The sequence below is a fragment of the Akebia trifoliata genome, chromosome 4 (assembly GCF_017979445.1).
Source record: "Akebia trifoliata isolate Shusen 1 chromosome 4, ASM1797944v1, whole genome shotgun sequence".
NCBI lineage: Eukaryota > Viridiplantae > Streptophyta > Magnoliopsida > Ranunculales > Lardizabalaceae > Akebia > Akebia trifoliata.
The window spans coordinates 10,279,956-10,352,044 of NC_141378.1; the positions used below are offsets into that span (position 1 = coordinate 10,279,956).

The following is a 72,089-nucleotide window of genomic DNA, read 5'->3' on the forward strand; positions in this document are numbered from 1 at the left end:
TTAGCCCTAACCCTTTTGCAAGCTCAAGATCAAGGCCTCAAACCTTATTTTTTCAGGTGGGCTGAAAGAGCTGAACGGGCTAGCAAGAAAAATTGACAATTCTACACCATTCGAAAGAACTTCGGCCCGGCCCATCCGTGGCCCCGGTCCTCAAAAATGTTCCAACAAAATGCAACAAATGGGGTTAGATGTTATTCTATAGTTGCTAGGTTAAGATACATTGCTCATATTAATCTTAGGTTTCAACCATAGTTTACCCTATAAAAAAAATATTAATTGCTAAGCAAACCATGTTGGCACTATATCACGATATGAACAGTTCTAATCTCAAATGATGTTTGAAGCTTTGCCATTAAAACATATAGTCGAGATAAGAGGACAAATATAAATTTCCGAGTTATCAATAATTTTTCCTAGGGATCAGTATGCATTTGTTTAATGATACATTTTTAGGAGTATTTTTTCATCTCAAGTTTAATGGAGAACCTCAAATGAAGTTTGAGACTAGTGTTTTCTTTAGAGAGTTGCTATTGGCATCCCATCTTTTACTTATTACACCACAATTTCTTAAATTGTTTATCACACCCCATTAACGATTAAACCACACTCTTCAAAGATTACAAAGGTTCAGCACAAATAACCCTAACAGGTTGGCTTAACGACAATTTTGGACCGATAAACAATTAATGCTCGTAGTTCATGAGTTCGATACCCAATAGGAGCATTAATTCTTCAAGGGCGCACCCTCACCTACCTGGTGCATGTGATATATGGGAATTGCACGACAATCGGGACAAATTCTTGAACAAGACCTTGTTCTATGAACTGGGCAAAACCTAGATGCAGACCTGATCCGCTATCTATAGGGATACCCTGTTATCACTCGCACGCGCGCGCACACACACACAAATGGTTAAAATTGTAATCTCAACAGTACAAAACATCATAACACTTGTTCAAACAATTTTATTAGTTTTTTACAATTATAATTAGGCTCATTTAAAATCCTAAACCCAAAACATTTAATATAACACAAAAAAAAAACACGAGAGAGCTTCTTTTGGCACCTAACTTTTATTCTCTTATGTTTTTTATTTTTAATTGTGGTGTAATAAATAAAAGTTGGGGTGCCAATAGCATCTCTCTTTCTTTATAGTATTGATGATGTTCAAATTGATAGCCTCATTTATTAAATAAACCTAAACCATCTTTCCAAACAACCCGAATTTACTTGGATTGAGTCACTTGACGAGTGCAATTAGGTCATTGTATGAAAGTCTTTCAAAGGAGGTCGAGGTCAAGGGATATGTCATCATGAAAATACAGGGGTGTCTCTAATATCCATCAAAATATTGAGGTGCGTGTCTAAATCACCTTAGAAAAAAAAGAATGAAGTTACCTTCAAATTTACATCTCTGAAACCATTATAACAAAAAAAATTTCTTGCAATCGAAGGGACATAAACGTGCAACAACTAGTGTTAAATGATGTTCCATCAATACTTATTAAAGCTTTGAAACTGAAGAAAACCCTTTTATGCTGTCATCTTGCTTGATCATGATAAGCGTGCCAATCACACGTGTACCATCATGTAGATTCAAAGTTGACCCTGTTCAATCTCGAGCCACTAAACTAATCTGCACGCATGTAAAAGAGAAAGCGTGTGTAGTTGACACTTCCTAATGTTCTCTTTTTTATTTTAACTGTTATTTTTCCCCCCCGATTCAATTCCCTTATTAATTAAGGATATTAGATTTTCCTCCCTTATTGACTAAGTCTTATCCAAGTGAGTGTCGGCATTGGTTTAGAGTTTAGACGGATTGAATCGAATCGATTAAGTTGGGACCGATTGATTAAAAACCAAATTGGATAAAATACTTAATGGATCGGGGTCCTTATCGGATTATATTCTTATTGAATCTCACTAGTTGATCCAAATCTAATTCGATAATGATAAATTTGAAGGTCCAACTCAAAATCAATTGATAATGAGTGAAGAAACTTAAGAAGGAGAGAGAGAGAAGATAATAAGTGTTTGATGTGGGATTAAACTAAACACACCCCACACGTGTTGGTCGAACTGAACTAAAGCATGTTAAGATATGAACTAAATGACATGGAGGAGAGGAAGACCCACTTTAATATCATAATAAATTTAAGGGGTCAAACTCAAAATCAATTGACTTTGGACTTATTCAAAGTCAAGGGAAACACATATAATGTATCAAAAGATAAGGATATAAAACTAATAATAAGCTTAATTCACAAGGGTTTTTAAGGGGCTATTATTTTATATACATGCGTGTGAAAATATAATGTTGAAAGGGAGGGAAAAGTCAATAAAAGTGGGTGAGTTACATATGTAACATATTCTACACAAGTGCATGCATGGATTCCCTAATTTTCCTCCATTGTTTAATGTTTCTTTTTAGAATTATTATTATTATTGGTGTGGAGTGGTGGATGGGCGTATCCTTGTGTCTTTCCAAGCGTGGGATGCTTTTGTTGGAGAATCCACAACCAAAATGGCTACCCCATGGTCTTCCTCTTATGCCCCACCCCCACCCACAACTTAATCCTTCATGTTAATGCCTTCTCTTAATTATTATTTTATTCCACCAATCCTTACTCTCCATCTTATCATCACACTTATGTTTTAAATTAAACTCAAAACTTTGTCTCGATTCGCGTGCTCGTCGAGTTTTGTGTAACACGATGACTCACGAGTAGACTTGAACAAGTCAAATAAACATAGGGTAGGGTTTACTTTGTCTCATAAATAAATATAAAATTCAATTATTGGGATAAGAATAATGATTTTTTGACGCCCTCTCAAATGTTGCACGTGTTAGAATCATAGATTATTTTTCTTGGGATACACAACCACACATATTTATGGGGATGTACATTTGTGTATCCCAAGAAAAATATATATATGATTCTAGCTCATGCCACGTCAGGGGACGTGTGTTAGAGAAGGCGTCAGAAAATCAAGACTCTTTAGTGTGAGTGTTGGATCTCATTTTTTAATGATAGGGATTTCATGTATTTTTTTAATGAGTAAATATTTTTGATATTTTAAATTTTAAATTATAATTAATTTTATTATTTAAAAAATATTATATATTGCCAAGTTAGCTCAGGCAGACTTCCATGATAAGACGATTAGTCAAGCTTAAGGGCATCATTTGTTGAAATAATCTATGGTTGAATATATTTATTATTTCAAAAAAAAAAAAGTATATTAAATATCATAGGAATAAAAATCATTATGAGATGCGTTCAAGTGTCGAGTTAGGTGTGAAGCCCTCATCTAATCACACAAACTTCGATGATAATTTTTTGGGTTTCACCTAATCGAAATTCACCAAGAATTGTGAATCTCGAGTCGAACTCAAGACATATAGTGAGCAGAAGGTGCTGGTCCCTGAAAAACTAATATGATAAAAAATACATGAAAAAAAAATTGATTAGCAGAAAAAGAGTTTAATAAAAAATAAAGTTAACTTGAGCATCAGAGTGTATTTGATAAATAATACATAATTATAAGAGCTCAATCTTGATAGCCGGTGCGCAAAGTCAAAGTAAACTTGCAATTTCCCCTAGACATATAATACATAACTCGGACCCGATTTTCTAATACTCCTAGGCGATATTCCTAAGTCTACTTGACACAACGATTTGGTTCAAATTAGTTTTAGTACTAAGTCAACTCGAATTTCAAACATGTCAAGTTGACTCAGCAAAATTTCTGAGTCACTTAACGAGCTTTACAACATGGTGTTTGATTATTTGTGCCACTAGTAGCTCTCAAAACCTAGGTGAATGTGGTGGGCACCACTTCTTAACGTCAGATTGGTTGATTTTGCATTGGTGGTTTACATCCAATTATCCACATTTCTTTTCGTGGGTACCTTATGATTTAGAAGTTTTTGGGATTAGGACATCAATGTATCGTGTGTGACTCGTATGAATATCTCATTTTAACGAGTCAATAATCAGAAAATCTAATTTTAAAATAAATAATTTACTTAAATCATTCAAATTAATTATTTTCGTATAAAAAAAATATCTGATTGATTTGATGGAAGTTTCATAAACTTGACCAATATTTTCAAAATATCATAAGAACCATCTTGAATTTTTACAAGTCAATGTGATCCCAATGGCTTTCGAGATCGAGATGACTCACCCAAGTCATCTCGTTTTTGGAACTAGATTTTAAACCATAATCCTTTAATCCAGAATTAGACTGGATTCGATTTGAATCAATGAAAAATTCAAGATAACTTCATGTGGAGGTAGAGCACTATTACTTAGATGTGAGAGGTAGAAAACTAGCACCAGAGCATCTAGGGGTGACGTTGGTGGGGGCAATTGCCCCTACATAACTTTGAGACACCCTATATTTTCAACTAATTACATGTTCCTATTTGTCCCAATTTCCTCACCTCTTTCCCCATTTGCCCTCACACCCGCCGCACCTCCTTCTAATTTTTGCACCCCCCTCCCCCCCTCGAGCCCTAAAACCATTCGTCTTCAAGTTCTTCAATTATACAACTAATCATAGTTTGCCCCCATTACATGAAAATCCTGGCTCCACCCCTGAGAGCATCAAACGTTCGGATTAGATAGAAAGATATTTTTAAGGATGTATTAGAAAAATGCATCTTTAATCAATTTGTTAATTATTTAAAAAGTCATAATATTATCAATGATTTAGTAATATTGACATAGCTCTCCGCGTTTATAGTGAATATTTGAGATACAAGGTATTTTCAAATCATAATATCAAAAATTGCTCAAGACATCACAATAAAGTTCCTGAACGAAGTAAGATGCCATGGATGAGTTCCCTTTCTTTACTCTCTGATTCTTTGATTCTTCTTCTTCTTTCTAGGTAAAAAAATTTTGACGAAAATTTCTATTTCATTCAAGATAAGCAAGACATCTTGTCGAGTCATCTCGATATTATTTATGAAATTATGATAGTGAAAATTGTGTTTAAAATTGATAATATACCCATTGATCTTGTTCTTACTTTGAAAAACTAATATAAAATGATTTAAATTCCCTATTTGCACCCTCTAGATGATGGGTTTTTTACAAGTATTGAAGAAGAAGTTGAATAAGCGATAAATAATTTATTCTAGAGGTACAAAAGATTTCAAATTTTTGGAAAAATAAAATGTTGAAGATGGGGGGTATTTAAGTCATCTTCTATTAAGCCTCCAATGTAGACTAAGGTCAAGAGAGGACTGTTTTACTAGTTTGAAAACACAGGGTTATCTCAAATATTAAGTAAAACAAAGGGGTGTGTTTATTAAACTGGTTATTTTATTTAAATAAGATACAAGCTGAGGGAATCTCCTTCTTTACATCTGAGATAAAGTTAGAAGAGGTTTTAGTGCCACCTAAAGCATAGACGTTATCGAAGAGACTTACTTGATTGAGTTTTGTTCTTTGTTCCCTCCAATCCAAACAAGAGCGGATGTCACTAAGTTTATTATATTTCAATTATTTATATTAAACTCCATAAATTAGTTGGAGTTGTAGATCTTCCCCTCTGTGCCTAAGATCTCCTCTTGTTATGTTTTAATTTTGATTTTTTTTTTGTTTTTCAGTTTTATATAGTGGGCATTGTCTCCTTGCCCTTTAATAAATCAATTAAACAAACTTTACTATTAAAATCACGTACACATACATACGCACATATATACATACAAATCTTGACCGTTGATGGGTTTTGTGTTTTAGTAACGATTAGATCATTTGTTTTCCCACTAATGACTTTTGTGTGGGTCACAAATGACTGTTTGTACGTATGGACTGTCACATTGGTCGAATTAAGACTTTGAAGATGGACGACCATTGAACTCCTAGATTTAAGATGTATTGTTCGATCAAAGCACATTTGAAATCCAATTAAAATATTCCGATCTGATAATTTATTGAATTAGTCTTTTTTCAAATTGATTCTCAACAAATCTCACCAATTGGATCAAATACTAAGTGAATTGGGTTTTAATAAAAGATTAATTCCAACATGGTATATAGTTATAGTAAAACATAAATCATATATTATATTTTTTTTCTTACATATCATTAATGGGGATAAAATTGATCCTAAATCGATCTAATACATTGTCAAATTAGGCTTTTGTAGACAAATACTCCATCCAAACCCTAAATCATTGGATTGGATCGATCCTTGATTATAACCCTATTGACTAGATCGATGCAGTTGTACAAAAAAATGCATTGCTCGGCCTGCAAATCACACCAATCGAACGGATGCTTTTGGGATCTGAAGCTCGAACACCAATCAGTGGTGATTGAGTTTTATATAGTAAAAAATCACTAAAAATTCTTTGTGGCTTACAACTTGTAGGTGGGCCCGTGGGTTTGTCTAAGCATGGCAGAGAGATTCCAATTTGATGCCTCAGAATTTATATTTTATATCAAACAAGAATAGATTTTCTAGAACCATAGAAAGCAATTCTAAAGCTTATTTCAATTGAAGAAAGAAGTTAATATGATTGCTTGGTGAAGCAAGAGAACATAAAAAAGGCTGATAAAAGTACTGGAAGAAGATAGGCCCACTAGAAAACGATTGGAACTGAAAGAATATATCATATATTTACAACTTTTCTTGCTTAAAAAGATGGAAAAATTACTAAAATAGCTATTTGTTTTATCAAAATTACTGAATCAGTCATTTTTTGTGTGTGGTAAATTTACTTTTATTCCTTGAGTTGAATAAAAGCTTTTTGTTGTTAAAAAATTATTGAGATACATATTTCTCTTGATCATTGGATTTTTTTAATGGGTAAGCTGGACTTGATTCAACGACCTCAAACTTAGAGTCATGATATTCCGACTCAAAATTTTTCACTCGATGTGTACTTGATCAACATGGAAAGTGCACAGAACCAAAGATCTTTTTCTTTAGGATATACAAGGAAAAAGATCTATGACTCTATGCACATGCCCTGTTGACTGAGTACAAATTTTCGAGTCAGAAAATCTTTAGTTTTTTTTTTTTTTTTTTTTAATGTGTTGTGTCAAACCATCTAAGCTATAGGTCTAAGCCCGATTTTTTCACTTTTTATCGCAATTGTGAATAGGAAAGTTTTTGTTGTCACACCAATTTTTATCATCAAAGCTATCAAATTTTAGATTAATTGATGCTTTGAGTTACTCAATTGAGGTCAATCACGGTTGTTTCAAAACTTGTTAATGCAACTTCAAATGAGCGAACTTACACAACATTCGAATCCCTACAACGTTAGATCAAACACTTGTACGAAGATATGAGAAAGCAACAACATGACTATTTAAATCACCAATTGTGCAAGCCTAAGCTTGGGAACTACCTTGAGGTGAAATCTTGTATGGACGAGGTGCTAGAATGTTGTTGATGTGTACCACGTACCCAAAATTGATTAGTCGATTTTGGGTCTACCATCATGGACCCGATCATTTTAGGGTCTGATTCTGGAAAGCCGTCTTAAGGATCCGATAAGAATTGGATCTCCTTCGTGTACCCGACATATAAACTTATTTTACTTATAACATCTATAATAATTAATAGTTTAATTAAATACTAATTAAGAAATATCACGAAGAAAATGTAATTTAATTAAAATTGAAATTGAAATAAAATAAAAATGTGAAATAGTTAATTTTTACGTTTTCGCTAAGTGACTATCTATAAATTTTTCTCATTCTTATAAAATTTCTACAAAAATAAATACTTTATAATATAATGTTATAAGATTTTATTCTCCAAAGTTTGATTTGTTAAAATAGTTTATTAAAAAAGGAATCATATGCATAATAATTTATGATATCCAACTTTTACTAAGGGAACTCGAATTCATTTGATATCAATCAAGAATTAAATTTTGGAGTGCTGAAGTAAAAGCCGGTGTGGTGATAGAATCTCTCAATATTCGTTAATTCCGCACTTAAAAAAAAAGTTTAATTTTTTTGGCAAACCAAACGAGAGTGAGGGATGTGAATGTTATTTTCATAAAACAACAGGGGCATATTTGAAGACAAAGATGCTAGAAATATAAATCCAAACCAAAATCTCGAACAAGCGGTTCGAATTTTGTGACCTGATGTCATAATTTAGCCATCAACATTATTAAATTCCAATTTCTACTTAACGAATACCTCCTCAAATGAGGGTAATTTTGTCATTTCACTCTATTTACTATGTAGGGACTTGTACATGCCAACTTCTCTAAGTTCCTTTGCGACGAAAGTTCATATAATTTTATCTTCTACAACATTAAAACATCGTATCTTGTTTTTAGATGCGATAAGGTGGTCCCAAAGATCCTTAGTAAGAGCGAAATCCTTACTAACTTAATAAGGCTAGCAAGACTTTACAATCCTAAAGCATTGGAAATGTTTTACCTATGTTATTTTCATGGGTTTGATTAATAGTGTTTCAGAGTATTAAATATTGAGTTTGTGTGATTTTATTATTTGTCGCGTGAGAGAGTTCAGATCACCATTAATGTTTTGTCTCATTATACTTTAAATCTCAAAATCAAACTAATGAATTTATCGATCTAAGAATTGATCTATGCCTCCTTTTCAACCACTTTAGTACAATTATGATCGTACTATTTCTTCGATTTATTTTCTTTTGAAAAATGCAGAATGTTCTTATTTTAGATGTTCGATTCATATCATGCTAACTTGAATTTTGAATAAGTAAATCTTTTCTCGTTCTGATTAAGCTCATTTTTTATTAAGTAACGTTTTGGATTTTTGTTAGTGCTTATCACAGTGTGTAAGATTTCAAGGAATTTGTACAAATTAAATTCGATATTTCGTATTGAATTTGTTTGTCTCTTTGAGACACATGTCTCAATTCCGAGGTGGGACAAAAATGGTCTCCACGTGATTGGCCATTGGAATTAAGTGAAATCTTACATTGACTATTGTGTGAGCAAAAAATCTCTCAACAAATGAGGGTTATATTTGTTATTTGAAAATGCCTACTTAACGAAGTTGAAAAATGAGATTTAAAAAGAGTTTCCTAAACTTTAAGGGGGAATTTGTAAATTGTACTTATGTACGGGGGTCTATCAAGTAAAAAGACTCTTCTTTATATAATCTCTTCGGATATCTGTCCTCCTCACTCCACTTTGACTGTACGTCTCTCTCTCTCTCTCTCTCTGCGCTTCTTCTCCTCCTTTTCTCTGTTCTTTCACCTTTTGATTCGAGCTGCCGATTGCGTTTCTCATCTTGGAAGAAATCTGAAGTCTTTCTTTCTCTCAGATCGATTTTCTCTCCAGTAATTGACTGTAAGTTGTCAGGTCCGTCTCAGAACAGAAGAAATCTGAAGTTTTTCTTGCTCTCACATCGATTTTCTCTCTTGTAATCGACTGTAAGTTGTTAGTACTTTGTTATTTTTCGATTTTGGTCGTTTGATGAAGCTATTTTGGTTCAGAAATGGGTTTCTTTAGTGTTTTTTGTTTGTTTGTTAATTAGTATCAGACTTGGTTTCTTGGTTAAAGTAGAAGAAATCTGAAGCTTTTCTTTCTCATAAACCGATTTTCTATTCGATTCTTCACTCTAAGCTGCTAGATCTTTGATAATTTTTTGTTTAATTGCTTCAATGGGGTTTTTGTGTGTGTTAAGTTATGGATTTTATTCATTTCTCAGTAAGTTTATCTTGGATTTTGATTCTCTGCGAAAACAGGAAAAAACTGATTCTTTTATTGCTCCGAAACCGATTTTTTATTCGATCCTTCACTGTAATTTGTTAGATCTTTGATGATTTCTAGCTTTACTGCTTTAATGGAGCTTCTTTTCTTTTCAGTCATGGATTTTATTTCGTTTCTCAGTTAATTTGTGTTGGATTTGTTTTTCTTGGCTTAAAATAGTAGAAATCTAAAGCTTTTTTTCCTGCTGTCAGATCTTTGATAGTTTCTTTCTTTCTGATTCTAATGTTTCGATGGAGTTAATTTGTGGTCATATATGGATGTTACTTTGATTTTTTATTCCTTTTGTTTTAGTAAATTTTGCTTGAGAAATTGAGAATTTTAATCAAATTTTGGCAAATTTCTTGTAAAATGTGTTTTTCTGTGAAGATATTGATGTTTTAGCTCAATTATTATTATTTTCTTATTTAGCATCATTTCAGATTCCTGATCTCTGACTTCCTTTATGTTTTTATTTTATTTTATTTTTATAAATACTTTATGGTATGAATTTGATCTTCTAAACCAACGAAACCTTGGGTTTCTGGAGACCAATCTGATTTCACCAAGTACTATAAGAGATCTGACTCAGATAACTCTGTTGCAGGGACCTGGAATTGAAGTCGAAATAGCAACAGTATGCGGTGGTTGAGCTTTTCAGTTGATGTGTTTCGAAAAGTAGTCTCCTTGAACTTATATTGTAGAGTCATTCTGTAAATCTTTCTTCCAAATCTGAATTCACCACAATTTTTTTTTGCTTCAATTCTCTTTTCCTCTAATTCGTCCATGGGATCCAAATTCTTAGTTGCCCGCCCTTGTTTCATCCGTAGGATTAGCTGAACCCTGTTGTTTGCTTCTTTTCCTAATTGATCTTTCTTTGTTTTTCGAGACTAATCTGTTCTACTCTTGATCCTGTTGGTTGCTTCTATTTCCTGATTGATCTCCCTTTGTTTTTCTTGACTAATCCGTTCTACCCTTGATCTTGATTTCTAGTTTGGGTTGTTACTTTATTTCGATTTTTATCCAATTTTCGGGCAGTTTGTGGGGGTTAATTCAAGGATCAAAAGAAGTTATGGTAAGCCAAGCAGCAAGTCAAACAAGATTCCGAGCATTAAAACACGAGAGTGGGATTGCGGGGAGTTCGACCATTATAGTTAGAGTCATAGCATGCTTTCAACCTTTGCAGGATTGCCAGGTTAGTGAGACTGCATAACCCATGATGTTCTCTTTTAATTTGTAAAGATGATTTATGATGATTGTGTGCTCGACCCTCGATCATGTTATTTGTTTCTTGTTTTGCCAGGCTGAGTATTTCCGGCATTTACTTAAACCTGTTACGTAGATAGCATTTTGGTTTTGCTCGCTCGAATTAAAGTGGAGTCTGTAGATTTTTATCTTCTTTCCTAAGAGGCAACAAATAAACAAACATTGCCTATTACAAGTACCATATTCTCTGGTACGTTTCGCAAGATTCTACAAGTAACAATAATAGTAAAGTTATTTTGATTCCTTTGAATCAACTAAACCACCCTAGTCTTCTTTGTATTTTAGGTGATTGTTTCTTGATTGAATGGGAAAGGACTCTGGTTCTTGGCTTCATCATCAGTTTTCACCTTGGCAATCACCCAATTTAAACTACATGAACATGTTGTCTGATACAAATCTGTCCTCTTTTATGGTTTCTCCAAATGGATCTTTCCCGGGTTTGGTTTCAGAGAGAGCTCATTTAAATGCAGGGCAAGGAAATCAAGAGAATGATTGGTTTAATTGTGCCTACCACGCCCACCACCAAGCTTTAACTCCCAATCCAAATACCATTCACAAGGAGAAACTCTCTGCTTTAGATAATGGCTTTGGTGGGGAGGTCGTACCCAATACAGAATATGGGTCTGTTAAGAAGAGATTACTAATTTTCGATCAGTCCGGGAACGAAACAAACTTGATTTTTAGTTCTGCTATTGGCACTCCCATCCAACACTTGAACTTGGGGAATCCAAAACCATTTTACAGCTGTGGTTCATCACATGAAGAAGGATCGGTTACTAAAAGAGATGGGATTTATAATGCTGGAACTATCTTCTCTAATGGGTTGGATGAGAATCGGGAGATTGATGACGGAAATGAAATGCACGAAGATACTGAAGAACTTAATGCCTTACTATACTCTGATGATGGTAGTGATTACAACGATGAAGAAACTAGCACGGGTCATTCCCCCAGTGAAATTACAGTGTACAAGAAGCGAGAAGAAGTTGAAGAAAGTGCAGCAAAGGTCGGTAGTTCCGTTACCCCAACCAAGAGGAAGAGGCCAACACTTGACGAAGACAACGACAATACATCATCATCACTCATGGACACAGCAACTTCGATGAAACCCAATGGAACTCGTCAGTACGAGGATGATGCAGAATCAAGCTATGTGAAAGGCAGAACCCATGAAGAAGAAGAGTATTCGATGTCAGCAAACAAGCGGTTGAAGAGAGAGAGAATACAAGAGACTATGAGAATCCTCCAAAGTGTAATTCCAGGTGGGGAAGATAAGGATGCTGTATTTGTTCTCGAAGAAGCGATCCGATACTTGAGATCCTTGAAGCTCAAAGTTAAATCTTTGGGATTAGATTTAGAGTAGCATCAGCAGCTCTTACCAGTACCAGTACCAGTACCAGTACCAGCAGCAGTAGTAGTAGTAGTAGTAGTAGTTGTTGTTGTTGTAGTTAGATGTTGTAAATTGGTGTTTGTTGAAGATGAAGTAGGGGAGAGAAAAGGGTAAGAGAAGATGGAAGTCTTGTAGACTTCAATGATTGAATTGGGTCTCTTTCTCTCTCTTTCTAGTGCTCCCAATAAAGAGAGACAGATGATTTGGTAAGAAGGAAAGAAAGAAAAAGAAAATGGCAAGACAAAGCAAAGAAGAAGGAAAAGGGAAGAAACATGGTGGATTTGGTTGTTGACTGGAGAAGGTGGTGGTGCTTTTTGTTTTGGGTTATTTAGATGTACCCCTCCTCAATTTGGTAAATATTTGAGTTACTCCCCTATGTTTTCAAAGTGATGACGTGCCCCCCTTGACTTTGGTCTTCTCTAATAAAATAAAGAAAAGTGACCTAAATGCTTCCTTCTTCGAAGTGTAGCCTAAAACCTGAATTTCTTTTTTCCTCCCAAAACCATCATCTTCGATCCCTTTGTTACATTTAATCCCTCGTCAAAATTAAGGGTGAAAGTTGAAGATGAGGGAGTTTAGGTCTGTCATTCTAAATAGTCTATAAGAGAAGTCCTAGGTCAAGGGGGTATGTTATAAGTTTGAAAACACAGGGGTATCACAAATATTCACGAAAAGTGGAGGGTTATATATGTCTAAATCAGCTTATGTTTTTTCTTTTTGGGTTTTAGAGAGAGGAGAGGCGAGGCGTGGGGTGGGGTGGGGTGGGTTTGAAGATGTGAGGATCAGTTGGCGGTAATTCAGGAGGGAGGAGGATGTGGGGCTCACTTGAGAATTGCATGCGCGCCTGGTGGTGAATTAGGTCAATTGTGGGGGGTCCACCTTTCATTGCTTTGTGTTCGTCACGTTGTGTTGTTTGTATCCTTCGTCGGTTCTCTCTTGTATGGGTGTTGTTGAGGTGGGACCACCACCAATTTGATCATGTTATAATAAGGCTATTGTTGTTGATTAATAATAATGATAATACACGCTTGTTTTAAAGAATGTGGAATGCAGTAGATGAACTCTCGTTTTCTAGCACGAAAGTGACTCTCTTAATTATGGAAAACGCTTAGATCACCCAATCAAAGCTGATTTTGTGGTCAATAGCTCCTCAAAAATGTCAATAAGTTTCTTTGGTTCTCATTTCGATTAATGATTTTCTGACACCCCCTCCCTCCCTCTTACATTCACCCCTTGATGTGGCATTTGTTAGAATCATAGATCTTTTTCCTTGGGATGCACAACTGCACATGGGGCGTATGTTAGAGCGGGCGTCGGAAAATCACGACTCTTCTCAAATTTCTTGATAGGGTATAAATTGGGTCAGACCCAGGCTGGATCTGAGTATGTACATATTCAAATATGGTCTTTTTGCCGGATCCGACTGGAATTTTACTAGATAAAATCATATCCGAATCATTTCGTTTTCACTTAAATTGGATCCAACCCATTTAAATTACTTAATTTGGGTCAGGTATTTTCATACTTTTTTTTTTTTTTTTTAACTTCTTTGCTAATTGGTATACTATTCAATTTTATCATTATATTCCCTTTTATTTTATAAGAATTCATATTGTATTAAAGTAGTAGAAAAGGATATTTTGAAAAATCTGAAAATATAATTCCCAAAGCAATATATAACTCGGATCTAGGTGAATATAAGAAAGGATCAATATCTGACTCGGATCCAACTCATATTAAGGGACAGCAAGATCATTTGTTCCTTGGTTTATTAAGGTTCGATGGTTCGGTTAATTCATGTGATGTACAAGAGTTAAGCGGAGGGATTTTTTTTCTTTTCTAGATTTGTTATATAGAATCTAAATACTCAAATAAAATGTTGTATCTTCGTGTTTGGATTGCTGAAATGGTTGGGTTCACAAATTAGTTACTTTGGGTTCATTATATTCCATGAACCTAGTATAACTGCATGCTTCGTATTGAGTCAAGGTTCAATCTAAGAGGATTGAATCTTGGGGACAAGTTTATTCGTGGTGTAGTATGAAGGAGGGATTTTATCATTGGCACTTGAAAATAATTTGGGCCCAATTCAATAACTTTTGGATCAAATTTAGATTTGAGATTCAATAATAATTTTGGCAACAATTTTATATAAAAAAAGATAACACAATTTTAAAAAATTTATATTATTATAGATAAGATTATTTGAAATTTATTAATGGACTTATCTACTATTACTTGCTTAGCTTAAAATATATATTTAATGCGGGTATTGATCAACAATATTTAACCTTCTCTCATTATATATTATATTATAGAATAAATGCAATAAAACTCACTCATCCTTCCAAAATTTAGGTTTGCATCTTGAATTACGAGTCTATGAGTAAGAGGTTGCACATGAGGGCATTAAGATTATTTTGTCACTCTCTCATGGAAGCACAAAAAAAACCAAGGTGGAGGTGGATTTCTCTAATTTTTACTAAAATCCCAATACTTCTAGTATTATGTCTAGGGATGCAACTTGGATGAACTTAAACAAACCCAATGGGCCGTACCCTACTTTGGATTGGATTTTGCGTTGCACAATAAACTCAAGTCAGGTTTGGGCTGATATTCGTTGAGCCTAATCAAAGATCGGATTGGGCTTGGATTGCGGCCTAAGCCAAAGGTCCCGACTTTTTTTTTATATATATATAAAGATGATAAGGACATAATTGAGTTTTCTATGGTTTGCTTTTAAGGTACATAGAAGGAATAGTCCTTTCATGCTTTCCACCATTACCTCCACCATTATCTTTCAATCACATTTCCTTTCCTTTTTACAATAAGCCTTTATGCCTTTTTTTTCTCTCTTTCTTTCTCTAAGCCTTTTGAAGACCTTGTGACAATGACACAATATCCCAAAAGTGGTTCTTTTACATGAAAATTCTTTCATCTTCCATGGCTTCTTCCCATACTCAAGAGTATAATTTGGTATGAATGATCTTTTTTTACAACTTGAATCCACTTGTATTACACATTGATAAATAAGAGGGCGATGAGCAATGGCATGTCATGTGGGTCGTGAGGGGAAAATTGGTAAGAAAGATTGTAAATCACTATTATTAGGATTATATCTTCTTTTTTATCTCTTGCATAATCAAATGATCTCGGAATTTCTTCTCTTCTTATCCTTATTTTTCTCATTCAAGAGAAATAATCCCCAAAGTCAAATGTTTGGACTATCTATACAATAAAATACAACGGTCTATCCCACTACTTTGTTTTAATTTTTATAACCTACAGAATACATCTCGAGTACACACTTTTTTTTTTATAGTACTTTTATTGTATTATCTCTTCTTCTAGTATATCTTATACTCCTTTTGTTCTTAATGCCCCTTCAACTTTAAATACCCATCCAACTTAATTATCTTTTCTCTTTTACACCCTTTAACCCCCAAGATGTGTCGTAGGCGCGTGCAAACTCCGTTGAGTATTAATTAATGGATTTGGTATTTACACTTTTGGGATAGTGTGTGAACATATAAGTTCACCTCCATATGTTCACTGATCCCAACCCTGTGGACATTACCCTTGCATGTATTGGTGAATATTTTAGATATCATTGTGTTTTAAAACTATTATATGCCCCTATTGACTAGTTGACCTTCGTCTTCTATGAGAGGCAACGGAAAATAACTTAAATACTCTTACCTTCAACCTCTACCAAAAAATCACTTAGGACGTGTTTGATTGCACAACAAACTCCAAGGAATATAATTTGTTGTGAAAAACTTATAATTAATAGTGTTTGATTGCAAAATAAGTAGAAAATGAAGAAAAAAAAAATAGTTTTGCCACATGTACGAGACTTGAGAAGGCAAATATTTTCTCACACACAACCCCTAAGAAAATGATTTGCCACAACGACATAAAAATGTAGATCTCATAAATGCCCCCATTTTTATGTTTAAACCTAATATAATTAGGGTAATTTTGATAAAAAATCAATAAAATTTTAATTAGTTTTTAAAATTAGACAAATATTATTTGGGCTGGGATCCGTGGACTCATGGAATAGAAGTGGACTTACATATGTTCATACACCATGCCAACCGTGCAAATACCGAATCCCAATTTGTAATTTAGGATGTTTATAGAGAAGTGTGGAAATAATTTGATATTAGAAAGCTAAGAGAGAGAGAGAGAGATGTCTTCGTATATAAAGGGCCCCATTTCAGAGATAGAAGTACAGAGAGGACATGTGTCTCTCAGTTAAACCGACTCTGCTAAAGCTGATCACAGAGATTTCCCCCAAATTGAGACTTTTTATTTTTATAATTTTTAGGGTTCTTAGATTCTTCGAGCTTCTGCGATGACCGCCACGATGAAATTCTCAGATGGAAACATCACAGATTTGTTGGAGAGTAGAAACATCGACTCACGCTATGTAATTTTTAATTCGAACTCTTGTACAGAAACTCTACCTTCGATTTAACTCTTAAATTGTTCCTTTTAGGCCTATTCTTTTTATCACCAAAGAGGTTTTAGGTGATGTGGTGGATTTGATTATTTTGGATTTAACTTAAGTACTGTTCTTGAATGTGGAGTGATTTGGATTCTATTTTTCTTGGATGTGAAAATGTTGATTCTTTTGTTCTTTGGGTGGAAGATTTTAGGATAATTGGAGTGTAATAGGAAAACCTAATATAAAGGAGTAATTTGGATTCTAGATTCTATGTTACTTGGATTTGAGAATTTTGAAATTTTTTGTTTTTTTGCTTTTTTTTGAGTGGAAGATTTTAAGAGAATTGGAGTGTAATAGAAAACCCTACAATTTTTAGATAGTAGCTTTGGATTTGAAAGATGTAAACAATCCTAAGAAACGAGATTAAATGCTTGGGTGTGGCTTACCATAGCTGAATTTTGAGATGAAATTGTAAAAGCTCGATGAAGTCTCATCCAAGAGGTTCTTTGATTAAGATCTTCTGTTTGGAATTAGACATTCCTAATTGTCATAATCTGTCTAATTGGGGATGTTTTGGCAACACAATAAACTATAGCTACTTCATCTATTTAAATTACATTCATTTGTTGGTGCTCTAGAGTTCAAACATATACAAAATTACTTAAATCCAGTTAATTGAACCATTATCCTTTTGAATGTTTGCTTAACGAGACTTCATTATATCACTAACAGTTAATAAAGTTACTGATTGTTTTCTTAACTTAGATGCTTCAATATGGCTAAAAGATAATGTCTTACATTTCTTAGACTTTGTAAGACTTAATTTTTTTTTTTTTTAATGTTTGGTCAGGATGTCAATCGGAGGTTGCAAATGCACTCTTCCTTGATACGAAGACTCTCCCTTGAAAAAGAACTGGAGGTTTGTGTGACATTAAAATTTAATGTTTGCATTCACGAATTATTCTTAGTATGATAAACACATCTATTGTCATTATTGTTTTGCTTCATCTTTAGTACTTCGCTTCAGTTTTCTAAGTTTGTGGTTAGACCCTGTTTTCCCAAATGCTTCTCGCAAAATACTGGTATATGTTTTCAAATGCTTCTCACTAAACTTAATATTTTCATTGATCATGGAAATTGTTGTAGTGTTTGTAGCTTTTTTATTATCATCATTGCCTTATTACATCTTCAGTTTTTGTGCTTGAACCTAGTTCAAAAGGGTTGGTGGGACCTTAAACTGAAAAAAGCATTCTCAATTCAAATGCTTATCTATGAAGCGCTGGTAAGAAGAGGAAACAAATTCCACGGAGAGATGAGAAGTGGGGGAAGAGCGCTAGGGTCGGATGGGTTCTATATGATTTTCCTCACACCTTGTTGGGATGCTAGTGATGATTTTATGGAAATGGTGAAAGATTTTCAAGGTGAAGCCTACTTGTGCATCAACAAATTAGTTATTTTATCCCAAAAAGGGGTAGAGGACATTTCAGATTATCTTCCATTTTTTTGATAGGTTTATTGAACCATTAGTTTTGGTTGGTAGCATTTACAAGATTATCACTAAGATGCTTTGAGAATTCAAGTGTGTCTTTTTTCTATCATTGCACCTGAGTAATTGGCCCTTGTTAGAGGTGCTGATGTTGGATAAGGTTTTGATAGTCAATAATTTTGTCAAATTCGTGATCTGGTTGGGTTGCTTTTGTAGTGTTTGCAAAATTGATATGGAGAAAGCTTATGACTAGGGGTGTAAATTGGGTTGGTTGAATAGTATTAACTGGCTCGATTGAAAAAAAAAAAAAAAAACAAAACTTCGTGACCGACCATATTGCAAGCTTTGAGCTTTGCTTTTAAATGGGTTTGGGTTGGGTATAATTAACTTATTTAATTAATAAAAAATATAAAAATAAAATAATTTTTAATCTAACATTTGCATGATAAATAATTAGCAATTTCATACATTGAATTAAGGGTGAGATACTGCATCACAATAAGTAAATCCCAACTAGGTTGGCACCTATTCATTTATTTATCATTTGTACTACATTACCTAAATAATAAAAATACGAGTAAAATGAACATAGGCCCTGCTTGGTATGCCTGCAAAATGCCACAAATCACCGGGATAGTAAAGTTTTATGGTATTTTACCATTTTTAAGTGCTTGGTAGCAATACGATGAGGTGAGCCCAATTGGAAATTATCGTGAAAGGGCGTAGAATAGTAATAAAAACATAGGAAAGTTTTGCGGGAAAACCCCGCAAAATACAACACCACGTTTTGTGTTTCAATCTCCTCTCAACAAAGGCGAACCAGAGAGGAGCTCCCTCTCTCTCTCTCCTTCAACCATCAACCAAACCCCCAGGTTTCCTCTCTCTCTCTCTCTCTCTCCTTCAACCATCAAACCAAACCCCCAGGTATTCTCTTTCTCTCTCTCTCTCTCTCTCTCTCTCCCATCAAACCAAAATCTTTTTCTCATATTAATTTTTCCCATTTGGGAACTTCCATTGAATTTATAATAGTTGAACTCATGGCAGAAATCCTTGGTTTTTCTTCCCAAAACCTATCATCTTCAACCTCTCTGATTTTTCTTCCAAAATAGCTAACATCTTTAAATCCCCCCAAAATCCTATCTTCTCTCTTGTGATTTTTCTTACTCAAAACCTATCATCTTCAACATTCTCCAAAAACCATTATTGTTGTGCTTCATTGTTGGATCCACTCTTGGAAATGAAGGTTTCAGAGTGGATCCACTCTTGTAAATTAAGGTTCCAAAAACGAAGGTTTCACTCGTGTAGATTTTCTAATTTTTTGCATTTTCTTCGTTAACCAAGCACTCGCAAAACTTTATAAGTATTTTTTGGAAATATTACCAAGCACTCAACCCACAAAAAGTTGTAAAAACCTGTAATTGCAAAATATTGTAAATATGAAATTTTGCATTTTACAGTGTTGGCCATAGTTTGCTTAATAATTTTTTTTTTTGGTACAAAACTAGTTATATTCATTCTTCACTCTCCAATTCCATTTGTTCCTTGTCCTCCTTAAGATCTTCAAACAGAATGTTTTGAGTTCTCTGCTCAGCTTTGAACCAATCCTCAGAGCATAAGCAACACTTTAATAATTGTTGTTGTCATTCGATTTTGATAGTTGTTGAGTACACGTCTCCATTTACACAATAAAAAGGGGAGATGTATGAGAGAGAGAGAGAGAGAGAGAGAGAGAGAGAGAGAGAGAGAGTATGTCGGAAATTGAGAAATCTCTTGTGGATTGATCTTGATTCCTATTGTGTTGATTCGACTCCCGCTCCTGCCTCCCCTTCCGCCTCCGCTCCCACCTCCTCTGTTATTCGATCCTTCCTTTCCCTCTCCCACCACCGTTCCCACCTCCTCCATAGTTTGATCTTCCTCTCCCATATCCCTCCATTGCAGGTTATTCTGACAAATGTGTGTAGTTGAAAAAAATTATCCATAGTTTGATCAAATTTTACACTAGCTAAAATGACTTTTGTTACTTTTATTTTATTTTATTACAAAAGATGTTTTTATTTTAAAGAACATTGTTGGAGATGCTCTCAAATTTCAAGTCCTTTAAATGCCAGAAAGCTTTTCTCTTCTCAGATTCAATGTTAATGCCACAAACATTTCTTGTGTAGTGGTTAGTGTGCTTGTTTCTTAAATCATTAAGTAGGTCGAGATGGCATGAGATGTCTTACTAAAAAGTGTTTGCCTTAATAAAATGAGAATTTAAGAACAAAGGAAACTAACTCGGAGGTTTAACTGGTGGCAAATTCTTCTTCTCGGGCCTGATTTGTGTGGTTTCTCATCATAAGCTTCCATGTGTGGAACACATGGTTAGTAAACATGGCATAAACTTCCATGACTTTCACTTGGCAGCAGCCCGAGTCTTTATTTCATGGTGAAGTGAATGTTATATGCTTTTCTCTGAGCTGCCGACCTTGACTCAACATTCTTTTTAAATGAACATTTTTGCTCTTTCACTAGTAGTTATTGTTCGGACACCATGTATAGAACACCTTTTGTGCATTTGAGGTTGCCATGTCTCTGGTAGGTTTTTTTCCTCAAAAACTCATATCACTATCTTCTCAAGTTACATTGGCATTTTTAACAGGGGCATCGGGGGTGTGTTAATGCTGTGGCCTGGAACTCAAAAGGCTCACTCTTGATCTCTGGATCCGATGATACACAAGTACAGCTCTTCTAACTTATCTGTCTTGTCATTACCTCCCCCCTCCCTTTTTTTTTTGTTAAAACACCTCTCTTAGTTCTTTGTTTAGCAATCTGATCATTGTGATGATTAAACTTTGAAGCATTCGTTGTTCTTGAAGTTGATTGCTGTGCAAGTCGGGAAATGCAATTGATCATGAACTGCAAACTTAATTAAATCCAACCAAGTTACATTCTTTATGAGAATTATCACAGTGACAACAATACAACATCGAAAGTTGCGCAATGTCCCACTGGCTAAGCTGAATTTGCATTAATCTTTCTTTAGAACTTCACCCATACACCATCTATGATTGTGGTTCAAAGCTTTGTTCTGTCTCAGGCTGTCAGCCAAGACTTCTTGTTTCGGAAAGGAATTGAGACAATACATATGTTTTTTTTGTGAAAACAGTAACTAACTGTGAACCGTACCATTAACGGTGATGTGAACAGTGACATGAATGTTGTAAATAATTGTATTTACCTTTCTTCTTTATACCCTTTTATGTCTTTTCATGTTGCTTATTAATCTTTTTATAGTCATGTAAGGGCATTATGGTCCATCAACATTTCAATTAATACAAATAGAAAGTGGTGGGGATGTGGGACACAATTTCCCAATGCGTCTCTTTTCTGTCTGTCTGTCTGTCTCTCCTTGTTCTACTTCTCTTCTTTTGAAACCCTAGATCTACACCAAACTAATTCATTGAAACTCCAAAATATGTCTAAAAGTTTTTACTTGGTACCAAAGCACAAAGATCACATCACGAGAGACTTTCGACAGCTGCTGCTGGCAACAGTTTGTACGTATAGATTAGTCCTGTGAACCAAAAAAAGAAGTTGTTTTGGTTTTCTCTCGGGTTTCTGGCCATATGTTGACTCCGTGGGTTATTTACCAAATTAATAATCTATTAATGATCTTCTGATTGGTGATACCATCTGCTGCCCCCTCTTACGGCACTCGTCTCTATTATAAACCTCAGTCAAGCTTTTGTTTTCATCCAGTGTTTTATTTTTTCTGTTTGTTACATTACGCCAAAAGTTATGTGTCTCTCATTTTTTATATCTAGTTAAATTCCTAGTGCTTGATTTGTGCGTGAAATTTCTCCTCCTTTCCGACCAGGGACCTTAGGTCTATTTTCACATATGGATTGTGTTCTCTATGTACCGCACCAAAAGGTTTTGAAAATGTCCCCGTGTCATATATATCATTTATATTTAAAATCTCACCACGAGCATTGTCTCTGTTCGGTGAAAAATAACACCGTCTTAGCCCAGACCATCGTGAAACGTTGAGTGTTTCATTCCATTCTGAGGTGCTACGGAAATTTAAGCCATGACCTTAACATCTTTAATGCTTCCATTTGTTGCAGATTAACATTTGGAGTTATCCAAGCCAAAAGCTTTTGCATAGTTTAGAGACCGGGCATTCTGCGAACATATTTTGTACAAAATTTGTTCCTGAGACTTCCGATGAGCTTGTGGCATCTGGTGCAGCAGATGCAGAAGTAATGTTCTGATAAGGATGGATATTTATTTGTTTTGCCTAAGTGAGGTTTATTGGCATTTCATCGAGTGTTGCTGGTAGAATTCATTTACTGTTTTTTTTATTTGTTTCAGGTTCGCTTATTCAATTTATCTCGCTTAAGTGGGAGAGGACCTGAAGAAAATACTATTGCCCCATCAGCACTGTTTCAATGTCACTCAACAAGAGTGAAGAAGTTAGCTGTAAACACTCTTTCCTTTTATGAGTGAAAGTTGTTTTTGCCAAGAAATACGAGGATCATCCAATGAATTTTCATTTCGTGACATGAAACACTGAATTGCCGGCTAATTTTTTACTGCTATTTTTTTGATTGTTCTGACATACGAGGAACTTGATTTTGCAAACATTCATTCCATATTTATATATTTGTGCATCCTTTCATATTCATCATTTGTGAAGTACCATTTTTATTGTAGGTGGAAGTTGGAAACCCTCATCTAGTATGGAGTGCAAGTGAAGATGGAACTTTGAGGCAGCATGATTTACGAGAGGGTGCTTCTTGTCCTCCAGCTGGATCTTCTCACCAAGAATGTCGCAATGTTCTAGTGTGTATTTAACTACGCTTTTTGAGTTCTCTTCTTCTTACCTATCTTGAATGTATATATACAACTGTATCTAAGACTACGAAGATGATACACACATAACTTGCAATATTTAGGAACCATATATTTGGAACTTTTTTCTAATCAATCAATTATTTGCTTTTATTAACACATGAGGCCAGAATTTTATTCTAACTCCCGTACCTCCTTTTGGGAGGTACACGAGAGGACAATGTATCAGTCAGAGATCTTTTCAAGCCCCTTAAAGATAGCGAATCAGTATTCTTGTTACTAGTTGCTATGGGAGGATTGGGAAATTTTCACTTGAAACCCTCTTTTTAGAACAATCCCAATGTATCGATTCTATTTGCTTACCTGAATGTGGGCTCCTAAGGATAAAAATACACCTACTCATCTCTATCTTTCGAGCTTGCTTGGGTGATGGAACAGCTAATTGAGTTCTTAGACTGCCTAAATTGAGTTTCCATCATGTTAGTAGAGTGGTGTTTGTGGTTTGTTTTGGAGTTTCTTTATGTCCTGTGTGGTGGCCTTTTCCCTTTTGGATGGCCATGCTCGACAAGATTCTCACAGTTGATTTTTTTTTTTTTGGAAAGTTCACAGTTGATTTTTAGTTAAGTAGGAGGAAGATAATGCTTGCGTGATAGCAGTCAACAATTTGTAAAATGGGGCATACATGCTGGAGCCCTTGCAGTTGAGAATAGTTCTTGAATTCATGCAAGCCTCATTGTTTTGTGAATATCACCTGGTGAGGGTTTTCTATGAATGCCACATCAATTTGGTACTGGGCACAGTTTTATCAAATCTGCTTGATTATTGCATGAGCTCAAAGTAACATGAGCTCCAGAGTCAAGTTTGAATTATTGTTGAAAGGAATGGTTTGAGAAATATGAGTTTGTGTACTACCCTTGCATTATTGACACTGAAGGACGATGGAACATGGTGCATGTGTAATGATAGAAGAGCTATCAGTTGGACCCCAAACAAATACTAGTTTCCTATCCCATGACTATAAGTCTAGTTGGATGTGTTTTGCGGTGTTACCATCTTTTCTAAGATTGATCTCGACTACATGACCATTTGATTAGAATTAGGCTTGACAATGAGTGAAAAAGACCTTTAAGATGAGGGGTGGGTTCTATAGTTGGTTATTAATGCTTTTCAGCCTTTCCAAGAAATTTGTGCGAGTCATAATGAGGTACTAAGACTGTTAATTGGTAATCTGGTCAATGATATTTTGATCTTTAGCATCCCATGAGCATCTCACCCATTTATGTCGAGCTCTAGTGGCATTGAAGGCGACAAGCTATACAGGAAAAAAGTATTCATTCCTCACAAATGTGTCGTGTCTTTGGGAGGTTTTGGGTCTTCAAATAGTTGTAGTTTGTACCCAAAGAAAGTTGAAAAACAAAGAAACTAGGGTTTTGAGAGAAGAAGAAGAAGATAGATGGGAGGATAGGGATTATGAGTTATTATTCTTTCACACCCTCATTGATAAGACTGTGCCCATCATCATTGCACAACTTGTTATTTTGATATATAGGAGTGTCAGTGAGTTGCACCTTAGGTTCCTTGTTTCCTTAAGAAGATCTAAGTTATACTTTTTCCGGGAAATGTAGATGCCTTTCCTAGATTGAACGAGTGAGCAATTTTAATTCCAAGAAAGTATTTCAATGTTCCTTGATCTTTAAACTCAAATTCCCTTCCCAAATACTCCTTGAGATGCTGATTTTTTAATTTTATTTTTGTAATCATCTCTTGTAACAACTATATCATCCACATACACAATGAGAGTTACTATCCCACTTGTAGTCATCTTGACAAAAAGAGTGAACTTGGCTTTGTGCACACTTCACCTTCGTTAAAGCATTCCAAATCTGTCAAATCAAGTTCTTGGTGGTGGTTTCAACCCATAATACCTTTTTTAACTTGCAAACGTTTTTCCTTTCCACCAAGGAATTGCAAACAAGGTGGGGTCTTCATATATATACCTCTTCCTTCAAGTTACCATGCAAAAATGTGTTCTTGCCATCAAGTTAATAAAGTGGCCTGGAGACATTGGAAGCTAGAGATAAATTTATCCTCACAAAATTGCTCTTAGCGACTGATGCAAATATTTCTTGGTAGTCAATCACATAGGTTTGAGTGTGGCCCTTAGCCACTAGCCTACCCTTATACCTTTCAATTGATTCATTTGCCCTATGCTTCGCTGTATATACCCTTACTTTAGGTAAGTCGTCTAGCTCCCTCACACGTCGCTTCCTTCCACTTGAGTTGAGAAAGAACATCTGATACACTAGCAGTCAAAGAAGCAAAAGAGATAGAGGCCACTATGGACTGATAGATTAGAGACATGAAATGATAGGAAAAAGTTAGAAATAGGGTGTTGGGAAGAAGTCCTCTTCCCCTTACAAAGAATAATATGCAAATGAGAATAATCAATCATAGGCTCAATATAAGAAGGAAGAACATATGACTCATTCACCTAAGTTTGATAGAGAAGACACCAATGCTTGATTGGTCATGAATTGAGACGTTCTCCTCATATGAACTTGCAATCCTTTTCCTTCTTGTGGTCCAATAGTGCCAGTCACCAGTAAAAGTAGTTGTATTGTAGGACGGTGGTATCGACAAGAACAAGAAGAAGGAATGAGGAGATCTCTTCACCAATACTCTCCCCTTCAAGAGATGTCCCATGAGAAGCAAGGAAAGAAATATACTCAAAGAAAGTGATGTCCATAGATTAAAATTCCTTTCTGGGCTGAGGATGATAATGTTTGTGGATCTTTTGTGATGAGGGATATCCAATGAAGACACATTAATGGCCTCAGATTCTAGTTCAGTACGGTGCAAGACATGGACATAACAAACACAACCAAAGACCTTGGGAAGGAGTATGGAAGGATGGACAATCTAGACACAAGATCGATTGGTGATTTGAAATTCAAAACTCTAGGCGACGCTCGATTGACGAGATATGAGGAAGGACCAAGATTTAAAATGTCGTATTGGGAGGAATGTTTCGATCAAGTAAAAAGCCGATACTGTATCAATCTATACATTTTGATACAATCCGATTTATCCCCAAAATATTGTCAATGTTTTGTATCTGTCTCATTGATACCGATATGTATCGGTTTATACATTCAGATATTTTGAACCATGGTAAGGACAACTTCAGACCAAAGAGTCTTGGGAACATTCATCTCAAACAAAAGTGCACTTGCCGCTTCAAGAAGGTGATGATTTTTTCTTTCAACTACACTATTTTTTTGTGGTGTATCTGCACGCATGTTGATGCTCAATCCCGTGCTCCAGGAAGTAATACCAAAATAAATATACTCCCCTCAAACAAAAGTGTATGCGCCACTTGCAGAAGGTGATGCTTTTTTCTTTCAGCTACACTGTTTTGTTGTGAGGTATCTGCACATGTGCATTGACGCTCAATTTTTTTTTTTTTTTTTGTGATTAGTATACCAAAATAAATATACTCTCCTCATTGTCGGAATGAAGAACTTTAATCGTTTTATCAAATTAGGTATTGACCATTTTACGAAAAATTCTAAAAATGGATTATACCTCATCCTTTGATTTCCTAAGATATACCCGTGTAACCTCGGTACAATCATCAACAAAGGAGACAAATAAGGAAGTCCAAATGAAGTAGTGGGCTTGCTAGAGTGACATGATTTTTCTCATGCTTTGTGGTTGATCCCTCGTCTTAATTCCATGTAGCGGAAGGGTTGTTCTTGTAATTTTATTTTGTGTCCAAATTGTCTTATCCTTTCAAATTATTGATGATGTTTTTCCATAATGATTTAGATGTTTGGGTGTAGATTCTGTCCTATGTTATCTAGACATTCTTAAGGTTATCGGTTGTTTCCTTTCTTTTCAATAGGTAGTTAATATTGTGAGTCCATTGATTTAGTTTGTAATGGCAGCTTGATTTGCGGTCTGGATCAAAGAAGGCACTATCTGATCCTCCTAAGCAATGTCTTCTCTTAAAATCTTGTGACATCAGTACTACTCGACCTCATCTACTACTTGTTGGTGGCAGGTATTTTTCTGTTGATGCTGTTCATAAACTTGAACCATTTCTTCCCTTTCCTTGAATTAACATATCTACATGTAATCTGAATTTGGCAGTGATGCTTTTGCTCGTTTATATGATAGAAGGATGCTTCCACCACTGAGTTCTTGTCAGCAGCAGAAGAAGCCACCTCCTTGTGTTAATTATTTCTGTCCAATGCATCTTTCTGATTACGTTAGTTCTGAGCTTAATTATTTAAAGCTGAAGCATTGTATTCAATTAAGCTTGGGCTTACTGTCATCAACCTTTTTTGTTCTATATGCAATATTAGAGTTACTGTAATCCATTTCGATTGGTTCTTATATTGTTCATTTGCCTGTTTCAGTAGGCATCACAAGTAGCAGTGACTGTATGTTATGGTGCTTATTATTTTGAGCATTCGTAGTTTTCACAATTTTTATTTTTGTGTCAATAACAAGGAAAACTTTCTTAAGACAACTGGGGGAGAGAATATGAGTGTAAAAACAAAAGTCCTACAAAAGTTAAGGGCTAACAGGTCAAAGAATTATATTGAAAGATCTACAATAATCAGTACAAATGAAAATGAGTTTTTCACGGACAGCACCATGATGCATCTCTTCTCTGATATGCCACTTTCTTTTCTTGAAGCCTAACCAATCACATATGCAGAGTTACATTCTATCACTCATATTTAGAGGGGATTCTTTATAACCCATGGGGATGCCTGAAATTTCAGCTTTATTTTACCTTTATCACACATCTTTGCACTTAGTGAAGCCTAATGCTCTTGTCCTGTACTGGAAGTTATGGTTTTTGCTTATTTCTTTTGCAGTTGATTGGGAAATTTTAGTTTATACCTTTTGATTCTTTAGGAGAGGATAAGTTTTTCTTCTGTCTTACACAATTGAATGGTAAAATATACCCCAAATAAAACCTACTCACGGGTTCTATAATGGATGATATTAGTTGGTATTTGATGTTATTTGTACTAGTTATCTTGTTTGTAGAGAAGTAGGGTATATTTGAAGTCTCCCTAGGTGCAGTCCTTTTTTTTAATACTATTCTGGATATAAAACTTAAAGGGTTCTCTCTAAAACCACAATGCTTCTTTTCCACATTTTTGAGTTTGGAACTGACTAACCTCTTGTATTAGTTTTCACTTGGTTGGTCATCAGCCGACCTCGCTATCTTTTGAATGAAAATTTGCTTATCAAGAAAATAGAAGAAACAGTGTAACAACTTAGAATCTTTTTGTAACTACAGGAAAACATCTGTTAATGGTTTGTTAAATATTTTCTGATATTGTTCCTTGGATATGCAAATAGAACTTGTTTTTATATTTATAATGCATATTGTAAGAAAAGTGGTCACTACTTAATGAATTTTTTTTTCAACAGGGACAATCAAACTTGCACCTAACTCATGTCACTTTTAGTCCAAATGGGGAAGAGGTTCTACTTAGTTATAGCGGAGAGCATGTTTACCTTATGGACGTGAATCGTGGTATTTTATGACCTTGAGATCTAAAACTTCCAATGCATTCTACCATGTCAATGGAGATGATTTTATTGTGCTTTTCAATTTCATTCCTATCCTCTCTTCTTGAAAGAATGGGCGCCTCTTTTTTACATAATCAACTTGAAAGAATGGGTACCTTTCAAATTATTTTTATGAGTTTAAAGTATTTCTACTGTGTTTTGGGGGATTGTAAGATATAATAGCATATTAAATTAATATTTTCCTAAATTATCTCTAGTGGTCCACGAAGTTGCTAAGTATTTGTAAAGGCTTAAAATCAAAATGAGAATTATATGAGTAGTGGCCTTAATATGTGCTATGTTGATGCTTGATATGAATGTGATCAATTGATGTATTTCCTTTTTTCTTGCTAATCAATACTGGATTTTATTGGTAAAAATATGAACACTGCCATTGAAAGGTGGTCAACATTGCACTAAATCTTTAAGCAATATTATTAGCTAGAATGGGCATTCTATATGAACACTGCCATTGAAGGGTACAAGGCATGATTTGTATTAAAAAAAGGGTGTGGGGCTCACCTACGCATTACATAAGCAGTGGGCCCACAGTCTAGAGTCATAGAAATAAATAAAAAGAGAACTAACACATCTTCTTGGAAAGGATGAAGATTTCTGTATTCTGTACTCAAAGGCAGCGTTACAATGTTTCGGAACCTGAATCTAGTGAGGTCAGATTGTACATAGGTGAACCTATGTGTGCGTAACCATTTACATTGATGAACTATTGAATCTTTAATATACCCTAAATGTATATGATATTTAATTAGGTTGTAATATTTAATTAAAATGATTTTTTTCTGTCTATGCTGATTTAATAATTTACAGGTGATGAGTGTTCTATGAAATATAATGCGGAAGATGTTTCAAAGCAAATATGTCTTGATCCTATACTGAATAAAACAGAAGTACAACCACGGCCACCACTGGTCTTGCTAAATGATTATCCCAGACAAAGAAAATTTTCTACCAAGGTGAGCATTTTTTACTACCTTTCTGATGATTTCTGGCCTACTTGCAATTCTCTGACTGTTGACTATCTTCATTTAATTTGATCTAGCTAATTTAATCGTTTATGGTTACAGCTTAAAAAGTGCAAGGAATTGGCCCAAGCTGCAGAAAAGTCCTTGGAGGGAACAAAATATCTATATGGAATTGAATTATGCAATGAAATACTTGATGGAAATGGACCTAAAATTGGGGATGAGCTGACACATGAATGCTTGTGTACTCGTGCAGCATTGTTGCTCAAGGTTCTTTGAGAAAGCTTACTTAGAGAAGTATATGAACTCTTTGTATGACATTCAGTACCATAAAGGTAATAAATCAAATTTTCTTTTTTTGCAGCGGAAGTGGAAAAATGATGTTCATATGGCTATTAGAGATTGCAACAAGGCTCGAAGTATCAATGCTTCTTCGTTTAGGGCATATTACTACATGTCTGAAGCTCTTTTGCAGGTAATTATACCGGGTTGTTGAGATTTATGTCTATGTTTTCGAATTGGCTAACAATGTGTTCCACTGTTTAAGGTCATATCTCTTTGCGTTCTATTCCTCTTATTTTCATCTTTTGCTGCCAATTGTTGATGTGCAGTTAGGTAAACATAAAGAAGCTCTGGAATTTGCTGTGATGGCACAGTGTTTGGCTCCATCAAATTCTGAGGCTGCAGAGAAGGTGGAGAGTATAAAGGAGCATCTTGCAGCAGGTTTCTTACATTATAGTGTTTCCGTGCTCTTAATTCTTTTGGCAACTTTAATTCAATATATTCGAAATCCTTGATTGTTTGTGTCTTGGACGATATAACAAGGAAATGGACACTAGTCTGTGACCGTCACAAGTACTAGGTTTCTGACACGGCATCTTCAAGAAGTTGTATTTAGTTATATTTAGTTCGGAAATGTTTTTGAACAAAAATAGGGAAAGAAATAGGTAGGTAAAAAGACAACATTTTATGCACAACACCTTAATAGAAGCAGATTCTAGGGTGGATACTAACTTTATAGAATCCTCTTATGGGCTGGTGTATGGGAAGCGTTCTTCAAAATACTTCTAAAATTCATTAAAGAGATTTGTTTGAGATCAAGTCGAGCGGTTGTAGGGTGAGGTTTTGGGAGGTCGCATGGCTTGTTGAGTTGTCATTATGTGATGATTTCCCTTTTTTATGGCATGTCAGATTTGTTGGGCGATATTGTCACATACTGTTATATGAATTCTCATTAAGTAATGGCATCCCTTTATGAATTGTCATTAAGTAATGACATCCCTCTTTGTATGGGTAGCGAGTCATAATAAGATTTTTTTCAGCTGATCATTTGATAAGTAGGATGTTCCCAATGTGGGCTCATTGGGCAAGTCAAGTAGTGGTATGATAGATTACTTGCTTCTACACTGAAATTTCATAATGAGGTGTGTAAAGTTTGTCTATTCTTTCGTCGTTTGTTGAATTATGTCAAATGGGCTTGAGATTTTTCAAGGATGGTAGTCAGAGGTTCAATATCAGTTAAAAAAAGTTAAAAGCAGATGACAACTCAGGTGGTCAAGATTACCAATCAAAGAAAAGGGAAAGGCAAATGCCCAAGCTACTTAATATTCATTCAATTATTGGGGTTGTATTCTTTGGAAACTGCTACCATTTGCAATGTTCTAGATGAGTTGGAAAGAGATGGATAGCTGTATCTGAGGATAATGGGGAGGACCCAGTTAATCATAATGGAACTTAAAATAATGTACTTCTATGTCTTTGATTTTGGAGTAGTTCAAGGGACAATGCTTTGAAAATTTTGGTTTTAGATGGAAAGATATGTATATGGACTATGACAGTCTTGGCCTAGTTGTTTAGTTTTTGTATTGCAAATGAGAATCTTCCTCATGGCCCTATTTTTTTTTTCTTTCCCTTAGTGCATCGAAGATTATTTGTTCTTATTAGTTCATCTTTACTCACCTATCAAAATGAGAAAGAAAAAAAAAACATGTTGGAACTCATTTTACTGTAAGTTGAAAAAAATATTTGGGGGGTGAAACTTTCTTCTCTTATTTAATGTTCTTGAAGAGGTTTTCTTAGAAAAATAGATCTTGGTGGAAGAGTTCAATTGTTTATGTGTTTATTTGAAGTTTATTAGTTGTGTTTACCAAACACATGTTTTCTATTTCCGATTGTTTGCACTTGATAACTATTGTTGTTTTTTATTCGTAATCAGGATTGAATAACTTGGTTACTTAGGCTGGTGGCTACATATGCATCTTTTCGATATGTATTGTGGATGCTTCCTTGTACTATCACTTATTCAAAATTTTCTATGTTATTTTGAAAAGATGATCTTTATTTGCAAGCATTTTATTGTATACCTTGAACATCTAATGATTTAATATTCAAAATACTTCTTTTGAAGTGTATACCTTGTATCCATTAACTGCATTCCCGTCTCTTGCTTTGATAGCTGAAGCTGAAAAAAGTAACAAGGATAAAGCATCTAAGTCTAGAGCTCGAACTGGAAGGTTACGGTCATTGAGTGACATATTACACCGGTCCGAGATGAACAAGGATGCATCACAAGATGATCCAAGATTTGAAAGAGAAGATTCTGACTATGAAGATGAAGTGGATTTTCAAACATCAATATCAGGTGTTGAAGGGCATGATAATGAATCGGGCATTCTTCTTGGAAATTTAAATTTAAGATTTCGTCGAAGCGGTTGCTCAAGACGAGAAAATAGTTTTCTAAATGGTTCATATGAATCTCCGTCATCATCTCAAAGTGATAATACAACAAATTATCAGGTAGGGATTTGTATTGTTTGTACTCATCAGAACTCCACTCTTGGCTTGATATTAGTGAGCAATCCTGTTTTGCAGTTACACCTAATATTTTGTTTATGTGTGTGTGGCTCCTTAAAAGTGTCAGACATGGAACCTTGGAGAATTCGATTTACCCAAAACATGCCTATTGTTGCATATGATATTGAAAGATGCATTTATTATGTGAATTTTAGGTCATTTAAGATGAGGACAACAGTATCCAGTTTTGATTTTTAATTGGTGAACTTTATCCAGTTTCGCGTTAGTATACTGAAAAGCACATGAAACGATGACGTGGATAAATGTATGTGTCCTTGTTTGGCTGCGATGAAAGGGTTCACTAACCTGGAATTTTCTTGGAAGCTTGTTTGTTCTGAAAAAGCTGCCTACTACTCTCATGTCTCTGCTCATATAGTATTCTTCTACAGCATCCTTCAAGAAAAAAATCCCTACAACATTCTTAACTGTCCAATTCATAACTTCTCAGTTAAAAAAAAAGAAAAAAAGTTCCAAACTAAACATACACACTTAGGCTATGAGGGATTTCCAATTCGAGGAGAAGCATTTTACTTTTAATTAGTAAGCTCAAAACTGTCTGCTGCCATGATAGTGACGGATATATCCAAAGTTATCTTCTCTATTTCACTTCTTCTCAATTCTATTTTTTTTTTCTTCAATCCATACAGTTTTATCTATAGGTGGAACATCTCTTTAAATCAATCCATACATTTGTTGTTGTTCTCTCTTTAGATCAAACTGGAATTGGGTGGGAGAGGCGAGTGAGAGAACTGGAGGGGAATGAGAGGGAGATTTCCTTTCCTCATGTTTTTTGATTATGTAAATCACACATGGGACCCAACATTTGAGCTTACCTGTTCAAACATTGCAAGAAAAAACACAGAAATATAAATGGATATACAAACGTGGCCAAAAACTATCTATCTCCATGTCTGTGTCTCTCGCATGTGTCCTACGTGGATGCTGCTTCAAGGAGAGAGACTATCAATCTTACATGTGTGAACTTCCAATGAAGCAAATGGCTTCATCAACTTGATATTTATCATGATTCATGAATTGTGATATTTTTTCCCCCGTTATTATTTTAGCTGTAAGCCTGTGAATATATTGTAACTTTTGTGGTTGGTTTTTATTAGCTATTTTCTAGATATTTTGAAGTTAACACAAAATATGTCTGAGGTCTGCAATAAATTGTGTTCCACATTTAGCTTACTTGCCTGATCTTTTTCCCTTTTGTTTTTTAAGTGTCTTGATTTATGCAATAAAATGTTTTATACTTGGCTTGTTTTCTGATAATCTTTTGATTTTTTCTTCTATTTTGTTTCTTCAATAAGTTTTAGCATTATCTTTGTTTTTTTTCCATCAAAGTTACAATTTTCCTCATATTGCAGCCTGAAGTTGTGATTGATATGAAGCAAAGATACGTTGGCCATTGCAATGTAGGGACTGACATAAAGCAGGCCAGTTTTCTTGGCCAAAGAGGTATGGAACTAGAGTGATCTATCTTCTTCTATCGCATCCTGTACATTGGCATCAAGTTTTAAATTCCATGCTGTTGTAAAAATCTTCCTTTTATCATTTCTTAATTTTTTGATCTATCGACGATTTTTTTGCCGTTTAATTTGCATATGAAAGATTTTGGGCCCATTTGTATCATGAACACAAGGATCTTGTGCTTGGAAGACTCTCTCTTTGTATCATATTGAGCTGAGTTACAACAAGCAATAGTAGGAGTTGTGATCGAAAAAAATATGATGTGAAGGCCAAAGTGCCTTGGGATTGTTGGGAAATGACTGCTTTAGCTTAATATTTGTAATCATCAAACTTGGGTGGACATTATACACCGATTTGATTTTTTGTTTTTTTGCTGCATTATTGTCTGTTTTAATCTCTTATGTGGATGCCCATTTTTAGGTGAATATGTCGCAAGTGGAAGTGATGATGGGAGATGGTTCATTTGGGAGAAGAAAACTGGAAGACTCATAAAAGTGCTTGCTGGTGATGAAGCAGGTAAGATGTTATTCCACCAATGCTGCCTTTTATTTTTCAGTTTATTCAATAGAAGATGTTTTATTTATTTATTTAAGTATTTTCTTTCTGTCTTAGTTGTGAACTGTGTACAGTGCCATCCATTCGATTGCACCATTGCAACCAGTGGGATTGATAACACTGTCAAGGTGAGTATGATAAAAAAGTTCTCATCAGATTCATGATTGCAGTGGTCCAAGATATAGAAGGTTGAGTTTCTAACAGTATTTGATTTTAGATATGGTCTGCACGGGCTCAAATGCCATCCATTGTAGCTGGAGGAGCTATTGGACCAGAGAGTGACGATGTGTTGAGTGTCATGGAGAGAAATCAGCAGAAATTGTGCCACAACCGTGAAGTTATTCTGTAAGACTTCTTAAATTATTTTCTTCATTATGGACGTTTTATGTATTGCAGTTGGATCATTATCCGTAAGTTGATGTTTGTAAAGGAAAACATGTTCTGGCTTGGTAGTCCAGGCTTTGTTCTGTGTTCATACAGGGATTTTCTAACACTTGGGATACACTGTGATCAACCCAGTTGTCCAAATGTTGCACCAACATGTGGATTGGTCACAAAGTAAAATTCATACTATTTAAGTAATCTTAACATTTGAATTGGATGGTTGGGATCCTGTCCAAAGTGAGCTTCAATTTGGAAGATTTGGATAGTCTAGATTCTAGACAATGTGAAATTTGGTTTTTGTCGATCCAAAGGTGCCCAACATTCGGTCATCTGTATTGTTTTTTTTTTTTTTGGGGTTTTGGTTTTGGTAGCCTTACTGATTTCAGACTTTTGTCCATATTATTTATGTTTCTTCAATTCCTGGTATTGTTATTTATTTATTTATTTGTTTAATTGCAAAGTATGCGTCACATGGTTATGTAAAGCACTCAGCTTTGTTAAGCACAAGCCTTGGGCATTTTCCTAATTGTAATATTCATGTTCATAAAGCATATCTGGTTTTATTGTTGTCTGATAATAATTTTCTTTTAATTTGACTTGGATGCATCAGTCACATGCAATTTTATATCCCACGGTAGAGAAACATAGATGACATGTCAGGGAAGAACAACACAACATGTGGAATCAGGGAGCTATCTACCCAAATCAAGGTTTAAAATCTCTTTTTGAGACAGTGTTTCGGTGAGGAGAATAACTGAGATGGTCATGACCGAAACATTCAATATTTTGAGATCAATGTTTAACGAAACTTTGAACCATGATCTTAATTACGTAACTGTTGACAATGGAACACTCTTGTTATCTATAGTACTTACATAGAAGCTCGTCCCATTTGATCTAATAAGTCTTTAAAAATTAAAATATTAAAATGTACTAATTTATTACTTAATAGTTTGTTTATTTAATCAAATGTTTTAATGTATATATATATATATACCTTCACCAGTGACAAGATTGATTTCCCTAAGATGCTTGAGCTGAACATGTTTCCGACTTTCACTAGCTCTAGTCAAGGACTAGACTGACTCGCCTATTCCTTATGCCTTATTCTTATTTTTATGTAGAATATTCTTGTTTTTGTTGTCTTGTTCTGATTTCCCATCACCAATATGAGAGTGTTTCATGGCAGTTGTATTCTTTCCTATAATTTCAATGACAACTTCTCAATATTTACATCATTTCTACAACATTTCCATTAAAGTTTATATTTATTTGCACATTGATTGTAAGATTCTGTAAAATATTTACATTGCGAAGCTGACTGAATATAGACCGAAACTGATATTTAATGCCTCGCATAGAAGTATGTATTTGCATACTGGAATCTAACTTCATCGTGTTTTCAGAATGTAGCCCTGTTAATGAAACTAGTTATTTAGAATTGTGACTAATGAGTTAGGGATTCCACCTTTTCCTAGAACAAAGATAACTTCCCTTTGCAAGTCAATACAATTCAGGGTTATATACCCTTTTCAGGTCATAGTTTTAGAACTTGTCGAATCAACTCGACTGGATTTTGAGGTGACTTGGACCTAAAACTCAATTAAACCAACTGGTCAATTCAGCTTGGAAATCATTGAGTCAACTCATTACTTGGCCAAGTCATCGAAAATGCTCCAAGTCGGGTTAGAAACTCAATCAAGTTATTCGGCTATATATATGATATATTTTGTGGTGAACAAAAAATATTGTCATATATTCTAGAATATTAAAAACTATTTTTCAGGTATTTATAAATTTAATATATTTTATTTGACTACTTATAAAAAATAAAAAATAAAATATTTGACTCGTCCTAGTCGACTTGTTAGTTGTCATTTTGTAGCATTTATGACCTATGTTTTACCCTGCAATGCTTTTGACTTTGTCATGTTCTCTTTTGTGTCTTGTATCTCATATTATATTTAATGATTCCTTCCTCATCCACAGGCCTTTGGAACTTCTGGAGCGGTTTAGGATGCACGAGTTTGCTGAAGGATCCTTACATCCACTTGAGTGTACTCAGAGCTAATTTACTTTGTTACAAAATTACGTGGCGAGGTAACCACACTACTTGGAGAAGTAATCTATAATTAGTATACCCCATGAAAAAAAGTTAGCTACCCATGTTGATTAGCAAAAAAAAAAGGCTACCCATGTTTTGTGTAACAGTTCTGGTTGCACATTTTCATTGGAAGATCATTTTCACTAAAAACAATTTTCCCATCTTTTGCTGGAAAACCTTATCCAAAATAACCTCCAAGAGAATTTTTTTTTCAAGGACAAAATCTTTGCCATGACATCCACTGATTTCTCCAACATGTTCCCTTGAAACTGAATTCCTTGGAAAAATGGTCACGGGAAACTTAATTCCTTGGAAAAATGACTTAAACCATTTGATTGCACCTAGCAAAGTGCCAATAAGAGTGGGCTCTTTAGTTTTGGTGGTGGAGGCAATTGTGAGAGAATATCATTAGGAGATGTCGAAAAATCATTTTCCTTGTTGGTGGGATGGGAAAACATTTTCTGCCTGGGGTGGAATATTGCAGTTGACTGGCAAATGTGCAATCAGATGCTTGAAAATCGCGACAAGTATTTTCGAGGGTAAATTACTTTCCCGTCCATTATCCCTGTGCAATCATAGATACCCTAAAAGCCAAGTCTTTGTTTTTTTTTAATTTTTGGATTTTCCTATGTGCTATCAAACACTAGCAAACATTCTCTGAGCAAAGTCATTTTCTATCATACACCATAAAAGAACCAATTGTTGTCAGAGCTCAGAATCCTCGTTGGTTTTAAAACTCTTTTGAGTTTCTCTCATTGTCAATTAATCTAATCTCCTATTAATTAATTTTCTTTACTCGTTCCGTCCTGACAGGTTTGTCTTTGCGAACTCTTTAATTTTATAGCTACAAAGGGTTATGGTGGAATCCAGAATTGCTAAGTGAAGAGGTGTTCAGATTATAAGAGGTGGTGGTGGAAAATTAATATGCCGTATATTGCCACATTGGGTGGTGTTCATAAAACTATAGCTGTGCTAAACTTTTGTCGACTCTCTGTGAATCTTTAGAAGGTGATGTTAAAATAAAAAAAAGCCTTGTATGATTTTGAGGTTGGTTTGGTCCTCCCATTATCTTTTGCAAAACCTACTTTTTGTTAAATTCTGTAATTTCTCATCGCTCTTTATTCAAAATCTGATCCGGATATGAACGAATTTTTCATATCTTCCTACTTTTAAGAAGTAAGGGAGACGAGACCTTCAACAAAATATATAGAGAAAGGTGCAATTGGAAAGAATTATTTATTTATATATTTTTTTAAAGGTTAGATTTACAAGTAGTTGCTCCCATGTATATTTGATTGGTTTCATGGATTGAAGGATCGCACGTCCATGTGACACCCGATAACATGGTCAGTGTGACGTGGATGCAAAGCACAAAATCTCAAGAATTTTTTATAACCATTATTAAATTTTGGAGTTCATCAGCCGTCCAATTTAAATTTGGCCGTGTGTATTTTAAATTTTAAATAAATTGAGAAGTTCAGACATTGAAATAGATACGTGTGTATGTGTGTATTTAGGTGGGTTTTTTTTTACGAGAATATTGTTGAACTTCAATAGTAATTAAGCACGACTTAAAACAGTTGAGTTCATCAAATTTAGGGATTATATAACCTGAATCATCTAATTTCATAATATTAATATTTTGAATTTAATGATAATTATCGATAACTCAACACTTTTAAATTATGTTTAATTATCTTTGAACTCGATAATAAAAAATGGTGAGCTTGACAATAAAAATTGTGAACTTGACACTTAAGTGTAAGTGGTGAGTTCGATAATAGCAATGGTGAACTGAAACTCGACAGTAAAATTGGTGAACTTGAGATTGTATATGTGATCTATATTTTTTGTATTCTTTCGACTTTCATATTAGGTAGATCTTCTCGAAATATTCAAAATACATATATTATAGTTGCGAAATGGGCACTCGAATCAAAAGTTACAATATAATCATAAAAAAATTTATAACTCAATTTTGTCATAACACAAATTTAAAAAACCTAATTATGTGAAGATAAGAAAAATTATAGTTTAGATAATTCAAAAATATTATAACGATAGATGAGATTGAGGGACTATTAAGAAAACAAAAGTTTACTAAATGAACTACAGTGATACCATCTAAAAATTAGGGACTTTCATAACTAGAGATGGCGGTTGAGGGATTAAGTAACAAAACAAAAGTTTGCTAAATGAATTATTAGGATACCCTTCAAAACTTAGGGACTATTTAGAGAAAAGTCCCTCCACTAGCTCCTTTGAGTAAGTTTCTCTAGATTTTTATTTCTAGTACAAATGAAAATGACAAATAATTTGCAAAGAAAATTAGCTTCATGTGTTTCATGCTTAAGCTATCGTTAATTAACGACCTCTCGATAGTCTACACTCAACCAAGGCCTCCATTTTGTGCCATCCGGAGTTGGATGACTTCCCAACTCCATGCCTCCACTTTGTACCACGTGGAACACCAACTATTATTTACCTAAACTCCTCTAAAGTTAAAACAATCACTCCCAAAGCCTTGCTTTTTAAACTTGGTTACAAATTCTTCCTTCACAAAAATATTTATTTTTAAATAAGTTTAAAAAAATTATTTTAAAAAAAATTATATTATTCAATGATATTGGATAAAAAAATATTTAGTACCAATACTTATAAGCACAAATCATAGTATGTTACCTTACCTTTTTTATATCACGATTAGGTTCTTAAGTAGCAAATACTTATATACACAAAAGATATTACAGAAAAAATATTTTAACAATTATGAATAAATAATTTTTGAAAAGAATATATTTTTAAATATTAAAAAAGTAAAATTAGATAGAATATAACCTTGTTGATAATTTTTGTGCTATTTTAAAATATATTGGTAAAAAAGAAAAGATTAATGAATACAGGAAGCCCCCATGTGCAAATATCATAAATAGTCTTCATGATTCATTTAAACAATTGAATTAGAATAAGTAATATATTATCGCATGGCCTTATAATAATAATTTGAATTGTGATAATCTGACTACCTAACGTGACAAACTAATCGACTCTCTTGACATGATAAGTTTGGGAGCCGTAGATCTATACGTCTCAGGATACACAACTGCACTTTCCCATAAAAAGTATTCCAAGAGAACTGTGTATCTCGAGGTGCATAGATATATGGCTCTTGAACTTGAGACTTGATGGAGTGTGCCATGTGGGGTGATCAGATTTTTTTTTATTTCTACCCAAGACTAATGATTTTTGAACTCACCTTGACAGTCGGACTCAAAAACTCTTTGATGTATCATGTGCAAAGAATCGTAGATTCTTTCGCCCGAGATACACAACTGCAGATGGTAGGTCGATTGTGTATCCTAAGGGATAGAATCTACGGTTCTTTGCCCATGCCATGTTGGCGAGTTTTGAGTCCCCAGTCAGGTTAAGTTGAAAAATCAGCACCCTTCTACTCAATGGTTTTCGTGGAGGAAGAAACTTTAAGGGTATGTTTGATTGCATGGAAAGTCACTTTCCATGGAATTTGAAATCCATGGAAAATTAGTTGTGGAAAATAGGTAGGGTTGGAAAATTAAATTCCATTGTTTGATTTCACTTGGATAAAATCATGGAAAAAATATGAGAAAAAATAAGAAGAGGAGAAGGAGGATGTGGCGACGACGACGACGGCGGCGGTGGCGGTGGCTACTACGACGACGACGGTGGCGGCGGCGACGATGAAGGTAAGTGAGGAAAATGGGGGGAGAACTTGGTGGTGGTAGTGGCGGAGGAGGTGAGGGATGGAGAAGAAGAAAAATAAGAAGAAAGAGAGAGAAGGTGGTCGGAGACGGAGCCGACGGCGACGGTGATGGTGACGATGGCGATGACGACGATGGCGAGGTTAGTGTAATGGTGGTGGTGGTGGTAGTGGTGGTGGTAGGGAATAATTGATGATGGAAAACATGGGTGGATTTCATTTTCCCACCCATATGGGTGGGAAAGTGAAATCCATGATTTAGTGGACTTTTTGAATGGGGTGGAAAATGAATTCCATTTCCATGTGCAATCAAACACTTGAAAAATGTCATTTTCCATGGAAATTGATTTTCCACCTTATTTTCCATGTGCAATCAAACATACCTTGCCCTTGGGTTTGGGGTTGTCATGTAAATCTTGTGCTAATCCCTATAAAACAAGGACCAATCTCTAAGAAAAATTTGTTTTTTCCTCTTTTCTCTTATGCGAATGGAAAAGTCCAAAAAAAACTACTCAAAATCACATTTAAGACAGCATTAAACATTTTACTCAGATGGTATTACGGTAAAGTATTTCTACCGATTCTTTGTCAAAAAGAATCCTTAAGAAATCTATATTGATCCTCAAATCTACCTAGAAGATATTGTGGATGTTTCTTTGACTGTTACTTAGTAACCCCCCCTCCCCTCCTCTCCTCTCTCTCTCTCTTTCTCTGAATTACATGAAGGAGATGACCAGCAAAGAAGTTGTACTTATTGAACCAACATCACACAACATTGAGTGTTGCATGTGTGGTGACTATGGTTTGCTTTGTGAGCTCTTCCAATGTTGTGTTTGTCTCTTCAGATCTCAACACAAGTAAGAAACAAATTCTCTCTCTCTCTCTCTCTCTCTCTCTCTCCATATGGGTTTCCAATAATCTTTTCTTTCTCTCTCTCTCTTTTTCTCTTATAGATACTGTAGTAATCTTTACCCAAAAGCCCAATCTTATGAAGTCTGCAATTGGTGTTTGAAGAAAGAAGAAACGAAGACAGAAGAGACCCATAGTTTCTCTTTTTCTTCTTCTTCATGTAACAAAAGTAACAGCAATGAAGATGAAGACAAGAAGAGAAAAAACTATAGAAGATCAACATCTAAGTTGCATCTCAACAATCCAATTGAGAAACAAAGATCTCAAGATCGATCCCAGTTGCGAAAGAAGATCAACGCCTCTGATGTTTTCACAAAAGAATCATCTCTTGCAAGGAAGAAATCCAAAAAGATATCTAACACAAAGATGGCAAAACAGGTGTTTAGATGTAAGGTTCAAAGGTATAAGCTGTTAGAGGAAGTGTGTGGGTGATGAAGATAACTAATCTACAAATGGTTATAAATTTTCCTTTTTTTTTTTCCTCTAATGGTTGTGGTTAAATTTATGGCGAGTACTCTTATTACTTATTGGTTCATATGCATATAAATTTTTGAAAATCCAATTCTATGCTGAATTTTCATATAATAGTCGCCACTACCAAAAATCAGTCCATTGTGACATAAAAAATTTGAGTCATGATTCCGAACGGTGTCTACATAGCACGATTCGATTGGAAATTAATCACATAGGACTGTGTGCAAGGTTTTGTTAGGAGCCCAATGTGTTTTGAACACCAACTAAAGCATGTCAGGTAGACACAATTTATAAAACGGGACACCGTATTGAATCCTGAGTCCTAAAAATTTGGTGTTCAATACTACAATTCATGCAATTTGTGTCCAATAAGTGGTTAGAATGGGGAGACATTCCTCATTGATTCACTAGGGAGACTAATCCCTAGGAAATTTGTATTTATCTTCCCATCTCAATGGATCATTTGATACCAATTGAAAATTTTCTTTTGAGGTTATTAACCATATAAAAAGTTAAGCTGAAATAATTTTGATTTAATTAGATAATAAGAATTTCGTACAGATCATTGGGAGTGATCAGTATAAATCAATTATTTATTTATATTCTCAAAAGATTTAAAGAATAATAGCAAGGTGAGTTAGGTGGTTGTGACTTGTGAGATGGGTTCACACTTTAGTGACTCTTAAGGATAGATCATCTTGACTTCGACTCCATCCCCTTTAAAGTTCACACATATTGTACTTTAAGATCAGAGATATTTATTGGGTTTTCTCTGTAAATATTTTCTTTCTTCTCAAGTATTGGATCTGTAACTTTTATCTTCTTAAATTAAATTTGTGGTCAAATTGGAAAATAAGTGAAAAAGAGTTGAGAAAAGGATTGAAATAGTTTTCTCCCTTTGTTTGTTGTGTCCATTCTCTCTTCTTTTAGATTTCTTATTAAATTTGGGTTTTTTATAGTTACATCCCTCCTTAATTAAATAAATTACATATAGCTTCTTGAAAATGGAAACATGTCCCTCGTGAGCATGGTTTTGTACAAATCTAACATTCTAACCGCAAATGACGTATTCATCTTTTTGTTTTTTTATGCTTATTTCAATCACTATTTTGTCTCACACAAAGGAGAGATTTTTTCATGTTTTTCTCCTTTTATTATGTGTTATTCTTGAATTTCTTATCACAAGCCAAGACAAAGGAGTGGGTTAAATGGGGATAAGAATAAGTTAAAATATCCTCTCCACTTGTGCAAGATAGGGTAGGTAGGGCTGCAAATGGATCGAGTTCAGAAATAATTTAGAAAAAATTATATAATGGGTTAGGATATGTGTATGCATGTGTCTATAACATGTTTTGTCCTATGTAAGTTAAAAGTTTCGGATTGAGTTGATTTTTGGTGAGGATGATCTCTATGACGAGGAGATCATCATCACCAAAAATCAGCCAATTCTAAAATTTCTAACCTCATATTTATGAGTTGAAGAATCGTGGACCACCCCTTTATTGTAAAGTACTTTTGACAAGGTTAAATCATCCTCACAAAAATCAGCTTAATCCGAAACTTTTAACCCACATAGGATAAAACACATTGTAGATATATGTGTACACTGATCCTGACCCATTATATAATTTTTTCTAAATTATTTCTCTAACTCTTGAGGACAAAGAATCTGTATGTATAATGATAAGGAGTAAAAAGGGGAAGGGTACCAAGGTTCAAAAGTATGGAGGTTACAAGAAGAAGAAAGTCCTTGCCGCCACCTTCCTAGAAGATGTTCCTGTAGTTAAGAATGCATTTCTTAAATGTTAGGACATCTAATAGGGGTTATGAGTGATTTTTTGCTTATAGAATTTCTCGTCACAATGCTCACAAACTTTCTAGTGCGTGCCACATCAAGCCTAATGGGGTAATTGTATAAATTGGAGATGCCACTAAATACATGCGGGCTCATATGATTGGTATTCCAGATTCTATGAGCAATGTGAGCTAAAAAAATTCGGGTGGTGTAATGTGTGATAACTAGTTGATTTTGATACGTGTCAGATTAGATTACATTATAGTACTTTTATGTGACATTAGAGTTTTTTATTTTATTTTATGATGGGGTTTTTGAATCTATAGGCTTGACTAACAAGGGTGAAGCAACTAACCTCTTAAAACATTATATCTCGTCCAAATTCCCTAAGTACATGCAAACCACACATACAGGTAAGTAGGGATAAATCCTTGTAGGTGGTTAATGAGGGGATTTGAATTCAAAACCTCTCCTTTTTTGAAGGGATGCCTTGACTTATGCCTCCACCTAGTTAATTTTATGATTTAGATTTAGGAATCAAAATCAACACTAGATTTTGGATTAAGTTGGGTTTGAACCAAAGTCTAGGGTCTAGGGGTTAGGTGATTAGATCCCGAACCCATCTGACTACAATTCAGTATCTACCACGAGTCATTAACTGATTTGGGATCATTCCAATTGGTTCTAAATATGCTATTAACATTTGGTGTGTAAGACATATGTGAAAACCATAAGTGATGTTGGAAATTTCAAATTAAAAACAAGAATATTGAAGGTAGAACAAAGCTACCCTAAATAGATATCTACATGGCATAATAATTTAAGAAATGAATTAAATTAAAATCTATCATAAAAAGGAGTCTCAGTGGAAAAAATAAAGTTTATCTTAAAGTGGAAAGAGCATCATCTAACTCCTTGATTAATTGTAACTAGTAGCAGGTACGATATGCAAATGCACATGTATTACAAAAACTAAGATATAAGCATGATTATCACTTAGTTATAGGGGTTGTTGGTTTGTAACATGTAGGAGGCTTTTTAATTATTTAAAATCTAAATTAAGGATAATTTGAAAATCTGTATGACAAAAGAATATTTTTGTAATCTTAGAAAACTAACATGTGATTCTGGTAGTGACACAAGGTCATAATTCTATGAACTTTGACAAAAATAACCTTGATAATGATAATAATAAGGCTTAGTACAAATGTGAGCGTAATTTTGGTCTTTACGACTGAAAGGTTCCTTTCTCCAATTATAATGGTAATTAAAGAAGTAAACACCATGTAGTATAGTATGGTTGTATAATATTTTTCCTAGTGAATCGATTCTTTGGAACCTAAGGATTTAGTCGTCGAATTTGTCAACAAAACCTCTTGTTTTCTCCGAGTTTCTCTTGTATTCACAATCGTATGTGTGCTTCTATCCGAGAATAGTTGATTATTGGGGAAAATGATCTGTTTGAATGGACCCCAAAATTCAAATGTTCCATATTTTCTTCTTCTGTTTTTGAATGTGTAAACTTGTATTTGGAGGTACCTGTTTTTCACGCGCAAATGATGCCCACTAAAATGGGCTTTAAAGGACTCTTTTCCAACCTTAGTCAAAATATAATTTTCTTCTTTTGAAATAATTGTACAATGAGAATATAACAATCTCTTAGTATCAAGTTAGGGTAGGTGTAGGTACTACCTCTCATGCATATCTGGTAATTTCTAAAACAGCTATGTTTTACGGAATCAGCCATGTTTTTTAGTACATATTTACGACAATAGTTGTGTACCCAATTTCGATTTTTTTTTTTTGACGAAAATAATTTTCTGATGTGTGGTGGTTGCAGGGATAATTTGACGAACTTACCTTTATCAGAAGAAGGGTAAATAAGTAAATAGAAAATGTGATTGTATATAGTACAATATATAGTCACTTTGTTTTTAAAAAAAGTTTAAAATCGTTTTCATACATATCAAAAAACATAACTGATTCAATAGTTTTTGCAGTCGATCATTTTCATAGAACACCCCCAAAAGAAAAATTAGAAATATAAACCCAAGAAATATTTTAAGAGCATCCATAAAATTAGATTTTAAAATTTATATTCAAATAATAGAAATAAGGGGCTGGATTATTGTTTTAGGAAAATGGTAAAATATTGATTTTTTTTTTTAAATTTAAAAATAATTTATTTAAAAATTAAAATATCAAATGGTTAAGTGTTTATTGCTATGACATCTCTATACATAAATTAGTTCTCTATCCAATTCTATAATAGAGAGTTGTTAATTAACAAAAATAATTGTGCTAAGTTGATGAATCAATGGCATGATACCATATTTATTGAAAAAATTACTGATAGGTTAGGCCAAGAAAAAAAATACATGATAACATTGGCTTGATGCCACATTGTAGAGAGGAGTAAAATCCAAACACTTAACCGCGTAACTTAGGGAGCATATCCTTTGTAGCATATTTCTTCTGTAGTTCTTTGTAGCACTTTTCAACGATCAAGAATGCACCACATCATCAAAACCGTTACATCTGACCATTTAAGCTTAGGATTTTACTCTTTTCTCTATGACATTGTGTCATTGATTTGGAGAGCTTCTATTATCACACTAACTTTAATTTGCTAATGCCACCTCAAGATGTGTGCTAGTTCTTTGGTGATTTACATATGAATTGGGGTGTCATTAGCAAAAGTTGACGTTCTTGATTTATCAGCTTAGAATGAACAATTTTTTTTCTTCAAAATATCAAATTCGGATTCCCAATTCTAGTAATTGGAGTATTTTTATCAAGGGTTCTTGATTGAACAAGAAAAATGATTTCATAAAAAAATGTGACACATACCCAATAATTGATGAGATATATAAACTCTTTAGGGTGGCTCCTAAGGGGTGATTCAAACTAAAGACCTCCATTTCCTGCCCCCTTTAGGTTAAATAAAATGTGATCTCTAAGTCTATAATCATGCATTTTCCCACCTATCTTAAGTGGAAATTTTTTTGCCTCACCTACATTCCACTCCCACCTCTTAATGTTATTATCTAATGATTACCCGCACCAATATCAAATTAAAAATCAGCTCTCTTTTCAATATTTTCCTAAGTATAGTCAAATGTAACCCTATTTTGCTTGATTATTTTATTGTAACAACACACACAAATCTCTTCTCACTCAACTATTTATTGGACACAAAGCATATAAAAATTTATCCCTGGATTCGACTTTCAAACATGATATCCGTGTGGACCCATAAGCTTGAATACAAATTAATAAAATTTGATATGATGTGAACAACCATGATTCTTTGTTCTGACGTAAAATTCCATAAAATAAAATAGATAAGTTACGGGAAGTTATATATTTACCATAACTTCTCGTATCTTATATACTTTAATACAATACAACATAATCTAATACTCTAAATACAATACAGATAAGGAGTACACATATACTTCTAATTACTCACAAAAGGAAATACAAAAAAGGGCTATAGCCTGGTGTTTAGTTATATATCTGATCATCACCCACACACTTCCTCTAACAGTTTATACCTTTGAACCTTAACCCTAAAGACCTGTTTTTCTATCTTTGTTTTGAATATCTCCTTGGATTTCTTCAATACAAGAGAAGATTCCTTAGTTTGATAATTGATCTTCTTTCGCAACGGTGATCGAGATCTTTGTTTCCTGATTGGGCTGGTGAGAGTCAACTTAGATGTTGGTCTTGTATAGTTTTTTATTTTGCTGTCCTCATCATCTTCATTGCTGTTGGTACCTTTGTTACATGAAGAATAAGAAGAAAAAGAGAAACTATGGGTCTCTTCTGTCTTTGTTTCCTCTTTCTTCAAACACCAATTGCAGACTTTATAAGATTGGGCTTTTGGGTAAACATTACTACAGTATCTATAAGACAAAAAAGGAGAGAAAATTAAGATTAATGGATGTAGAAACAATAGAGAGAGAGAGAGAGAGAGAGAGAGAGAGAGATTGTTTCTTACATGTGTTGAGATCTGAAGAGACAAACACTGCATTGGAAGAGCTGGTAAAGCAAACCATAGTCACCACACATACAACACTCAATTGTGTGTGATGTTGGTGCAATGACAACTCCTTTGCTTGTCATCTCCTTCATGTAATTGAGAGAGAGAGAGAGAGAAAGATGTTACGAACAAGGCAAGAAAAGAGAGAGAGAGAAAGATGTTACGAACAAGGCAAGAAAACACCCACAATATATATAAGAGTAATATAATTGTCCTTCTCATGTGGCCTGCTTGTGGGAATGGGTTTCAGTTCAATTAGCTTGACGCAATATAATAATATCTGTTGATCCTGTATTCATGGGAGTAGGGTAGCTACCTAACTTCAGGTCTCCATTTTCAACCACGTTGAACTTTTTTTTTTTTTAGTGCTGCTTATTCATGAAGTGTGTAGCAATACATTGATAACCTGAAAAAAAAAATCAAATCAAATCAAACGATTCGATTTGAGTTTGTTTTGGGTTATTTAGAGATACCCCTCCATGTTTTGGTGAATATTTGAAATACCCTCCCATACTATGCTTGATCTCGGTCATTTCTTATAGACTAATAAAATGACCTTAAGTGCCCTCATCTTCAATTTTTTGCCAAAATCCTAGGACTGGAATTAGATCGATTCGATACCGAATCAGTATCAAACCACTACCAATTTGAAACCTTTGCTTTGATTCAGATTCGATTAAGATTTCATTCAATCCAAAATTGATCTGTGGAGGAGGTTGAAGACAATGGGTTTTGGGGAAGAAATACATAGGGTTTGAGGGGGGAGAGAGAGAGAGAGAGAGAAAAAAGAAGAAGAAAAAGGATCCTAGAGAGGAGCCATGGGAGAGGTTGAGGAAAATGGGTTAAGGGGAAGAAAATACCTAAGACTTTTGCAAATAGGGAGAAGTTGAGGATGATGGATAATTGAGGGAGAAAAATTAATTAATTAATTTTTTTTTGTTTTTTTATTTTTTGTTTTCTTTTATCCTAATCGTTGGATTAAAGAAAATATGTACTTTATAAAAATGTTTTCTTTATAAATTGATTCGAGTTGTTATTGGATTGGGTTGAGGTATATCCGAATACCCAAATCCTATTTTCTCAGATTGAATAACGAATATAATTTGACCTATTGCCAACCCTACAAAATCCCTTGATTTTTCTTTCTAAAATCAATCATCTTAAAGTTCTTGAGCAATATTTTTTACCCTTATATTCCACCTTAAAATTTTTGTCTAGTTCAACCTTCAAACCTCAAGATACGATTTTTGAAAAAGTAGAAGATGATGAAATTTTAGATTAAAAAAATCAAGGATATTCTACAAGAATTTTAAAAAATAAGATTGAAAATAATTCATAGAATTTCAAGAGATCGAATACGATTGATTTTAGAAAGAAAAATAAAGGATTTTAAGCGAGAGGTTGAATATTAGAACATAAGTCATTTTTCATTTGCCTATAGGAGAAGACCAAGGTTAAGAGGGGGTATGTTATCAATTTGAAAACATTGGGGGCATATCCAATATTTACCAAAACATCAACAAGACACCAATATTTCAACAAGGGTGGTGGTTGTGAGATGGGTTCACTCTAAGGACCATCTTGACTTGGACTCCGTCCCCTTCAAATTAAGTTCACACAGATAATTGTACTTTAAGATCTCCATTTATTGAGTTTTCTCTGTAAATAATAATAATTTCCTCCTTGAAGTGACCTTTGTCCCTCCAATTTGATGAAAGTGGAATATAAAGGAAGTTAACTTTTATTTATTGACTGTCTTTTATCACTTGGGAATTGTTTTATCTCTAAACATGCTTTTCATTGAAAAATGTATGAGTCGTGATGGGGAGACACAAGGTGATAAAAACTTGTGGTGTCGTCTATATTTACTGTAAATGCTTTTCCGCGAGATACAGTAAAAAGCATTTATGGTTATGTGTGCATCATCACATCATTTTTATCATTTTTGTGTCATTCTAGTATTTTCCAAAATGCAAATACACTTTTCATTGAACATGATTTGCCCAATTCCAACATACTTCCTGAAAATGATGTGCCCTAACTATTTTTTTTTTTTCTCTCCTATTTAAATCATTATTTTGGAGGGCTATCAATTGATCTGATCAGACCCAAAATCCATTCCAATCCAATTACTTTTGACATGGATCAAGGATTTGGATTTCAATAACGATTTCATCTTATAATTAAGAATCTGATTTGATAACCTATTGAAATTGTGTCCGGACCAACTATCTCTAGATCCAATTGTTGTCAAATTTTGAATTTGGAACAACTAGAGACCCAATTTAAAAAAATCCATACAACAAGGATTCAATCTGACATTAATCTTTTATCGGATTGACATTAATCCAATTCAAACATGATCCATTGACAACCCTATTCATTTATCTCACACAAATGGAGTAGTTTTTCATTTATATTTTGTTGACTTTTATTATTGCATCCCAAGCAAGACAAAGGAATAAGGTTGAATGAGGATGACACCAACTGATTTCTTGATGCAATATATGGCAAAATATCCTCCATTTGGGAATAATCACTCTCTCATAAGGGTGTGAATGGGTACTAGTTACCCGAATTATTGATTACTTGATTTTGGATCAACCATCATGGAGTTGATTATTTTTTTATTCGATTCTGATTATTTATATTGGGAACTGGATCCTGATTATTTATAAGCATATTAAGTAATGTAAATGTTCTTCAACTAAAATTAAAATATAAAAAGAATGTTGAGTCTGTCTTCTTTCTTTGTTTTTGTACAAAGATGCATTCATATTTATTATTACTTCTCAAATCTCTTACAAACAAAGAAGACCTAAATCCTATTGTTTTAAGGTTTTCTTTATAAAAGTTTGATTTGTTTGAAGAATTCATTGTGGGTTTCAACTATCAAATGAGAAATTACATGTTGGTTTTCTTTTCTTTTCTTTTTTTCTGTCAGAAAACTATTATATATCTTATTTGGTACCCGATTGGTAACATGTATTTGTAGGGACAATTTTAGTCAAGGGTTCCATATCCAATACCAAAACTAATAAGAACTATAACCGATGTTTTATTTAAGTTTCTATTTTGGGTATATGTAGAACTACACCCATGGTATCACCCTTTTTTTCATCTATTTGAAGTTGTAGACCCATCACAAAATGTTGATCCCATCAATCAGGGTATATTGGCCCACTTTTTGGTGGAGTAAAAAATAATAATAAAAATAACCCTTAATATTGATCACTAGCTAGGGTTGCCAATGCGCCTAACTCTGTGTTGGTGAAGGAGTTTAGGTGTTAATTAACCCAAAATGGATTTCTCAATGGAAATTTCGGATCCAATAAGTGGTGAGAGTTTGTAGGTTGCAAGTTCGATATCCAATATAAGTAGTATTTCCTTGAGGCCACTTGTGAGGGTGCACCCTCACTTACCTGGTGTGTGTGTGATATGCGGGCTTTGCACATGCCTGAGGGAGGGACCCATATGCCTTGGCTTTAGTCTTGACTCTTTCCATTCCCCTAGTCAAACGTAAGTTTGGACATCCCCATCATAAATTTATAAAAAAAAGTTTAGGTGTAAGTTTGTGGTGTGCTAAGCCCAATCTATATTTAGGACTTGGCTTGGGCTTGAGAGTTAGGCCAGTTATACTATGTTATAATTTTATTTATAATACATTATAATTATGGGGAATGCTAATGTCTAAGACCTCATGGGATGGGATGGGATGTTAGCACTTTCTACTATATTCATTTTTCAATAATATTATTGATCATTTTGTCTTTTAATGAAAAAGATAACGATAAATTAGTCTTTTACATAATAAATGTTTGTTGCATTGATTTTTAAAGCTTTTATTACAAATAATACATTTAAATCAATAGACCAAAATACCCTTAACATTTATTATGTAAAAAACAAACATTTATCATCTCAAAAAATATTTATTATATAAAAAATTTATACATATATATATATATATATATATATTTTAGAGTTGCTATTGCCACACTAACTTTTACCAACGCCACACCAATTATGTGCAATTCTTTACTTGATTTATAAAGGAATTGGTGTGATATTAGTAAAAGTTCGTGTGGCAATAATAACTCTCTTTTTTTCATTAAAAAATAAAAAATGGACAAAAATATCATTAAAAAGTGAATGTAGTGAAAAATGTTAACGTCCTTTTGGGGTCTTGGACATTAGCATTCCCTTATTTGCATATATATTTAAAAAAAGAACACTTGAAATCATATACAAATCAGGTTTGCTTGGATGATTTGTCAATCAAGTCAAACTTGGACATAGGTAATTTTTATTTTCCCCAACCATTAGACAGATCAAGCTTGGATTAAAATTTTGAAGCCTAATTAGCACCACGTTGTTTACAGCCTAACCCGAGCTATTGATGAGGCTTTTGACATAATTGAATGAAGGAACATCGTTGGTTCAAACAATCCTAATTTGGAAGTATAGGTTCATTTAAAAAAAATAAAAAATAAAAAAGACCAAACATTCACAGTTAGTAAATAAATTTTAAAAAATGTGCCATGTGGCATTTTGTTGGTAGGTCCACAGCTAATTGAATCATATTGCCCAAGTACAGGTCTTGAGGAAGAGTCATTTTTGAGTTGTCAAGGGCATTTTCGGTATTATAAGGAATATACAAAGGGGAAGTCGACTTTCAGTTTCCACACGCGTCAACGAACGACTTGACCCAAATGATGAAAAATCCAATAATTCGTGCCGTTTCGCGTGGGGTGATATTGAAATTTTCCAAATAAAAACAAAACAGAATAAGATATTATTTTAATACAGGAGTCAGTCAATGATGATGACATTATTTAATTTTCTGAATTTAAGGAGAATGGTTAATTTTCCTAATAAATGATGTAGGCAATTGAAAATAAAAATGTCAAAGTTGAGGGAGATTATTGTTACTTTGTTATATACGTCATCTTATATGGTATGTTTGCCAGTAAGTTTTAGGTTGCCTAGAACCTATTAATCCCAATTTTCTTAATAGTTAATTAGAACTGAATTAAGAAGGTGGCCTTTTGTGTGTTTATGTACCACATATGGAAGGAAAGATGCAATAAGATCTACCAAGAAAAATTCAATGGCCTGAAACAAGAGCTTCGAAAAATTATTGAAGATATTCATATTAAGTTTGAGGATACTTTAAGCGAGATAGAAGACTCCGACTACAATAGATCTTTCTTGCATGCTTAGGGTACCAACGCTACATTTGTTCACAAACCTAATACTTTCTGCTCTTAGTTGAAATCCAATCAGGAAGTATTTGCTCTTAACACTGATGGTTCGTATACAGAAACTAGAGGAGGCTATGGGGGCAGTCATCCGCAACCAAGATGGTGAGGTTGTGGCTGCCTTAGCCGGGTGTGAAGACCCAAAATCGATTATATACCATGAGATGCAAGGTATTCTTCTTGGGTTAAAGCTTGCTAAATCTAAAGGATGCTCTAAAATCTTAGTTCAATCGAACTCCAAAATGGCAATTAAGATTTTAAATGGTAAATGGAGCTCCTCTTGGTACGTCCAGCACTTGGTTATGTCAATTAAGAGCTTATTGGCTAACTTCAATGTTGTTAATTTCTTATATATATTTAGAAAAGCCAACAAGATGGTTGACTTCCTTACGTCATTTCTTCCTTCTTTAGACTATTCGGAGATTGCTTGTAGATCTTTGCCTACCCTTGTTTCTCTTCTTTCCCAAGATAAAAGATGTTGTCTTTTCCTGAGATTGTAGCTGGTCTTGGTCTACCTTAACCCTGTTGACCTTTAAAAAAAAAAAAGAATTTATCTTTCAAAATACAGTAGAGAAATTGAATTTCAAACAACCCTTTTGGGTAAAACTAGAGAAGACTAATGATAGTGATCTCAACCATAGTTTTAAATTTCGAGACGATTATATGGATTGGATCTCAAATTAATATTAGTGATATCAATGGGCCATGATGATCATAATTGGGTCTCAAATTAATAATCCAAGCCCAAACCGCATGTATTTGGATTGACCAGCAAATTTTCAGATAAATTATAAAAATACAGATATAATCATTATAAATTATCAGGTCTGAGAGGCCTCACTCTAAAGCCCAACCCCAATCCTAGAGAATTGGGCCTAGCCCAGCTTATAAATTAATGGGCCTACTGAAACAACCCATATTGAGTCCATGATGGGCTGGGCTAAAACTCATATGATCGACAACCCTACTTAGTGATGGTAACATTAGTTATTGAAAAATAAAATAAAAAACTACACTTTCCGTCATCATAACTCTGATGTCAAATGTTAGATTCTTCGACTCCTCAGTAGTCGTCACCACATCTCGGATAAGATTTCAAACCTTGATTTCTGATCGCTTAAGTTATATTTCTAGATGGAATGGTTATGATTGTCCAATGACTCTAAAACATCGAGCATCATATTATCAAAATCCTAGAGTTAGTGTTCTTCGAATGATCTCGATTTATTGGGAAACTAGAAAAGAGAAGGAAATTTATTGGGAAACTAGAAAGAAGATCCATAGTAAGTGCTTATGTTTAAAATATCTAACCAATAATTGGACTAAAAATTGGTTTAATCTATTGGATCCAAGTCCAATTTATAACAAGTGGATGGGATCTAAATCAGATCAATTCCAATTCAAAGTCGATCATACCAAAAATTCAGATAACTTCGGAACTAAATCATGGATTAATTGGGTTCCAAGAAGGATCCTATTTGATAACATATCAAATCCATTCTAGATCAACCATGTCCCAATTTGATATATGAGAAATTATGTAAATTGCATTATTATTATTATTATTTTGTTTTTAATACTATTTGAAGTTTATTTCAATTTTTTATATCAAATCATCAGATTTGATTCAATCCGGAACCTAATCTGATTGTTATATATATATATATATATATATATATATATATATATATATATATTATATATATATATATATATAGATATATATATATATTTTCAATATAAAAAAAAAATCAATCCGATGGTCATTGGATCGGTTCCAACTCCATCCTTATCGTATTGTTCTCGGGTCTACCCAATCCAATCCTGACCCAATCATGACAGCCCTAGCCCAGGGGAGGTGCCCTTTTCAACTAACTTATTAGGGAGGGGTAATTGTCCATGGACACACACAGACACACTATAGTGTACCCTATATTGATTGTGCTTTAAGGGCAACCCAACCCAAACCAAACCCACCCTTTATTCCTTCAAAGTAAAGTAGTATTTCCTTTAATCTGTTTTGTTATTTTGTTTCCATTTGCAACTTCACATTTCACCTAGACTGCTTTGCCTTGTAAATTTCAATAACTTTAGTAATCAACATCACTAACGGTCTCTTTTTTCAAATACTTCATATTTAACGTCCATTTCATCCTATCTGTGACATAGTCACATCTCCAACAGTCTTAATCGATCTACTATGTATTAAAATGTGGATGAAACAACATAAGGTTGCAATGAGAGTGGTGTGTAACATGGGACAACAAGGGAACCACTCCAAACTGGTTTTACTAGGTCTATCACTTCGATCTAGACTATCGATCATGATTTCCCCACTCTCTTTTTTTTAATTTTTAATTTTTAATTTTATTTTAGCCTTAATGACAATTGGTTTGTGGGTATTGCAGATTCTTCGATTTCGTCACTGGATGCCTCTCCTGATCGAATTCATAGCAACCACATGTGGCACAGAAGAGGGGTGAATTATTTATAATACACCAATAAGGATATAGACACACCAAATAATTTTTTTTTCTCTCATTCCCACTCTATCTACCTCTCTCTCTCTCTTAAGCATGGCGGGGAGAGAAGGAATAAAGTGCACTTAAAAATATGAAAAAAAAAATCTTATCCCTTGACTCCTCCATATTATAGGTTTAAAACTTGTCGAGTTGAAATTGGAATTTGAGTTGACTTGGCCTCAAGAGTCGATGGAACAAAATCATCGACTCACCAAATCGGCTTTAGTCTGATTGAAAATGCACTAAGTCGGGTCAAAAACTCAACCGAGTTATTCTACTATATCCAATTTTTTTTGTTGGAACATAGATATTTTATTTATTTAAAATGCTAAAAAACATATGTTATTTGACTCATCCAAGTCGACTCTTGAATTTTTGAATTGCCTTGACTTGATGAACTTTTGAGTCGAATTTTCAAGTTTTTAAACGTAAAATTTATAATCTATTTAATTCAATGATTGGCGTGTTATAACAAAAAGTTTGTATGGCAATATAAACTCTCTTTTTTTCTTTTCTCTTTGGTGAATATATTTTGATGTACTAGTACTAATAATGGTGGACAATCTGAATCAGATTAATATTGGTGAAGAACAATTGGGTATTAAAGGATCAAAGAAGATTGATCGAGGCACTATCATCATGTCGAAAGAAGAATTGAAGATCCGCGATGAGCTAGAAATCAACATAGAAAGAGATTTAGAAGAAGAGATAAAAGATGGTATATATCATCTAGCTCTTCGATTGCATCGATTATATCAACACCAAAGGGAAAGAAACACAAGAGAATCATCCACAAATTGGTCTAATTCAAGCAGAAAGAATGCTTTGTTTTCGGAGTTGAACGTAACAATCAAGATGGAAGGAGGTTCTAAAATCGAAATAAAAGAGATCAAGAAAGAATGTCATGAAAATGGTCGACCTAGAACTTCTATAATAGATGAAAATCAAGGAAAGAAGTCTCATAGTGCCAAAGAATTTGATTGGGTTCGGACTCTTCGGTCTGGATCAAGTCATGTTGTTGGTAATAAGAAGCATGAGATCTCACATAATATTAAAAATGTCAAAAAGGAGAGTAAGAACTACACCAGTGTTTCGAGGCAGCCACGAAAGGGAGGAGCTTATGTTCAAAATGTGAAGGTACTTGAATTGGGATGGAGAAGTTGAAGAATGTTTTGTGCAGCAGCACCGCTGCACCATTGCATGAAGGGATTGATCTTATACTAATATTAGCTCTTTATATGTCTTAAGTGTGATTTTTATGAAGATTATTGTCTTGCTTTAATAAGACTGATGAAGGACAGGTATCCTTCATGAATACATGATAAGATATTGTAAAACAAATAAACCTCTTTGTTGTAAATCTCTGTAAACTGTAATTTCTAATTGTGTATTTTATAAAGCTGTGTACGTGAGATTTAAGTAATGGATTTTAGTGTCCCTATTGCATGTTGGGAAACTTCCTTGACATTCAACCACAGGGATTGTTGGTCTCTACATCCCACAAGGGATGTGAGATACCCTATGTTATTAAAAAAGAAAGATCATAGTGTCATGGACCTAGTACCATGCAACACACACACATTTGTGTTTAAATTCTTGGAAAATTGTCGCATACCTAGTCTTCCATTGCTTAGCATCCGTGCGTTACTCAACCTATCTTCCCAATATAACTTTCCAATATCACTAAGTCAACTTTTCCTCCATGTGTCCTAGGATTGTTCCAACTCAACTAAGACACACACACACTCACACAAGAAAACATGTACACACTTGTGTTAAACTCTTGGAAATCTGAATGAGTTAGCTTCTAAGAGTTTAACAAGTGCGTGTGTGTTTAATTGAGTTAGGGTGACTCCTTGGGACATATTGGGGGGAAGGCCAACTTGAGCTATGTAAAACTGTGCTAATTGGATCGGTTGAATATTTTTTGGTGATCAACTTTGATGTGCTGCACTATTGGCACACAATCAAGTGGCATGAAATGATGTGTGGTGTGTATAGAAAGCTATGGAACAAGTACAGTAAACTCACGTGATTTAAGCAGGGAGAAGGGGAAGAATAGATTATTGTCTTCTTAAGAGAAAACCTTGAATCTGCAGGGGAGAAAACAAGAGAGAGAAAATTCTCTAAAAATGTTGAAATTCAATTGTAATTGGATAAACGAAGCAAAAAATTCTTTATAATTGCTTTTTATATGTCTAATAAGACTGAAGGACTCATGCCTTCATGAACATGAATATATTGTAAAGAAAATAAAGCTCCATGCTGTAAATAGCTGGAAACTGGCATGTCTCATGTGTGAATGTGAAAATTTTCATGGTCTATATAATTGTAAGGAATTCTTTTTTTTAGGAGAATATGGATTCCTAGGGAAAATGGTCACGGGAAAAAACGAATTCCTCCATTTGATTGCCCCAAGGACAATATTGAACAGAGAGTTGGTTTTAATATTTTATATTTATGGATTGTGGGGAAAGGGGTGTCGAGATTAACAATAAGTGAGAAATCATTTTCCTAGGAGATGGAATGGAAAATCATTTTCCCTTCGAGGATGAAAAACCATTGTTTGTAGGAAAATGCACAATCATGCATCTGAAGATCACATTTTCCAGGGGAAATCATTTTCCCACCCATTTTTCAAAAATACATAAAATGAACCTGATAAAAATGATTTGAAGATAAAGCACTTCTATATTGAAACCATAGCTGCCCCCAGAATGAACTCAATATTATCGAAGTGCAACTTATAAGCATGACATCACCTTAAAGCTTGTGATCATATGTTAGGGAAACATTCTGAAATGACGCAGAAATTTGAATCCTAATTAGAACAACATTTAAAAACCTCGCAAAAAAGTCAGATCATCACGAAAAAATAGGAAAGGATGTTTGGCTTGGATGAAAATAGTAAATTCTAGCTTCAAAACTTAATGAGATTAGTATTTGAATTACAAATTTGGAATCTAAGAACAAATTGGTTTCAGTTTTCCCAGCTATATCACAAAAAGAAATCTCTACAATCACTAAACTTCATCAATGTACTTACATCTGAAAGAGTCCACAAAGAATAACAGAATACTTCAGTCTTTTCCCATCAAATTCTTCACAAAATTAACAACAAAAAGTCCGCGTCGGTCACACGGAATGCAAGTTGCTTGATAGCAAAGCTTCCTGCAGGAATTTTACGGCATTGTCGTAGTTTACAAAGCCCATGAACCAAAATTCATGGTTCTCGACAGAGATAATCTGGATGTATTTTTCAGAAGTATTAGCTTTGCTTGCCGAAGGATTCACTGCTTTAAGCTGATGTAGTGGGATAACCACCTATATAGGAGTAAATAAGGGAAAAAGTCAGGCAGACTAGTATCAAGGTGATGGCAGAGAAGTGGAAATGTTTACAACATGAAGGACGCTAAAAATAAAAGTGATGTAACAAAGAAAGTGCAATAAGAAAAAAAAATTCAAAGAAAGATATTAATTTACTATCAGGAAAGCTTCACAATTGTAATAAGAAAATACCAGATTAATTTGAAAGATTACTACTATCGTGTTCGTGCCTTATATTCTGTTGGCAGTATTGGTCAGACTTTTGGGAGTAGATTTTTTTTTTCTTCTTCTAAATTTTGTAACTTTTAACCCTAAGGGCAATTTTTGTATTTTTATGGACTACAAATTCATAGCCAACTCATTTTAGGGTTTCTATGAGGGAGATTTCAGTTTTACAGAGAGTAAGTGAAATTGAGAGATTGTAACCCTGGTTTTCACGGAAATGGTAAAAGGATCTCTCATCATTGCCTGTGGACATGAGCAATCTAGTTGAACCCCGTAAATTCTGTGTTATGGTCTCTTTATCTTTGATTTGCATTTTATTTTGATTGCTATCGTTAGTTGTAAATGTAAAGGCTCAACATTGAAGCGAGCAAAATTTCAGAAACCAAGATAATAATAGAATGTAGAACATCTTTTAGATGAGGAAAATTCAAACAAACATGAGAAACACATTAGGCAGCAATCATTCAACATCACTGTCCATTATAGTGATTCTATCCTACCACAGCACTTAAAGCAAAATTTGTCTATCAGTACCATCATATGGGAAATGCCCCACAAAAAAACTGAAGATAGATCTGTGATTTCATACATATAATAAGATTATCTGGCATATCTTAACAAGATATTACATAAAGGACAATCACATTGCCCTAGATCAATCTCACAACCCTGGGGAGCAGACCCAGTTCGCTCAACCGGTATTTCCTTTTAAGTCAGATAACATAAATTCCAGTTTTAATTGAGTTGCCAAAATGAGGTAGATCCAAACAGCACTCCACCGAAGGACAAAGTTCCAAACAAGCTTTTTTTAGGATAAGATGATTGAGATAAAATTATAAATGGATATACAACTACACATTGATTACAGATTAACCACGCATGAGCTAACCAAAACACCATCCTCGTCGAATTTACAACTCTATTATATGAAAGACAAAATCTAATTAACCAAAAAAAAAAATAGGACAATTTTTTAGGGATATAAGCTCAGTAATGTCTTTCCCATGCATGACAGGGCACAAGATTTTATTTTTTTTAAATATTGGTAGCACAAGCAACAACATTTAATACCCAAAAATACCTTATAATAGCTCCATTCGGTTTGGTCTCCAACTTTGTATGAAAGAGGACTATCACTACAAAATGCAAGCTTTGCTGAGGACAGATATAGAGTTCCCATAACAGGACCAGCAGATGTTGAGAGATAGCATGCATATGAATGTTGAAGTTGCTCTTCTGGAATGGTTTCAAAAGTTTGTTGAAAGATCCTTTCATAACCACCTTCTGCTAGAACTTTCGTTGACTGAGCAATTCTTCCCATTGCAGCATCAGTAACACTAGGAGCAGTTTTCACTGATTTAAGAAAAGTAATCAATATAATGGCATAAGATTAGGAATAATTTTTTTAATGATCCATAATGATAAGACTTAATCAGAAATGCATATATAAGAGAGAAGTGGAGAAAGAAAAATCACACCACCGTCTCCTCAAGAAACCGGTAGAAGAGAAATTGCAAGATTAAAGAAAAGAAAGTGAAAAAAATGACAACTTGTCCAGAAAATAATTATGATTGGACCCACCGAAAGAATTTTATCGATATCAATAATATACATGTATATAGAATATACATATTTCATTAATAAGAAAGCATATTAAATTATATAAGCATACATCATTGATCCATATAAATATGCATGTGTCCATCCACATGTTTATGAAGTTCAGAATCAAACATACCAGTCAACCCACCGAAAAATAAAAATGAAATTTTCACAGCATGGAATAGTCATGTACTCAGTACATTATAATGGCTCTATAAATGCAAAAAGTTTCTCTATAAATGCTGAAAGGTAATAATCTCTTAGATGACTAGAACTTGTGTTATTGGTTTGTTGCCATTATTTCAAAGCGCGATCTATGTTTCCTGCATTTTGTCAACAACTGCCAAGAACAGAGATTCCAAACGGCAATAAATCACACAATACAAAGATAAAAATTGTGAAAAGGATGGGAGAAGATGGCCGATTCGAGGAAGCCAAATCTCCTAGATTTTGAGATGGTCAATCAAAAATCCAACAGATTCTAGTATTTCTCACTGATTTCCAAATCTAATTACAATTGCTATTCATAGACTACTTCTTTAACAAACTAGTTCTAATTCAAATTCATCATCATCATCACATTTAAATAAAATCCCTAATATCATCCCTTAAACAACTAGCTCTACTACAATGTAGCCTATAACCTATCATATTTTTTACACTCCTAACTAAAAATATTCAGGTACATGACATTCCACGCCTCTTGAAATTACCTTGCCCTCAAGGTCGAAATCACCCAGATCCCAAACTGCATTGGAAGCAAGTACATTTTACCCTAATACGAACCTCGCAGAATATTTCTCTTGATAATGTTCTTGCAAGCATCATTGACAATATCTTTGTCTTGGCTTTTGAAACATGTTTGACTTGATATAATACACCACGAATTTGACAAGGAACACATGGCCAACTGTTCTCTAAGATTAGCAACTTCATAAACAATATTGATCGTAGAATAGCAAATTGTGTGATCTTGATGGTTAACAACATCATCAATATTAACTTTGATTCGTGTAATCTTCAGTGATATTGACAATGTCAGTCATTCATTTGAGGTGAAGGTTTGTCAAATTGATCATCTCTTATGGTAGGGATATCTTCATAAGTGCATGGCAATATTCTAAAACATTCTTGAACGCGAGGCTCATAGCTTTGTTGCTTCTGATCAACAAAGCAATGAGCTGTGTATGTTTTTTCAAGATAGATTTGGGATAGGGTTAAAGGATGGCAATAGGTTGGTGGGTCGGTTTTATTGTAAGAGGGCTAGAAAGACCCAGGGGTTGGGAGTTGGGACCAATATGTGGGCTGGTTTAGGAGTCGACTGAGTTTTGTAATAGATAGATGGGTTAGAAGTTTGTGGGGTCCACAACTTAAAAGAGAACAGGGGTTGAGTATATGAGGTTTCTTTGATCTCATGTTGGATTTTGAGAACTGTAAAATTTAGTAAGACAGTGGTGACCACCACAACACTTCGATCTCATGTTGGATTTAGAAAATGTAGTAGATATAAAGTCGCACGTGATGTATCTATTGTTGAGGAAAAGGTCTGTTGAGATGATGATTTTTAATTATGATAGCGATCTTGAGCAAGAATAGATAATCATTGATGTTGTTGCAGCTCCTTGAGTGGTGATTGAATGATGATGATTTGATTCAGAGATAATGTCAATCAGATTCTCTTGCCCTTTCTCTCCCTTCGATAATGGCAAGGAGTGTTGGTGTGGAAGGGATGACAGCCAGGTTGATCAAAGACGGCTAGAAGGACAAAATCGGAGTGTTAGGATGACGAGCAGATGGTGGCAATGATTAGAGACAATGTTTGATGGTAGTTATTGATTGCCAAAGTGGCAATAAGGGTTGATGGGGTACAATCTGCGATGGTGATCAGATCTTTTTTTATTTTGAAGGGGTGGCATATCAATGTAAAGGTGATGTTAAATCAAAGGATAGTAGCAACGGTGATGGAGGCATAAGTAATGATTGTTAGTGTAAATGGCTGATGTGCGGTGGACAATGGTGTCACGCAATGATAAGAGTTGGATACACGATTTGCAATAGTAAACCTTGCTCTGATACAAAATGTTAGGTCCCAGATTCCCAGCAACAATAAACATGGTTTTAAATCTAGTCCGAGACCGAGATGACTTGCCCGAGTCATCTCGGTATCATTCAGCAAAGAGACAGATTTACACAGCATCTCAGACTTCACAGCATCTCATGAGATAAATGAGATAACTTGGCCAATATTTTGAAAATATCAGCTGAGTCATCCGGGATTTTGTATATTTTAATTAAAATAATTAATTTTTTTAGAATTTAAATATTTATTACATAAATAAAATATTATTTTATGACTAAACATCTTCCAATCTAGCTTGTATTATTAAATTATTATAATAATTTATCTCGTCCAAGATGAGTTGACTCATCCGAGACAACTCGGTCTCATCCATGGATGAGGCGAGATATCAAACCAAATTTTGAAACCATGACGATAAATCACAAAAGGTAAAAATAACAATAATGAAAGGGATGAGAGAAGGTGTTTGATTCTAGGTAACCCCAAAGATGGTCAATATCTTAAATTCAAAGGATTCCAATATTTCTCATTGATTAAAAAATCAACTTATAATGAATCTTTACAGACTAATTCAGCAACCAACAAATACCAAGTCAAATTCATCATTATCCTCATTTAAATCAAAATCCCTAAAATTATGTCGAAATGGAAAAAACTAGCGTCATAAATTCAAAAGATTCTAATATTCCTCGTTGATTCACAAATCAATATTTATATACTAAATTCTATAACCAATTAATCCTAATTCAACCTGATAATTATCCACATTTAAATCAAAATCTCTAATATTATGCCCTAAATGAAACAAACTAGCTCTACAACTATCACAAACAGATTAGCTCTTGTTCCTACAACTTCATGTGGGTTTCTGCAACAAAATCAATACTACTTACAGATAATTTCGATCTCTAACCGAGCTATCTATACTACTAAGATCTACCAGAGATTAATTAACATTTACAAACATAGAAAACTTACAATGTTGCCAAACGTTTCCAGCAAGATCTTCGGCCTTCTTCGTCGCCTCTCCAGCCTTCTTCCTCCATCTATCGATCGCATCACGAACGGAATCCATTGTATCTGATCAAATCAAGAGAAACTCATTAATGATTCTCCGATCTAATTAATTTATCATTAAATCTACCAAACAAGTTTTGAAAAGAAAAAAAAAATACAGAAAAGAAATAAACTGATACGGACCCATTGCACGAAGAACAATGATGAAGATTCACAGAATTTCGATACAGAGAGAACCAAAACAAAACAAAACTAAAAAAAAAAAAAAACCTAATGTGATCGATTGGAGCTTTTGATGGACGAAGAGGAGGGTTGGAAGTTTTGAGTTCAGTTGGCATCGTAGAGTGTTTTTCGGTTTCTTTTAGTGAATTTGGAGCTCCAACTTAACAGATTTCTGCGAATTAGTCGTTAAAAGATTCGATTTCGATTCCGATCCTATCCACTAATTCTCCTGAATCAGAGGAGGGGACGAAGAAGCGGAGGAGTAGCGTCATTTCCGGATCGAGCTTCGGGTCAGGAATCCGGATCGTGACCGATGAGTGCTCAATTTCAGGTTGGTTTAAAACTAATAACTGTCAAACGAACGCCACGTGGTGTATTATGCATGTTTCCGTGAAGAGTCCGAGTTTGATGCGAGGTCTCCTGAATCCTGAACATAAAGAGTAGATCTGGATTGACCTCAATTCACACTTTGCTGATGTCGAGATGAGCGCAGAACCATAGATGCTTTTCAATCGTATCTCGATGAAAAAAATCTATGACTCCGTAAACACTTCCACATCAGCAAAGTGTGAATTTAGGTCAGGAGGACACCCCTCCATTATTCAAACAAAAAAAAAATTCTGTAGAAAGTGACTAAGAGATGGACATGCCTCAATGTTCATAAAGAATCATTGATTTTCCTCGAGTGTAACATCTTGTATCCCAAGGAAAAGCATCATGGTTCTATGCAAACCATCACATCAGCACTACAAAATGTTTGATATGATCACCTAAAATGCCACATGGCACAATCAATTGGGTCTACTAATCATATAAGTTGACCTTTAATGAACTTATCTACAATAGGTAAATAGCCAACTAGCTAAAAATCATTTTATTATTTAGATCTGCTATTGCCACACCAAATTATCAGCTTTAGAGGGTTATCTTAAATATTCACCAAAACTTAGAGGGCATCTAAATCACCCAAAATATTTAGGGGGTGCAAAAGAATTGAGGGAAAGGGGCGGAGGAAACAATGGAAGGGACAATACAGTCAAAGCGGTGTTGTATCAGTTTGAAAACATGGAGGTAACTCAAATACAATAAAACTTAGAAGGGAATTTAGAAATCACCAAAAAAGTTGAGGGTGGTCATTATAAATTTTTGTTTTTTTTTTAAATAGAGTAGTCTAATGAGATTATGGATTTAATAAATTAATTTATATAATCTAATTCTAATAATCCATTACCAAAATTGGGAATCAGGTTCTATAATCTGAACCAAATGCCCCCCACAAACAACAAATGCATGCACCACATATACACACTTGCCATAATGGTGCCTTAAAAGAACAACCACAATGAATCAGATCCTATTCCCCTTAAAGTGGAGGATCAAATTTTTATAGTTGTTTCCACCATTTTTATTTGTAATTGTTTAATTACTAATAGATTGCTTAGTTAATAGAATATATTCTAACAAGAGTTAGTATATCATATATGTGATTGACTCCCTAAAGAGACGAACTTAAAACACAACAACAAAGAATATGTATCTCATATTGGTACAAAATCTTATTACCTTAGATTGTTTGATTAGAGGATCTCTTGTGAGAGAGGCTTCTTTGAAAGGAAAAAAAAAAAAAAAAGTAAAATTACTTAATAGAACTTGTGGGAGGGGTTTCTTTCTAAATAACCCTTAACTTTTGGGAGGTAGTTTGATAATTCATTTAGTAAATTTTTTAATATCTAAATGGTCCTCAATCTCATCTCTCCTTATAATATTTTTTGAGCTCCCAAACTGTTATTTTCTCATCTTTTTCACATACTTAAGTTTTTCAATGCGGTTGCAATCATTTTTGATGATTTTTTTATCATGAGTGTCAAATGGAGAATGTTATACTCCTAATTTTGAATAGTTGAATGCATTTTTTAATTTATTTTGATGATTTATAACTAAAAACAACAAATGAGATTGGGATTTAAAATTTTTGAATACTTCTTCGTAACTGATTTATGTCTATTTCACAGTTATATATACACATTTTGCGTATTTTGAGAAGATCTATCCAATATCGAACTCGAAAAAAAAATTGAATTAAATTTAAAATGTCGAGTTCACCACTTTTTATTGTCGACTTCACAACTTTTTATTGTCGAGTTGAACATTTTTATTATTGAGTTCAACTATTTTATCATCGAGATCAACATTTTTTAAAACGTTAATCTCAACAATAAAATTTTCGAAGTCAACAATAAAAAATGTTGATCTCAATAATAAAAATGTTGAACTCAAACATAAAAAGTGATGAACTCGATCATAATAAATGGTCGACTTGAGAATAAAATGTTGAACTTGATAATAAAAAATGGTTGAACTCGACAATAAAAAAAATGGTTGAATTCGACAGTAAAAGTGTTGATCTCGATAATAAAAATGTTGAACTCGATAATAAAAAGTGTTGAACTAACTAGTAGCTACTACAAAAAAAAGGTTGAACTGGACAATAAAAACGTCGAACTTGATCATAAAAAGTGGTGAACTTGATAGTATTATAAATGTGATTCAGATTTTATTTTTTTCCTTTTTTTTTTTACCTTGACACCAGATAGATCTTATCGAAATACTCAAAATTCATGTATTATAGTTGCAAAAACAAACACTTGAATCAAAAAATTTATCTAAATATAAATTTAGAATCCCAATTTCGTTCATCATTTTTTATTATAAATTGTCAAGATAAATCAAAAAATATATCTAAATATTCAAATTTTGAGAATATGTCAATCACAAATCATCATGGAGGGTCAAAAAGGTTACCCCTCCCTCAAGGTCTATTAAGTGATTTTCCAAACAAAACAAAACAAAAAAATCAGCTTGCTAGAAAGACTTTAAACATCTTATAAGTATAGAGAAAATGACATCATTAGTTGGATGGTTGAGATTATTCGATGGGTCTAAAATTTTATACACAAAATATTTTAAATGGATCCAACAATTTGGAGGTCTTGAATTTAAAAGAACATTACAATCTTGAATAGGAGTACAAGTACTATGAAAGGTAAAATAGTACGAGGACTACTGGACTACCCTATTTGTTATATTCAATATATAAAAGTACAACAAAAATGAAATACTTCGCACTCTAAAACTTCCTTAACAATGTCTTACCAAAGCTGAGGAAAAAAAAAGATCAATGGTTTTTTACATTTACTTCTTCGATTAGTTTAAACATATGATAATATAATAGTGTTTTTTTAGAGGAAATTGTGACACTAATCTCTCTAGGGCCATAAGTACCATCTAAGGGCATATAAAGACTCGAAGTCACGACCTAAAGAACATATTTAATCGCTTTTTACCATCTCAGCTAACCCTCGGTGGGTAAAGATTGATTAGTTTACTTTAATCATTCTAACCTTTCTTCATTATTATGGATAAGAATACTAGTGAGTTTGCATAGAAGAATCCTATACATGCTTCATTAGAGAGGAAAAATAAAGTGCTAGCTAATTCAACACACTTATGAATCCATAAAGAAAGAAATTAGATTTTTTTTTTTCAAGTAAGACTAATATTTTCCTTCAAATATTTGCAAATCTTTGTTTGGTAGATCCTATTATGAAAAAGATTACTTTAGAGTATATTCACAAAGTGACTCTAGTGATTATTACATCATTCACAATTTCTGTAGCTAGAGACATACTAGCTTCCTTTTCTAAATAGATATAGATATAAAAGTTACACTAAAATGGATCACCATAGGCATTTAATCACTAAAAGCAAACTTTTTTTTAGAACTTTTACAACTTGTAATCTACATTTTCTAATTTAAAACACTACTTTATGTATATGGATATCAAAACATGGAGGACTTTTTATAATGGATAATAGCGTAACACGCCTAAAGGAATCAATGGTTTGTTATATCCATCACAAGTAAAAGGACAAAGTCTTCTAAAAGTTAACTCATGTGTTCAAAACTATAAAAGTTGTTATACTATGCTCTTGGGGGGCAACCCCAATAATCTACCTTCCTTTAAAACACATATGAAATTTTATTTTTTTTTTCTTAAATAGGGATTTTTTGAACTTTGTTTGATAGGGGATCTTACAATTTTAGTAAATTGTGAGGGGCGGATTTACAGTGGGGGGCAATGGGGGCACTTGCCCCCACAGAATTTTCAAAGTCTATAAAGGCTACGAGCTATTACGACATATTACAACTGTAAATTAAAAAAATCTGTCACTATTACCCCCATAAAAAACAAATTACTCTTATTTGCCCTTACAAAAAGAAATTCACTTTTAAGTTTCCTCCATGTCCTAGCTCCACCCCAAGAGATTGCTCTCAAAATGTTGGATACACTTTACCAGTTATAACTTTTGCATTCATTCGAAGGGGGATCATCTCGTATTTCAATTTTATGAATATTGCAAATTTGCAATCAATTATCTAATTTTTATTTTGCACAAAGAAATGTTGGTAAGGAATCACAAGGTATATTTAGAAATCTTCAAATATATTATTTTAAAAATTTTCTTTATCCCTCCCCCCTTTTTTCTAGAATAATGATTTTCTGATGCCCCCATCACAAAACTATAGACCATTTGCATCGGGATACATAGAAACATAAATCTTTTTCTTATGTATCTCGAGGCAAATGATGTACGATTATGTGATGGGAGTGTAGGGGGACGAAGGTCAGAGGGGGGCGTCAAATTAGCAAGACTCTTTTTTATAATATAAAAATGCAAGATATTAATGCCAACACTCAAAATCCTGATTAGATATTACCATGTAATTCATAATAATCATTTTTGTGGACTCAACACCATTTTACTAAGTTTTGTAGAGTAAAATTTGTTTGGTAGGTAATTTTAAGTCAACCAAGTCTATAAACTTGTTAGAAGGTAGCATGGTATAATGAATTTGCCTAATATTAAAATATCATAAAAGAAATGTTTTCGGTTACTCAAACTATAAGAGTATTTGCATTATATAATGAATTTTACACCAATAACTAAAGCTCAAAACATAGATTTGTTTATAGATGATCAAACTTCATCAAGTCAACGCCAATTATGCTATTATTATTATTATTATTACATTGTAAAGAAACAAAACAAAACTTGTTTTTACTAAATGGATTTTTTCTCAAATTATAGTTATTGAAGATTTAAATATTTTATTTTGCAATTATTCCTATAGTTGAAGGTAGGGGATAAGCACATTGAGTACGAAATTGCTGTTAAGGAATTTTTGTGCTATAGTGATGAACCGATGACATGACACCAACGTGTATTGGAAAAGCAAGTGTGATTGGTTGTTGGAGAGAAAATTTTGGAGCAATTAGGAGTTCGTACTCAAACACACTATAGGGGTAAAATCCTCATGCCATCAAATGACTCCACGTATCACAAGAGGGGGGGGGGGTAAAATCCCGATATCAGGTTTCTAGTCCTTGAGCAACAATTAGTTGTTTGTTTTATTAATTCCCCACCGACCCAACAAAAGAACTTATCACGTGAAGTTTGCATAATTCTAGTTTTAATATACCATAAGTCTCGCAATTAACATAAAATAGATTCAGATTTATACAATCTTTTGCATTACCTTAGCCATTTTAGTTTCTTGTTCTGCAGGGTTTCGCATGTTATTCCTTAAAATGAAGCCATTGATACTGTTGAGGTTAGCCCATTTTCATTTCTTGCTCTGCCAATGGATGCACATTATAAGCACTACTAATGCTTGCATTGTTATCCTTTATAATCTTGGGTTTTCTTAGATTTTGATTTTATGTTTTCTAGTTTTAGTTTAATAGTTGTGATTGTAAATGTGAATTGAGTTTGTAGTGAGGTATATATAGTCTCTCAATATTCGAACTCTTGTTACTCAATTTTTAGCATGGTAACTTCTCTCACAAACTCCTATACAAAGAAAATAAAATAACTACTAACCGATTTTTTTTTTTTTTTCAATTATTTATTTTGCAGAAGAGATCCAAATACATACCATAGATGAAATCAACTGTAAGATATCTTCTGTTACTTATTGTTAGTAAGTAAGTCTCACGAATTGACTTGGAATTTATCTCCTTTTAATGAATTTTGTTTTATTTTATTTCTTTTTGACCTTTGATTTTATTGGTTTCTTTGTAAAAAAATTAAATAGTAAGAAAGATCAACAGACCTACTATCAAAACCATTCAGGAAGTTTTCTTTATCTTTGATTTTTTTTTTTTTTTTTTTTTGTATTATATTTTGGGGGTCTAGAGATTTGAAGTTTCGTTCTATTTTGAATCTAATGAGTTGGGTAGTTATTAATATTTGTTGTTAAAGAGTCCTTATGGTGATCCGATTGATTGTATTCTATCTCATCAACAACTAGCTTTTGATCATTCTCAATTAAAAGGACTTAAACCATTGGTAATTGAATTGGGTTCTGTGAAATTTTTTATTTTGGAGATATACAATTGAGTTCAAGAAATTCTTAAAAGCCTAAAATTTTCCAATTTTAATTTGGAAAAATCGAAAGGCCATAACACGACAACATTGGAAAGCCTTTAATTATGAAAATTTTCAGGTGAATCATGTCCCAAAGGCACAATTCCCATTAGAAGAACAACAAAAGAAGATGTACCAAGAGCTCAATCGATTGGAAGATTTGGAAGAAAATTAAGATGACCCATAAGACACAACTCTTCGGGCAACGGACATGAGGTCAATATCATAGAAGATAAGAGTGGAGAAGATATTCAAATAGTCTTTCCATTTGTTTTTAATTGGATTTGATGTGAATTGAGTTTCTTAGGTGGCAAAGATTTGATTTCTATGAATGATATTTATTTTATAGTTATTTTTTTTTAATGATTTTTTTTATTACTATTTCATTTGTTGTAATATTGGTGAATTAAAGGACCGTCCTATTGTTTGTTAAATCTCCATATTTGACGGTCATGTATTATGGATTTTTTTTTTTTTTTAAACTCATCCTCCAATAATTTGACAGTTCAGGATCGTCAAAAAAAATTTCTACAAGAAAATATTTGACAAACTAAGACCATCAAAGATGGGTTTTTTTCACATAGTCCAAGATGAAGTTACTTTTATCTTAGATAATGATGAATTAGGTAATCAAATCAAACCGGAATTCCATCAATTCTCTATAAATAAAGAAATCATAGTGAGGAAAAGGTAGGGATTTTCTAACCCTAAAATCCCTCCGGATTATTCGGGTACTGATTTGGGTGGTTGGAAGTTCTGTGTCGCAAGAACACCTAGAAGCTTAAGAAAGATTCAACACCCAAGGAGCAACGGATCTCAAAGAAACATCAATCGATCCTAAACGCTTGAGAGATTTTTCATTCACACACACCATAATGACTTTCGAAATCGGCTATATTCTATGATGAAGTAGAAATTGAGATATTCAATTTAAATGTATTAAACAACAAAGGCAAAGATAAGTGTGTTGAGTAGGTTCTAGATCTCTATTTATGAAGTAAACTTGTCACCAAACATATTTGACGAGACTTAAATGATTCCAACTAATTGTGGTATACAAGGTGGCTTGGAATTGTTTGTTTTATTTTAGTAAAATTAGGGCTTTAATTTCAAACTTTCTTGTCAAAGTTGTTTGAAATAGAGTGGGGCTAGCCTAACTCAAACAGTAAGGCTAGAGTTTTCTTTGAAATCCATCCGAGTCCTTTAAGATATAACTAATTGACCATAAAACTCATTATATTTACATTCTTGGCCATTTGAAATTTACCTGAGAAATTGAATTCAA

The 72,089-nt window shown here is 33.9% G+C and overlaps 4 protein-coding genes and 2 long non-coding RNA genes across 10 annotated transcripts; 4 read left to right on the top strand and 2 right to left on the bottom strand.

Annotated features, from left to right (window-relative positions):
* The first annotated feature begins 9,152 nt into the window (after nucleotides 1-9,152).
* LOC147403687 (transcription factor bHLH143-like) lies at nucleotides 9,153-13,422 on the top strand. 2 transcript variants are annotated; one of them, XM_086439372.1, is made up of 4 exons: nucleotides 9,153-9,409; nucleotides 10,333-10,920; nucleotides 11,029-11,181; nucleotides 11,277-13,422. In XM_086439372.1, the coding sequence occupies exon 4, from the start codon at nucleotides 11,296-11,298 to the stop codon at nucleotides 12,352-12,354; it is 1,059 nt and encodes a 352-aa protein (XP_086295498.1). In that variant the 5' UTR covers nucleotides 9,153-9,409; nucleotides 10,333-10,920; nucleotides 11,029-11,181; nucleotides 11,277-11,295; the 3' UTR covers nucleotides 12,355-13,422. The 2 variants fall into 2 exon arrangements, with proteins under 2 accessions (XP_086295498.1, XP_086295499.1); XM_086439373.1 differs by having other exon boundaries at nucleotides 9,153-9,338.
* A 3,151-nt stretch (nucleotides 13,423-16,573) lies between these two features.
* On the top strand, nucleotides 16,574-38,140 carry ASG2 (transducin family protein / WD-40 repeat family protein). 3 transcript variants are annotated; one of them, XM_086439375.1, is made up of 20 exons: nucleotides 16,574-16,816; nucleotides 17,685-17,753; nucleotides 20,959-21,036; nucleotides 22,427-22,561; nucleotides 22,674-22,781; nucleotides 23,016-23,144; nucleotides 27,101-27,216; nucleotides 27,306-27,423; nucleotides 28,608-28,713; nucleotides 29,577-29,722; nucleotides 29,834-30,001; nucleotides 30,096-30,206; nucleotides 30,343-30,454; nucleotides 32,187-32,527; nucleotides 33,955-34,045; nucleotides 34,478-34,573; nucleotides 34,670-34,740; nucleotides 34,830-34,957; nucleotides 36,986-37,096; nucleotides 37,945-38,140. In XM_086439375.1, the coding sequence occupies exons 1-19, from the start codon at nucleotides 16,742-16,744 to the stop codon at nucleotides 37,065-37,067; spliced, it is 2,280 nt and encodes a 759-aa protein (XP_086295501.1). In that variant the 5' UTR covers nucleotides 16,574-16,741; the 3' UTR covers nucleotides 37,068-37,096; nucleotides 37,945-38,140. The 3 variants fall into 3 exon arrangements, with proteins under 3 accessions (XP_086295501.1, XP_086295500.1, XP_086295502.1); XM_086439374.1 differs by having other exon boundaries at nucleotides 16,575-16,816; nucleotides 37,914-38,140; XM_086439376.1 differs by having other exon boundaries at nucleotides 16,577-16,838; nucleotides 37,914-38,140.
* A 3,187-nt stretch (nucleotides 38,141-41,327) lies between these two features.
* On the top strand, nucleotides 41,328-42,282 carry LOC147403689 (uncharacterized). The gene is made up of 2 exons (XR_015177203.1): nucleotides 41,328-41,693; nucleotides 41,790-42,282. It is a non-coding gene; the product is annotated as an uncharacterized LOC147403689 (long non-coding RNA).
* A 5,038-nt stretch (nucleotides 42,283-47,320) lies between these two features.
* LOC147403690 (uncharacterized) lies at nucleotides 47,321-48,582 on the bottom strand. The gene is made up of 2 exons (XR_015177204.1): nucleotides 48,018-48,582; nucleotides 47,321-47,922 (listed from the first exon to the last, which is right to left on the bottom strand). It is a non-coding gene; the product is annotated as an uncharacterized LOC147403690 (long non-coding RNA).
* A 7,744-nt stretch (nucleotides 48,583-56,326) lies between these two features.
* LOC147403691 (uncharacterized) lies at nucleotides 56,327-57,298 on the top strand. Its single transcript, XM_086437678.1, has one exon. The coding sequence runs from the start codon at nucleotides 56,395-56,397 to the stop codon at nucleotides 57,004-57,006; it is 612 nt and encodes a 203-aa protein (XP_086293804.1). The 5' UTR covers nucleotides 56,327-56,394; the 3' UTR covers nucleotides 57,007-57,298.
* A 1,542-nt stretch (nucleotides 57,299-58,840) lies between these two features.
* Nucleotides 58,841-64,669, bottom strand: LOC147403692 (GLABRA2 expression modulator-like). 2 transcript variants are annotated; one of them, XM_086439378.1, is made up of 4 exons: nucleotides 64,364-64,669; nucleotides 64,055-64,156; nucleotides 60,476-60,747; nucleotides 58,841-59,166 (listed from the first exon to the last, which is right to left on the bottom strand). In XM_086439378.1, exons 2-4 carry the CDS (start codon nucleotides 64,149-64,151, stop codon nucleotides 58,978-58,980), a joined length of 558 nt encoding a protein of 185 aa, XP_086295504.1. In that variant the 5' UTR covers nucleotides 64,152-64,156; nucleotides 64,364-64,669; the 3' UTR covers nucleotides 58,841-58,977. The 2 variants fall into 2 exon arrangements, with proteins under 2 accessions (XP_086295504.1, XP_086295503.1); XM_086439377.1 differs by having other exon boundaries at nucleotides 64,277-64,666.
* Nucleotides 64,670-72,089: the final 7,420 nt, after the last annotated feature.

Bases quoted from the DNA above. Each gene is read 5' to 3' on its own strand.
- LOC147403687 (XM_086439372.1), top strand. From the start codon at position 11,296: ATGGGAAAGGACTCTGGTTCTTGGCTTCATCATCAGTTTTCACCTTGG.
- ASG2 (XM_086439375.1), top strand. From the start codon at position 16,742: ATGACCGCCACGATGAAATTCTCAGATGGAAACATCACAGATTTGTTG. The intron at 28,714-29,576 runs GTATTTTATGAC...AATAATTTACAG, and splicing joins CCTTATGGACGTGAATCGTG to GTGATGAGTGTTCTATGAAA. The intron at 34,741-34,829 runs GTGAGTATGATA...ATTTGATTTTAG, and splicing joins GGATTGATAACACTGTCAAG to ATATGGTCTGCACGGGCTCA.
- LOC147403691 (XM_086437678.1), top strand. From the start codon at position 56,395: ATGGTGGACAATCTGAATCAGATTAATATTGGTGAAGAACAATTGGGT.
- LOC147403692 (XM_086439377.1), bottom strand. The intron at 60,748-64,054 runs GTAAGTTTTCTA...TTCTTAAATCAG, and splicing joins TGGAAACGTTTGGCAACATT to TGAAAACTGCTCCTAGTGTT. The intron at 59,167-60,475 runs GTATTTTTGGGT...ACTCCTATATAG, and splicing joins CCGAATGGAGCTATTATAAG to GTGGTTATCCCACTACATCA.